Here is a 72,089-nt window from a genome sequence, read left to right on the forward strand (position 1 = left end):
AAACAAACATAAAGAAAAGCAGCTTGTTTTACATGGAAACAGTACCATGGACAACTCAGAACATGAACTGGAAAAATATATTTGGAATACATGACAAAATAATAATTCTGATGATATATAAAGAGTTCTGAAGCAAATCAATTCAAAACAACTCAAACCTAACATGGGAAACGGACATGGACCAAAAATTATGACAAAAAATGATGCATGACCCAATTTCTCAAAATAAAATAATAATTATAAATAATGAGATATTATGTTTACATTCGGAGAAGGAAATGGCAACCCACTCCAGTGTTCTTGCCTGGAGAATCCCAGGGATGGGGGAGCCTGGTGGCTGCCGTCTATGGGGTCACACAGAGTTGGACACGACTGAAGTGACTTAGCATAGCATAGCTTGTTTACATTACTTGGATTGGCAAAGACTTGCAAAATATAATAATACAGTGTTAGTTTGGGTCTGGGGAATAAGCACCACTTTTTGGAGGAAGTATTAATTGGTACAATCTCTTTAGGAATTAACTTTATATATTGTATACTGTAAAATGGACAAGAATTGCCTTTTTAACTCTGCTCTTTCTCATTTTTCTCTTTAAGTCCTATAATAGCATTTGCTACAGTCTGAATGTTTGAACCCCCTCAGTCTTCATATGCTGAACTCCTGATGCCTGTTGGGATGATATTAGGATGTTGGGTCTTCAGGAGATGTTTAGATCATGAAGAATGGATGATTTTATCCAGGAGGCCTGAAGAGCTTGAAAGCCTCCTCCCACCATGTGAAGACAAAGTGAGAGGTCTGCAACCTGGAAAAAGACCCTCACCTGAGCACGCTGGCAACTTGATCTGAAGCCTTGCAGCCTGCAAAACTGTGAGAAAAAATTTGTGTTGTTCATGAGCTACCCAATCTGTGGTATTTTCTTATAGCAGCTCAGACAGACTAATTCAGCATTTATCACTTGAAATTATTTGTGTGTTTGGTTTTTGCTTATTATCTGATTCCTTCACTAGAATGTAAACCACATAAAAATAGAATCTGAGGACTTCCCAAGCAGGCAGGCAGTTAAGATTCCACTCTTGCAATGGATGCATGTATATGTATGGTTGAGTCATTTTGCTATGCACCTATTCACCTGAAATGATTACAACACTGCTTGTTAATCAGCTATTCCCTAATACAAAATAAAAGTAAAAAAAAAAAAAAAGACTTCATGCTCCCAGTGCAGGGGGAACAGGGTGGTATGATCCCTATTCAGGAAACTAAGATCCTGCATGAAAAAAAAAAAAAAAGAACAAAATCTAGTCTATGTGGTATCCTCCATGTCTGCTTTTGGCATGTAATATCCCCCATGTCTGCTCTTAGCATGCACCATTTAAAATAGTTCAATCAATAAATCAAGTAGGCAACACTTACAGTGTGGTTTGAGATGCCCCAGTCACTCCTTGATAGCCCTCTTCAAGGTCTGAAATTCTTCCTTAGGCAATAAACGAAGACCCTGAGGGAGCCTGTTAAACTATTACTTCATGAAAATCTAAACAGAAGTATAGCTAAGGAACTTGAGCAAGAGAGAAGTAAATAATTAAAACTAAGGGTGTGAACCAGGTAAGGTCAGAATCACACAGTATATTTTAACCAATTGCAAACAAGTAGATGTAGACATTGGAGGGAAGTTGGGGAGCCTCACTTGGGTTGTAGAGATTACAGAACCCAAATAAGACAAGAGACATCTCAAGACAGTTCAGAGGAGAAACTAGAATCTAAACCTAAGCAGGTGGAGGACTACGGTGCCCATGAGAATGCTCTAAACAGGGAAATAAAAGCGAGGCACAGAGGAAAACTGAAGGTATCAGGACAGTTCAAGCAGAAAGAAGTAGCGGGTTAGAGCAAGAGTCTAGAGAGACCAGCGAAGCTGAGTGTAGAATACACGGCAGTATTTCTGGATGAAGTGGGAGACATTTAAAGTATCAGGCATTTTGGCAAAAATACGTGAAAAAAATGATAGAAACTCCTCAATGTTGCCACGTGTAGGACTATGGAAGGGTTTAACGTGTGGTGTGTCCCTCCTTGTATGACCCTCTGTCATAGTCCAGCTGCTGCCAGGGCTACACTTGACTGCAGACCAATGCTCCAGGAGACAAGAGAGCTCCGGACAGAGTCTGGGTTCAGCCAAACCTCTGTTTTGGGACTTTGCTTCCAGTCATATTTCCCTGGGCACTTTTTTGAGTTTTCTTCCTCAGATTTAAAAATTTTATTCTAAATCTTTGAAAATAGCCAGAAACATCTCAGACATCAGTCAAGTCAGATTTTGATGAAATAGATCTCTTAAACTAAAGAACCCACTGGGCCTCCTTGAAACTGGCTTATTTTCTTCTTCTGACCTGCTGCATTAAGGCACTCCAGGACTTTGCCAATGAAATAGAAAGAGTTCTGAAATCTGAATCCCAGGGATTCAATGGAAATTTGCTCAGCCTGAAGTATAAAGAAGATGAGTGACATCTGTAGAATAGGGACAATACTTGTGCCTCCTTCATAGGGTTGATATTAATATTAAATGTGTTGACACATGTAGAGTGTCTGAGAAGGAAGGAAGAGAGCTGGGGAAGAAAAAGAAAAGCTAAAATATTAGCAGTCATCAACTTGTCTGAGGATTGGGGCTGAGGTTAGGCTCCAACTAGCTCACTTTGTCCAGTTACTATATCATGATTTAAACCCCAAAGGTGTTTAGGCTTGAACTTGCCCATTCTCTATGACAGTTTTCTGAGAAAGTTATATAACAAGTTTCAATAACTAACTTAATCACTGTTGGCAAACTTAGAAGATCACATACATTAACCAGGAGGTGAAAGACCTCCACAAATAATTCAACTTACTTCTACTTTAGGTAAAGTGTTGGTCTCTTAGTTTAAAGGATGTATTCTAACTTTTAGGTTGCAGTATGTGGAAAGTTAGTAAATAATACAGCATTTCCATTTTCCTGATCAAGACTGAGTAAACTAAGTTAAAACATAAGACACCACTGCTACGCTAACACTTGTAATCATTTGAAGCTAAAGCATATGCACAAAAATAGTTGAGTGAAAAAAATTAATAGAAGAAGTAATCATTCTGCAAATGTTATCTAAACCAAAACCAAGAAATACTTTGGGGCAAGTGAACTACACTGGAGTCTAACTAAATGCATACCTTTGAAGATATTTAGACTGAATTTTAATTCCTTTCTTTCAAGTGAGGTTAATTCTAATAGCCATATGCTGGTTAATTATACAAACAGAAAGATGTCCATCATCTACATACAGTACTAGATAATTAAAATATTAGGGCCTACTCTCAAGAACATGTCCCGTGTTCATTTCATATTTTCATCTCTATGATAGTGGCTTATATAATAGAGAGGCTTGGGCACAACTTGAACATCAGAATTAGCTAGAATTGAGTTTTCTAGCTTTGGGATGGTGGTCATCTTTTAATTTTTTTCTAATGCTTATTTCTTCATTTGGAAAATAAGAATTATTCTTACTCCAGGGTGTTACTGAGTGATATAAATCCCATAATTAATTTTCACAGAAAACCCTTAGGTGATTTCAGAATCAGTTGTTGATTGTCTGATTGTAAGGATTTGGTTGAAATTGTTTTCCTGCAAACACTGTCTTTTAATGACATTTTAATGAAAGTCTTGATGTACTCATGTTAGCATTTAAAATGTAATAAATATCACCCTAATTAAGGCAGTTTAGGCCATCCATAAACATTACTTATTATCTTGGATTTTTTTCAATTATAAGAATTGTGTGTGAAAAATTAAAAGCAGATAAGCCATACACAACTGAATAAAAGATTTTTTTTTTGTCCAGATCATAAACATTCATTAAGTAGCTAAAATATTAATTAAATACCACCTTGGGAGACTCATTACCTCATAATTATGTTGACAAGTGAGCGAGTGCCTTTAAAATTTTAACTCTTTGATATTGTCTTGTGATCTGTCTAATCTGGCTTACTTTATTTTTTTAAGCAAAAAAAAAAAAAAAAATTAGTCTTATAAAGATTTTGTCCTCATCCCTCAAACTCATACTTGGTTTATCCCCCAATAATACTAGGTTCAGACTTTTACTAGGTTATACTTATACTAGGTTCAGTCTCTTCAAAAATTCTGAAGTGGAACGGCCTACAATTTTCTTGACGTATGTTCTTGGATATTTCCATAGCTGATTTCTCCAGCCTCTCAGAGGTCCTTCTCTTCTGTGCTTTCTCCCAGTTGGTGAATTTCAAGGACACTCCCATCCTGTCATAAACTGGCCAGATTCTTAGTCTCCTATCACACTCGCTCTGAATTCCTGTTTCTCTGGCTTCAGGTGAAAATTATCGGGCACTCCTGTTCACCTCTGTTCTTGGTGGAGACAGAGAACAGTTCCTGCTGTGCTCATCTACAAGGGTAAATGTGGTCAGGCTTTTATGGAGTAGTGGAGAGGGGCAGAGATGACAAGGATTGTTCATATACCTTTATAATGGCACTAGAAGGTCGATGTTTCAGTTAATTTTTCTTTTTGATAGCATTAGTCGCCTATTTTGATACATATATATGATGTGCTAGGTGTATTATTTAATTTGATAACAGCAATAATAATGGTTACTAATGATGACTCTTATTGTGTAGATGTAATAAACCTGCCAATAGACAAAGTAAGTTAGTTTCCAAGAAATACTCTTCTTAACTACTGCTTCTTTGATTTTTGATAACGGCTCTTTCTCCTCTCTGGTGAAATAGAAACAGAACCAGCCTGTTTAGCCAAACTAAGATATAATGACTTAACGTTGTAAAACTATCTGTGTTCTATTTGTTTTGCTAATATTTGTTTTAAGTGTCACTTATATGCCACTTGCTTATTTCACTAATCCAACTGAAAAGACTGAAAAGAAATCACATTTGACAGTTCAGTCAGGCTGAGAGAAGACAGTTTTAAGTCAGAGCTAGAATATGTTGTTTTCTAAGTGGACTTTTCACAGGACACAAAGAGGCAGCCAAGTTAATGCAACATGCAACACATTCTAAGGCTTGAGTCAGTCTGATCTGCAAATAGAGTCATGACCCATGGAGATCTCATGTAGGTAGGCTCCTTTTCAGGGAGGATGTTGTTGTTTAGTCACTAAGTCATGTCCAACTCCTTGCAACCTCAGGGACTGTAGCCCACCAGGCTCCTCTATCCCTGGAATTCTCCAGGCAAGAATACTGGAGTGGGTTGCCATTTCCTCCTCCATGGGATCTTCCTGACCCAGGGATTGAGCTCAGATCTCTTACTTGGCAGGTGGGTTCTTTACCACTGAGTAAACTCAGGGAGAATGTTGCAGTGATACTGTGCCATCCCTCAGGCACAACGCCACCATCACATCTGGCTTCACTGCAGTATGACTGCCAAGTATTTCATTTCCAACAGAACAATTTTTTAATGGCTCATATATTTAGATTTTTTAAAGTCTTATTTTGGTATTTCCTAGGAAGCTTTAATGCCAGCAGGTCTATGAATCATTACATGGTCTTGGGTTTCTATCCTTTCTTTGTACTTGTCTTTTATACAGAGGAGGGTGTAGGATAATAAAGGCGATAATTTATTAATTTTTATTCTTATTTCTTATTAATTTATTAACATTAAGAACATTACATTTATTTGGTATTTACAATGTGTCTGGTGTAATGGCAGAAAAAAACTTTCTTTTATCCTCTTAAGTTCTATAGCTGGGGCCTGTGAATTGAACTGGCCAAAGACAGATTAACAGGAGAAAAACACACAAACTTTATTGAATATTTTTACCCATACATGTAAGTTTTTATAGGAAAAAGGGTGACCCAAAGTAACAGTGAGGATCAAGAGTTTACAGATCTTTTTAACAGAGAATGATAAATTGTGAAGTGACAAGACAAAAGGAAAGGGGGTTAAGATTTGAGGGACAGTAAATTGTGGCTAGGAAATATCTGAGGGAAACTACTGGGGGATAAGGGTCATTTTCATAAGTTTGTTTGTGCACATTCATTTTAGCATCAGCTACCCGTCTCTGGTGATGTTTCCCTCTTCCTGGTACAGAGTACACCTTTCACAAGGGAAATATTCAAACAGCAAGGCAGAGGTCAGAATATTGTCTGCATTTGCTGTTGTTCAATCACCTTCACCTCAAAATAGTCATAATAATATGGGAAAGGGGCACATTTAGGGTGGCATGTCTGGAACCTCTTCACAGGCTTTGTGCTAAGCTATCTGTGTATTTTATCTCATTAAAATTTCACAGCAGACCTGTGAGAGTGTTGCCATTAATAGTCATATTTTTTAATTGAAAAAAAAAAAAAAAAAAAGAAAGGAAAACTAAAGTGCAGTGAAGTTAAATAGTTTGGGCAAGGCCATATTGCTCCCAAGTTGAGAAGCCAGATTCCAGTCCTGCTTGTCCTCATGTAGAAAACAAAGTTGCCTAGAACAGTAGTTCAGTCATTTACAGACATGAAAGAGCCCCGAGACAGCTCAGAATTTTGTTGAGGCTGCTGAAGAGATTAAAGAAAATTAATAACATACCCAAGACCACATCATTAGAAAACAGCTGCACTGAGGATGCAGTATCCAGGTGTGTCAGGCTGAAAGCTTTGAAGAATCAAAGTGGTTTGATCCATTCCACAGTTAAAAAAAAAATACATTTTACACTGTGACCCATTGCATGCATGTATAATATGTATAGAAAAGATTTGTAAATTCATACTCATGCTTACTATATGGGAATATAGTACCTTCTGTGTTTCCTATTCTGTCCCATTCTATCTTTTTCTATTTCACTGTAGTATTGCCTATTTCACTTATTTTTTTAAAAAAGCTTATTCCAAACAATGAAATCAATCCTGTGGTCCACTAATAGTTTGTGACCTACAATTTGGGGGAAAATGCTAGAGATAAGCCTACTCAACATCACTTTCTTAGATAATCATGTTCACAGTTACCTGTGCCTAAAATGCACATACTACTTAGGTGATTTAGTTTCTGCTCTGAAATGTTAGTTTCTGTGTGTAGATTTTGACCAGTGATGATCTCAGTGCAGAGATTAGCTGTGCTCTCTTGTGGAAGCACTGACTGAGCTCTCCTATTTCCTTCAACTGGTGCCCTGTGATCTTTGTTGAGGCAAAGATCAGTCTTACAGTCATCAGGCAATGCAGTCTCAGAATCTATAGATGGAGAAAAAAAGGAAATTGTTAATGCAGCTTGTACTGAATTTCTACATTTGAAGTGAATTTTGCTAGGTATGACTCTTCCCTTTTCACTGACTATATTTTTTAAATGAGGCTTAGATTACTGTTATTACCCTGAAAATTCTCCGTATTGTCTAGTTATGCCAGTAGCCATGATAAACATTTCTTTATTGTTCTTGGACTGTGCTTACTGCTATGCTTGGTCATTCACTCTTTGCAACACCATGGACTGTTGCCCTCCAGGCTCCTTGTCCGTGGTGATTCTTCAGGCAAGAATACTGAAGTGGATTGCCATGCTCTCCTCCAAGGGATCTCCTCTAGCCAGGGATCGAACCCAGGTCCCCCACATTACAGGCAGATTCTTTACTGTCTGAGCCACCTGGGAAGCCCCTAGTTCTTGGACTAAGAATTCATAATTCCTAACTTTTTCTAGAGATATCCCTAATTTAACTACACATATTGGCTTTTATGGGCTCCTATGGCACCCCACTCCAATATTTTGCCTGGAGAATTCCATGGACGGAGGAGCCTGGTGGGCTGCAGTCCATGGGGTCATGAAGAGTCGAACACGACTGAGCGACTTCACTTTCACTTTTCACTTTCAGGCATTGGAGAAGATAATGGCAACGCACTCCAGTGTTCTTGCTTGGAGAATCCCAGGGACGGGGGAGCCTGTGGGCTGCCGTCTATAGGGTTGCACAGAGTCGGACACGACTGAAGTGACTTAGTAGTAGTAGTAGTATAAGTCAAACACAATTCTCTCTACACTTGTTACAGCTATCTTTCTTATAGTTTGGGGCCAAATGCAGTGAACCACAATAAGCAAGATTTAATAATATAGGTAAGAGAGGGGAAATAACACTACACTTCAGATATACAGAGCTTCTTGTGAAAAATACTTCATAGGTATCATCATCACAGCATCCTTGGGAGTTAGGCTAATCTAGGTGCTACCCATATATTTTTATTTAAAGAGTTGAGTAACACTTAAAGGTTGAATGATTTGAGCTATCCAATCACTGGATAATAAAGCTAAGTGAAAGTGTGAAAGTGTTAGTTGTGTCCAACACTTTTGGGACTCCATGGACTGTAGCCCACCAGGTTCCCCCGTCTATGGGATTTCTTAGGCAAGAATACTGGAGTGGGTTGCCATATCCTTTTCCAGGGGATCTTCCCAACCCAGGGATCAAACCTGGGTCCCCTGCATTGCAGGCAGAATCTTTACCATCTGAGCCTGGAAATAAATGCTCAACTCTTTTCTGAATACAGATTCTTAAATCCCCAAAGTCACCGGCCTTCAGGTCCCATTGGTGAATGGAAGACTCAGTTAAGACAGAAAGAAAAAAGTTAAAAGTAAATGTAAGTAGAGAGAAAAAATGTCTCCTTGTAAAGGAAACCACCAGAAAATGTTTCCACTGCTGCTGTGTGTGCTGTATTCTAATCTTGGGTTATATCACATCATTAGATAGAATGGTGGCAATTCAAGAGAATTCTAAGGGAATAAGATTAGTTAAAGTCCCTGCTAGGAAATTTCCTGGAAGTCCAGTGGTTATAACTTGGCCTTTTCATTGCTCAGCCCTGGGGTTTGATCCCTGGTTGGGGAACTAGTTCCTGCAAGCTCTGGGATGTGGCCAAAAGAAAAAGAAAATAATCTTTGCTAATTGTAACCTCTAAGATACATTTTACTTTTCATATAACAAGGTAACATAAAACATAGCTATTGTTACTTAAGAATGATAATTGTCACATTTTGTGACAATTAATTAATTTGTTACACAAAATGTGACAATTTTCATTCTTAAGTAACAATAGCTATGTTTTACGTTACCTTGTTACATTTTGTGACAATTATCATTCTTAAGTAACAATAGCTATGTTTTACGTTACCTTGTTACATTTTGTGACAATTATCATTCTTAAGTAACAATAGCTATGTTTTACCTTACCTTGTTATATGAAAAGTAAAATGTATCTTAGAGGTTACAATTAGCAGAGATTATTTTCTTTTTCTTTTGGCCACATCCCAGAGCTTGCAGGAACTAGTTCCCCCACCAGGGATCAAACCCCAGGGCTGAGCAATGGAAAGGCCAAGTTGTAACCACTGGACTGCCAGGAAATTCCCTAGCAGGGACTTTAACTAATCTTATTCCCTTAGAATTCTCTTGAGTTGCCACCTACCTAATGATGTGATATAACCCAAGATTAGAATACAGCACACACAGCAGCATAGTTTGGAGAAGGCAATGGCAGCCCACTCCAATACTCTTGCCTGGCAAATCCCATGGACCAAGGAGCCTGGTAGGCTGCAGTCCATTGGGTCGCTGGGGGTCGGACACGACTGAGCGACTTCACTTTTACTTTTCACTTTCCTGCATTGGAGAGGGAAATGGCAACCCACTCCAGTGTTCTTGCCTGGAGAATCCCAGGGACGGCGGAGCCTGGTGGGCTGCAGTCTATGGGGTTGCACAGAGTCGGACATGACTGAATCGACTTAGCAGCAACTTGAATTTAATACAATAGATTTGGGAGAATGATAGAAGATTAAAAGTAATTTAAGTGACACTCAGGATAAGCAAAAAGTAATTAGTTGAAAGGATTAGCAGATAGATTCACTCACTCACATACTCAGTTAAAAACTTAGGGGCCAAGCACAGTACTGGGAATTGGAACAGTAGTGAAAGTGAAGGAGGAGAGTGAAAAAGTTGGCTTAAAGCTCAACATTCAGAAAACTAAGATCATGGCATCTGGTCCTATCACTTCATGGGAAATAGATGGGGAAACATCGGAAACAGTGTCAGACTTTATTTTGGGGGGCTCCAAAACCACTACAGATGGTGATTGCAGCCATGAAATTAAAAGATGCTTACTCCTTGCAAGGAAAGATATGACCATCCTAGATAGGATATCTAAAAGCAGAGACATTACTTTGCCAACAAAGGTCCATCTAGTCAAGGCTATGATTTTTCCAGTAGTCATGTATGGATGTGAGAGTTGGATGGTGAAGAAACCTGAACACCGAAGAATTGATGCTTTTGAACTGTGGTGTTGGAGCAGACTCTTGAGAGTCCTTTGGACTGCAAGGAGATCCAACCAGTCCATCCTAAAGGAGATCAGTCCTGCGTGTTCATTGGAAGGACTGATGTTGAAGCTGAAACTCCAATACTTTGGCCACCTCATGCGAAGTGTTGACTCATTGGAAAAGACCCTAATGCTGGGAAGGATTGGGGGCAGGAGGAAAAGGGGATGACAGAGGATGAGATGGCTGGATGGCATCACCGACTTGATGGACATGGGTTTGGGTAGACTCCGGGAGTTGGTGATGGACAGGGAGGCCTGGCATATTGAGGTTCATGGGGTCGCAAAGAGTTTGACATAACTGAGTGACTGAACTGAACTGAACTGAGTAAAGGAGGCAGTCCTGAATATTTATTGGCAGGACTGATGCTGAAGCTGAAATCTCAATACTTTGGCCAATTCGAAGAATTTACTCCTTGGAAAAGACCCTGATGCTGGGAAAGATGAAAGGCAGGAGGAGAAGGGGACGATACAGGATGAGATGGTTGGATGGCATCACTGATTTGATGGACATGAATTTGAGCAAGCTCTGGGAGTTGGTGATGGACAGGGAAGCCTGGTGTGCTGCAGTCTATGGGATCGCAAAGAGTCAGGCATGACTGAAATGACTGAACTGACTGAGGGAGGCAGACATTTCAAATTTGAACACAAACTGTGACTGGTGCTAAGAAAAAAGTACAATTTTTCTGACCGTGTTGATAGATTTAAAATAACTTTAGTGGCAATCAGCGATTAACACTTCAATAGTCATGCATGCTAAATCTCTTCAGTCATGTCCAACTTTTTGCTACCCCATGAATTGTAGCCCATCAGGCTCCTCTATCCATAGGATTCTCCACAAGAATACTGGAGGGGGTTGCTATGGCTTTCTCCAGGGAATCTTCCTGACCCAGGGATCCAATCTGCGTCTCCTGTAGCTCCTGAATTGCAGGGAGATTCTTGACTGCTGAACCACCAGGGAAGTCCTAATAATCATATCTATTGGTATTTGGAAAGGCTGCACAGTAGGAACAGACATGGAGACATATATTTTTAGGCTCAGAATAGAGATTTTTAAAATCTAAGAAAAAGAAATTAACTGAGAGGTGCACGACAGGATCCCACTGGAAGAAGATATATAGAATTCCCATATGTAATTAATTCTGTCCATGAGAACCTGTAACTCCCCAAACTTCTTCAAAGGAATAGGAACTTTGATGGGTAGTGAAAAATTTGACTTTTATTTTTGTTTACATCCTGGCTGAAAAGTTGGCCTAGACTGGATTGCCACACGTTCCTGCTGGGAAGACTGATTGCTTGAGACTTTAGCCATAGTTTTGCTTTCACAAAATAGCCATTAAAAAAAATTATTCATTTATATGGCAATGCTGTTGTAATTGCTGCGTTTGGGATCTAGCTCCCTGACTGGGGATTGAACCTAGGCCCCTTGCATTGGGAGTTTGAAGTCTTAGCCACTGGATCAACAAAGTCCCCCAAATATACATGCTTAAGGCAGACTGCAGAACATGGCTTTCTAGGATGATAAATGTTAAGTCGCTTAAAACTCTCGACCACATTTTTGAACCAGTGCTCTACCCTAAGAAAAAAATCAGTCTGCACCCTGAGTGCTCCATGTAGAAGTATCTCTACAGGCTCCAGATATCTTAAACAGATAAGAAGAAAACATCTGTTTGTCGCATTGTCTTTTGAAGCTGAGCCCATCTGTTCTTTAATGGTATTTATCTTCACCTTTAGTAAATGTGCTCAGGTATATTTAATGCCAGTGGGTCCTTGTTGTCTTTGGACAAAGGAAATTTATGAATACACAGGTGTTTTCTGTTTGTGTTAGACTACAGTGACCATTTGGACCTTTGATATAATCTCATATGTAGAAGATATAGTAACCAGGACTTTGATGATCCAGAGAAATAAAAAGTGAATGTCATCTGACTGCTCAGGGGAAGAGAAACAAGTCTTATGGCTAATAGGAGATCAAATGCAAACTCATATCTCATGTTATAGCTATTTTACTGTTGTGAACTTCATTGGGCAAAGCACTGATAATGATGGAGGTATTATTTTTCTTAAACTTGAACTTGACTGGTACTGTTCAGGAGGTGGAACTATTCCTTGCTACCCCTCTTGAGTTCTTGTGCCTATACTGGTAATAAACTTTATACAAGACACATTAACAGGAGAAAATTTCATGTGCATGAGAGATCATAAAATGATGCTCAGAGAGTGATATGAAGTAGGCAGATTTTTCATCTTTTTATGTAAAGAAACAATACATTTGTGAGCATTTGACAAGACAAAGAGGCTTAAGTTTGAGGCCTTAATAAATAAGGAAATTAAGCAAAGTTTAGGCTTGGGTAGTAAAGTATTAAAGAAGGAACAGGGTTTGTGTATATGGGCTTGTCAGCCCTGAAATGAATTATCTCTGGTGATAAGGATGTCTCTATTAGCATCCAGTTCCTGGGAGGGTACTCTTCACAAGGGAGATTTATCTCCTGTATTCAGGGAGACAAAGAAGGATCAAAGGGTTCATATATGTTCTGCTTTCCAAGTAACTTTAATTAGAAATAATCAATATGCAGCTTTGGCATCTTTGGGGGCAGGCTGTGTGCCCTGAACTCCAACCTGCTAAGCCCCCTTTGTCCATCAGTACCAGGCAGCTGAGGCACTGGAACCACAGAAGAACCAGCCCTGGTCCCAGCTTTACGTGATGGAATGTTGGTGGGATGACTGCAAGTCAGGCGTCATGGCGCTCAGCCTGGGGTCTGACAGGAGCACCCCTGGGGAAGCTACTGTACTTCTAATTAGCCTCTAGGATTTAGAGACTCTTCATGGCTTTATTCCATGAAGTATTTGTTCAATTACTTCATTTCAGTCATATCTGGGTGTGTCAGGATGTCATGCTTGGCTATAGAAGACATACTTGTTTTCTGAGTAATGTTTGAATTCTGGCTTATGGATGCTACACTTTTTTTTTTTTTTTAATGTTTGAACATCTTCATTTTAAAGTGTCACCACAAGCCATGATTTTGAGTTTACTGAAATTCCAGGTACATCAAAGTCATTTATTTCATTAACTAGTTAACTCACTCTGCAGCCGCAAACAGGAGGTTGACAAAGAGTCTCCACTGGACCGTACGTGTCAGGCTCACTGAGGTATCTTTTGCCATGGCCTCAAACCCTGGGCTTCAGTGGGCTTCCTCATAGAGTCCAATTAAAGCAAGAACCCTGGGAAGGCAGTTTACCACGAATCCCCCATCCTCCTTCTCTGATCCCCTGGACCTGTAGCAGCTTCCTCATCTGCCACCATCCCCCACATGACCTCTGACCACCTGGCCTGCATTCAGCAAGAATCCTGTCAGGTGACTTTAGCCAGACTCTCCCCTCACCCCTGATATTTCCTTTAGTAATTTTGTACCCACCGACCACCCTCAGCCCCCTGTTCCTCAGTTATAAATTCTCAGATTCCTTGTTGTATTCAGAAATTGAGCCCAGTTGTATGCTGAGGTCTCTTTTCCCCTATTGCAGTAGTTTATCTTCACAAAATTTGTTTTTACTACTTCAATTGCTGTCTTGTTCTGGTTTTTGTTTGATAGTTCTGAAGCTTCTGGATGATACATTTTGTTCTTGTTTGAAAATCTTCATTTTAAAGTGTCACCATAAGCCATGGTTTTGAGTTTACTGGGATTCAAAGTATGTTGAGTTCATTCCTTTAATAACTAACTCCTGTGTGTATCTATTATCAACTAAGTGGCTTAGAAAGTTGACAATAAACTAATCCTACAGTTAAAGGTATATTATGTACACCTTTTATAATACCTCTATGGTGTACAAAGATATTTTGGACACAGAAAATCCTTAATAGGCACATTCACATACTTTTCAAAGGAACTGTTGTCCAAGAATAAGAAGAATTGCTTTCATATTTTCAATTAAACACTGTTGGTATTGACTCTGCCATGCATTTTCAATAGGTGAATATTTATACCTTTTACAATATATCAATATAACTTGTTTAAGGTTTCAATATTTAGAATTCATATTTAATTATACTATGGTTTTCTAGCTTCTTTTTTAAAATATAAATTTATTTATTTTAATTGGAGGTTAATTACTTTACAATATTGTATTGGTTTTGCCATACATTGACATGAATCTGCCACGGGTGTACATGTGTTCCCCATCCTGAAGCCCCTCCCACCTTCCTCCCCACCCCATCCCTCTGGGTCATCCTAGTGCACCAGCCCTGAGCATCCTGTATCATGCATCAAACCTGGACTGGTGATTCATTTCACATATGATAATATACATGTTTCAATGCCATTCTCCCAAATCATCCCACCCTCGCCCTCTCCCACAGAGTCCAAAAGACTTTTCTCTACATCTGTGTCTCTTTTGCTGTCTCTCATACAGGATTATCGTTACCATTTTTCTAAATTCCATATATATGCGTTATTATACTGTATTTTTTTTTTTCTGGCTTACTTCACTCTGTATAATAGGCTCCAGTTTCATCCACCTCATTAGAACTGATTCAAATGTATTCTTTTTAATGGCTGAGTAATACTCCATTGTGTATATGTATCACAGCCTTCTTATCCATTCGTCTGCTGATGGACATCTAGATTGCTTCCATGTCCTGGCTATTCCAAACAGTGCTGTGATGAACATTGGGGTACACGTGTCTCTTTCAATTCTGGTTTCCTTGGTATGTATGCCCAGAAGTGGGATTGCTGGGTCATATGGCAGTTCTATTTCCAGTTTTTTAAGGAATCTCCACACTGTTCTCCATAGTGGCTGTACTAGTTTGCATTCCCACCAACAGTGTAAGAGGGTTCCCTTTTCTCCACACCCTCTCCAGCATTTATTGCTTGTAGACTTTTGGATAGCAGCCATTCTGACTGGCATGAAATGGTACCTCACTGTGGTTTTGATTTGCATCTCTCTGATAATGAGTGGTGTTGAGCATCTTTTCATGTGTTTGTTAGCCATCTGTATGTCTTCTTTGGAGAAATGTCTGTTTAGTTCTTTGGCCCACTTTTTGATTGGGTCATTTATTTTTCTGGAATTGAGCTACAGGAGTTGCTTGTATATTTTTGAGATTCTTTGTCAGTTGTTTCATTTGCTATTATTTTCTCCCATTCTGAAGGCTGTCTTTTCACCTTGCTTATAGTTTCCTTTGTTGTGCAGAAGCTTTTAAGTTTAATTAGGTCCCATTTGTTTATTTTTGCTTTTATTTCCAATGTTCTGGGAGGTGGGTCACAGAGGAGCCTGCTATGATTTATGTCAGAGAGTGTTTTGCCTATGCTCCCCTCTAGGAGTTTTATAGTTTCTGGTCTTACGTTTAGATCTTTAATCCATTTTGAGTTTATTTTTGTGTGTGGTGTTAGAAAGTGCTCTAGTTTCATTCTTTTACAAGTGGTTGACCAATTTTCCCAGCACCACTTGTTAAAGAGATTGTCTTTTCTCCATTGTATATTCTTGCCTCCTTTGTCAAAGATAAGGTGTCCAAAGGTGTGTGGATTTATCTCTGGGCTTTCTATTTTGTTCCATTGATCTGTATTTCTGTCTTTGTGCCAGTACCATACTGTCTTGATGACTGTGGCTTTGTAGTAGAGCCTGAAGTCAGGCAGGTTGATTCCTCCAGTTCCATTTTTCTTTCTCAAGATTGCTTTGGCTATTCAAGGTTTTTTGTATTTCCATACAAATTGTGAAATTATTTGTTCTAGCTCTGTGAAAAATACCGTTGGTAGCTTGATAGGGATTGCATGGAATCTATAGATTGCTTTGGGTAGTATATTCATTTTTACTATATTGATTCTTCTGATCCATGAACATGGTATATTTCTCCATCTATTAGTGTCCTCTTTGATTTCTTTCACCAGTGTTTTATAGTTTTCTATATATAGGTCTTTTGTTTCTTTAGGTATATATATTCCTAAGTATTTTATTCTTTTCGTTGCAATGGTGAATGAAATTGTTTCCTTAATTTCTCTTTCTATTTTCTCATTATTAGTGTATAGGAATGCAAGGGATTTCTGTGTGTTGATTTTATATCCTGCAACTTTATTATATTCATTGATTAGCTCTAGTAATTTTCTGGTGGAGTCTTTAGGGTTTTCTATGTAGAGGATCATGTCATCTGCAAACAGTGAGAGTTTTACTTCTTCTTTTCCAATTTGGATTCCTTTTATTTCTTTTTCTGCTCTGATTGCTGTGGCCAAAACTTCCAAAACTATGTTGAATAATAGTGGTGAGAGTGGGCACCCTTGTCTTGTTCCTGACTTTAGGGGAAATACTTTCAATTTTTCACCATTGAGGATAATGTAGCCTTTATTATGTTGAAGTATGTTCCTTCTATTCCTGCTTTCTGGAGGGTTTTTTTTTTTTTTATCATAAATGAATGTTGAATTTTGTCAAAGGCTTTCTCTGCATCTATTGAGATAATCATATGGCTTTTATTTTTCAATTTGTTAATGTGGTGTATTACATTGATTGATTTGTGGATATTGAAGAATCCTTGCATCCCTGGGATAAAGCCCACTTGGTCATGATGTATGATCTTTTTAATGTGTTGTTGAATTCTGATTGCTAGAATTTTGTTAAGGATTTTTGCATCTATGTTCATCAGTGATATTGGCCTGTAGTTTTCTTTTTCTTTTTTTTTGTGGTATCTTTGTCAACTTTGGGTATTAAGGTGATGGTGGCCTCATAGAATGAGTTTGGAAGGGTACCTTCCTCTGCAATTTTCTGGAAGAGTTTGAGTAGGATAGGTGTTAGCTCTTCTCTGAATTTTTGGTAGAATTCAGCTGTGAAGCCATCTGGACCTGGGCTTTTGTTTGCTGGAAGATTTCTGGTTACAGTTTCAATTTCCATGCTTGTGATGGGTCTGTTAAGATTTTATATTTCTCCCTGGTTCAGTTTTGGAAAGTTGTATTTTTCTAAGAATTTGTCCATTTCTTCCAAATTGTCCATTTTATTGGCATATAATTGCTGATACTAGTCTCTTATGATCCTTTGTATTTCTATGTTGTCTGTTGTGATCTCTCCATTTTCATTTCTAATTTTATTAACTTGATTTTTCTCCCTTTGTTTCTTGATGTGTCTGCCTAATGGTTTGTCAATTTTATTTATCCTCTCAAAGAACCAGCTTTTGGCTTTGTTGCTTTTTGCTATGGTCTCTTTGGTTTCTTTTGCATTTATATCTGCCCTAGTTTTTAAGATTTATTTCCTTCTACTAACCCTGGGGTTCTTCATTTCTTCCTTTTCTAGTTGCTTTAGGTGCAGAATTAGGTTATTTATTTGACTTTTTTCTTGTTTCTTAAGGTATGCCTGTATTGCTCTGAACCTTCCCCTTAGTACTGCTTTTCCAGTGTCCCATAGGTTTGGGGTTGTTGTGTTTTCATTTTCATTCGTTTCTATGCACATTTGATTTCTTTTTTGATTTCATCTGTGATTTATTGGTTATTGAGCAGCATGTTGTTCAGCCTCCATATGTTGGAATTTTAAATAGTTTTTCTTCTGTAATTGAGATCTAATCTTACTGCAGTGTGGTCAGAAAAGATGCTTGGAATGATTTCATTTTTTTTTTTTGAATTTATCAAGGCTAGATTTATGGCCCAGGATGTGATCTATCCTGGAGAATGTTCCATGTGTGCTTGAGAAAAAGGTGAAATTCATTGTTTTGGGGTGAAATGTCCTATAGATATCAATTAGGTCTAACTGGTCTATTGTATCATTTAAAGTTTGTGTTTCCTTGTTAATTTTCTGTTTAGTTGATCTATCTATAGGTGTGAGTGGGATATTAAAGTCTCACACTATTATTGTGTTATTGTTAATTTCCCCTTTCATACTTGTTAGCATTTGTCTTACATATTGTGGTGCTCCTATGTTGGGTGCATATATATTTATAATTGTTATCTCTTCTTCTTGGATTGATCCTTTGATCATTATGTAGTGTCCTTCTTTGTCTCTTTTCACAGCCTTTGTTTTAAAGTCTATTTTATCTGATATGAGTATTGCTACTCCTACTTTCTTTTGGTCTCTATTTGCATGGAATATCTTTTTCCAGCCCTTCACTTTCAGTCTGTATGTGTTCCTTGTTTCAAGGTGGGTCTCTTGTAGACAACATATATAGGAGACTTGTTTTTGTATCCATTCAGCCAGCCTTTGTCTTTTGGTTGGGGCATTCAACCCATTTACATTTAAGGTAATTATTGATAAGTATGATCCCATTGCCATTTACTTTATTGTTTTTGGTTCGAGTTTATACACCCTTTCTGTGTTTCCTGTTTAGAGAAGATCCTTTAGCATTTGTTGGAGAGCTGGTTTGGTGGTGCTGAATTCTCTCGGCTTTTGCTTGTCTGAAAAGCTTTTGATTTCTCCTTCATATTTGAATGAGATCCTTGCTGGATACAGTAATCTGGGCTGTAGGTTATTTTCTTTCATCACTTTAAGTATGTCCTGTCATTCCCTCCTGGCCTGAAGAGTTTCTATTGAAAGATCAGCTGTTATCCTTATGGGAATCCCCTTGTGTGTTATTTGTTGTTTTTCCCTTGCTGCTTTTCATATTTGTTCTTTGTGTTTGATCTTTGTTAATTTGATTAATATGTGTCTTGGGGTGTTTCACCTTGGGTTTATCCTGTTTGGGGGTCTCTGGGTTTCTTGGACTTGGGTGATTATTTCCTTCCCCATTTTAGGGAAGTTTTCAACTATTATCTCCTCAAGTATTTTCTCATGGTCTTTCTTTTTGTCGTCTTCTTCTGGGACTCCTATGATTCGAATGTTGGGGCATTTAACATTGTCCCAGAGGTCTCTGAGATTGCCCTCATTTCTTTTAATTTGTTTTTCTTTTTTCCTCTCTGTTTCATTTATTTCTACCATTCTACCTCACTTATCCTATCTTCTGTCTCCGTTATTCTACTGTTGGTTCCCTCCAGAGTGTTTTTTATCTCATTTATTGCATTATTCGTTATATATTGACTCTTTTTTATTTCTTCTAGGTCCTTGTTAAACCTTTCTTGCATCTTCTCAATCCTTGTCTCCAGGCTCTTTATCTGTAACTCCATTTTGTTTTCAAGATTTTGGATCATTTTCACTATCATTATTTGGAATTCTTTATCAGGTAGATTCCCTATCTCTTCCTCTTTTGTTTGGTTTGGTGGGCATTTATCCTGTTCCTTTACCTGCTGGGTATTTCTCTGCCTCTTCATCTTGTTTATATTGCTGTGTTTGGGTGGCCTTTCCATATTCTGGCAGTTTGTGGAGTTCTCTTTATTATGGAATTTCCTTGCTGTGGGTGGGTTGGACAGGTGGCTTGTCAAAGTTTCCTAGTTAGGGAAGCTTGTGTCAGTGTTCTGGTGGGTGGAGCTGGATTTCTTCTCTCTGGAGTGCAATGAAGTGTCCAGTAATGAATTATGAGATGTCAGTGGGTTTGGAGTTACTTTGGTCAGCCTGTATATTGAAGGTCAGGGCTATGTTCTTCTGTTGCTGGAGAATTTGCATGGTGTGTCTTGCTCTGGAACTTGTTGGCCCTTGGGTAGTGCTTGGTTTCAATGTAGGTATGGAGGTGTTTGACGAGCTCCTATTGATTAATGTTCCCTGGAGTCAGGAGTTCTCTGGTGTTCTCAGGATTTGGACTTAAGCCTCCTGCCTCTGGTTTTCAGTCTTATTCTTACAGTAGCCTCAAGACTTCTCCCTCTATACAACACTAATGATAAAACATCTAGGTTAAAGATGAAAAGTTTGTCCACAGTGAGGGACACCCAGAGAGGTTCACTGAGTGACATGGAGAAGAGAAGAGAGGGGAGAGAGATAGAGGTGACTAGGAGGAGAAGAGGGGGAATTAAAAGAGGCGAGAGCAAGCTAGCCAGTAATCACTTCCTTATGTGCTCTCCACAGTCTGGACTGTTCAGAGATGTTCACGTAGTTATACAGAGAAGAGAAGAGGGAGGAAGGAGACAGAGGTGGCCAGGAGGATAAAGCAGGTAATCAAACAGAGAGAGAGAGACTGATCCATCCAGTAATCAGTTCCCTAAGTGTTCTCCACAGTCCAGAACACACAAAGAGATTCACAGAGTTGGGTAGAGAAGGGGGAGGGACGAGATAGAGGCGATCTGGTGGAGAAAAAGGAGAGTCCAAAGGGGGAGAGAGCAGTCAAGCTAGTAATCTTGCTCCCAAGTAAAAATGGGTACTGAGGATTGGGTTCTTAAAGGTATAAAATTGATAACAAATACCAAAAAGCAAAGATTAAAAATCTTAGTAGAGGTTGGATTCTCAAAAATACAATATTAAAGAAAAAAAAGACAAAGTCACAAAATTTATAATATATATATATATATATATATATATATATATATATATGAAGTTTGCTTTAAAAGATAGGGTCTTTTTTTTTGCAAAGTAATAGTACATTATAAAAATGAAAATTAAAGGAGTAGTAGAGGACTTAAAAATTAAAAAAAAAGATTTTTAATTTAAAGAATGATAATAGTAAAAATGTATCTAGGACTTTCTCTGGTGTTGTGGACAGTGTGGGGTCAGTTCATTTTCAGATAGTTCCTTGATCCGGCTTACACTTCTCAAGATCTATAGGCCCCTTCCTGTGTAGTCGGTGCTGACTACAGGGTTTTAATCTATTGCACCTGTCACTTCCAAGGAGGTTCCCTCTGTTTTAGCTTCTTCTGTTTGTTGGTCTCTTCAGTGTCTAATTTCTGCCCTGACACAAGAGGGCGGTGGTGGACACTTCTTCAGGTTCACTTGTTCAGTTGTGCTGTGGGCAGGGAGGAGTGCGGCAAACAAATAACACTGGCGTGTGTGGGGGTTCGCAGTGTCTCAGCCACACTGGGTTTGCCTCCCCTCACAATGTGTGTGCTTTCCCTGTCTACACTGCTTAGCCTCTAGGCTGCTCTGCTAGGAACTGTCTGAGGCTGGCCCTGGGTTGTATGCACTTCCCAGGTCTAAGCCCCTCAGGTTCAGGTACTCGAGTACTCCTCAAAGGCACAGATTCGGTTGGGCCTGCGTTTTGTGCCTTCCCAGGTCAGAGCAGCTCAGGTGACCAGGTGTTTGGGAAGCGAGATTGCTGTGACATATTGCCTCCCTGGTCCCTGCCGCTTGGTTTTCTGGGTGTACAACCGGCACACCTTCTCAGGCGGATGTCAACCGTCCAGAATCCCAAGAAGTTTTGGTTAGCAGTGAAGCCTGCTTGCAGTTTGGTAGATGATGCCTTGCTGGGGCCACGACTGCCCCCTTCTGGCTCTGGCTGCCCTCTCCTGCCTGTCTGCTCTGGTGGATGGACCTGTCGGCAGCCGGCTAGCTCTAGTCAGTCCTTTGTTCTGTAAGGCCTGGCGGTGTCTTAGGTTAGGGCTTTTCGCGGGGTAGCTATCCCACAGTCTGGTTTGCTATCTAAAGTTAGTTCCCTCAGATTGCCCTTGGGGCATTCAGGCCAGGTCATTACTCTAAGCAATGCAACCTGCGCCTCCCTGCCCAGCTCCTGCTTGCTAGTGGTGGATGAGGGCATCTGTGCTGCTTCTCCACTGGGAGTTACAGTTTGGCATGTAATCTGTGGGTTTTAATTATTTATTTATTTTTCCTCCCAGTTATGCTGCCCTCTGAGGTTCCAAGGTTCACCACAGACTCTCCAGTGAGAGTGTTTCCTGGTGTTTGGAAACTTCTCCCTTTTTTAAGACTCCTTTCCCAGGGCAGATCTCTGTCCCTACCTCTTTTATCTCTCTTTTTATCTTTCGTATTTTTTCCTAGCTCCTTTCTAAGACAATGGGCTGCTTTTCTGGGTGCCTGATGTCCTCTGACCTGGCTCCTGAGAAACCTATATGCAGGACAGGAAGCAACAGTTAGAACTGGACATGAAACAACAGACTGGTTCCAAATAGGAAAAGGACTACATCAAGGCTGTATGTTATCACCCTGCTTATTTAACTTATATGCAGAGTACATCATGAGAAACGCTGGGCTGGAAGAAGCACAAGCTGGAATCAAGATTGCCAGGAGAAGTATCAATAACCTCAGATATGCAGATGATACCACCCTTATGGCAGAAAGTGAAGAGGAAATAAAAAACCTCTTGATGAAAGTGAAAGAGAGTAAAAAAGTTGGCTTAAAGCTCAACATTCAGAAAACGAAGATCATGGCATCTGGTCCCATCACTTCATGGGAAATAGATGGGGAAACAGTGGAAAAAGTGCCAGACTTTATTTTTTGGGCTCCAAAATCACTGCAGATGGTGACTGCAGCCATGGAAATAAAAGATGCTTACTCCTTGGAAGAAAAGTTATGACCAACCTAGATAGCATATTCAAAAGCAGAGACATTACTTTGCCAACAAAGGTCCGTCTAGTCAAGGCTATGGTTTTTCCTGTGGTCATGTATGGATGAGAGAGTTGGACTGTGAAGAAAGCTGAGTGATGAAGAATTGATGCTTTTGAACTGTGGTGTTGGAGAAGACTCTTGAGAGTCCCTTGAACTGCAAGGAGATCCAACCAGTCCATTCTAAAGGAGATCAGCCCTGGGTGTTCTTTGGAAGGAATGATGCTAAAGCTGAAACTCCAGTACTTTGGCCACCTCATGCGAAGAGTTGACTCATTGGCAAAGACTCTGATGCTGGGAGGGATTGGGGGCAGGAGGAGAAGGGGACGACAGAGGATGAGATGGCTGGATGGCATCACCAACTCGATGGACGTGAGTTTGGGTGAACTCTGGGAGATGGTGATGGACAGGGAGGCCTGGTGTGCTGCGATTCATGGGGTCGCAAAGAGTTGGAAATGACTGAGCGACTGAACTGAATTGAACTGAACTGATGTCCTCTGCTGGATTTCAGAAGTTGTTTTGTGGAATTTACTCAGCGTTCAAATGTTCTTTTGATGAATTTGTGGGGGAGGAAGTGGTCTCCCCGTCCAATTCCTTCACCATCTTAGGGCCGCCTCCCTAGCTTCTTAACTAGATTACTTTCTGATTATGCCATGGCTCAATGGGACAAGCTTTTATTGCATAAGATTAGCATGTATAAATTATATCTCTTTGTTCCACTACAGCAATTAAATAAAATTAGATTTTGGGGACTTCTCTTGAGGAACTGTGTTATTTATTTGACTCTTCTTTTTCTCTTCTTCCTGCTCCAGTCCCACCTTATGGAACAAAACAGAACTCAGAAAATTATTTTCCTATGGCTAACAAATATCAAACATGGCTTTCTTCATCATTTTGAAAATATTCAGTCTAATTCATTTTTTAAATTTTGTAGTAAAAGATTAACTTTACACTGAATGCTATATTTCCTTGAAACCAGTGTCTTAAAGTTGATTCTTCATCTATATTACACTGCAAAAATCTGTCATTATATACAAAATGTTTAACCATCAAAACAACTGCCATAAGAGTTTGTTCTATCATTGGGTTCTTAAACTCACTTCAAATGTCAATGAAACATTTATAGCATTCTTATATTAACTTATCATCCTGGCTAATTCTTTCTATTAGGAAGGCACTTGAATTTGCTGGAATTCAAACACACATATTGAAATACACACACCCGCACATACAAAATACACACACCCACACATACAAAATTCCCCTTTCCCCCATCACACAATAACATCTCAAAAAATTAAGTCTTTCTTTAACTGACTGGGCAAAGAGCTGTCTTTTATCATCCAGCAGGTTAAATACTGCAGACCTATTAGATTATCTGGAACTGTTTCTGACCTAAAGACTTTTTAGAAGAAAACTTAAATTTCGCTTCAAAAGTAAGTAGTCTTTTCAAATTTCTGCTGCGTAGCCTGATAGGGAACATGAGGTATGCCTTTCTGTGGGAAAAAAAAAAAAATTAAAAGTTGTATAATGTGCTGTGTTTTTAAAGCTACATCTTTGACTTTAGGAGGAAAATTTTTCTGCATTTACTTGTGCTTTATAGGGAATACACAGATTAAGGATTAGCAATATTTTTTAGTCTTGAGGATCTCCAACCTGTGTAAAATTTATCTGCGGGAGAAACTGACAAAGTTGAGACAAAGTGTAAGGAACCAATAATAAGAAATGCTGATGATAATAGTAATAATAATGATAGGAATGGGGAAGGAAAAGGAGTTGATGGAATGCCAGCAAAAATGCTACTAACTTCTCTTATTGAGCCAAGTTTATCACCTTATCTATTTCTGGCCAAGTTACATTATAAAATATCAGTTTAATGTGAAATTTTCTAGGAAAAATGTCTTGCTTGAAAGCACCTTTCTTTCCTGAAAACATAAGTTTCTGCTTTAAAAGAAGAACCTGCTTTGGGGATTTTTCTGCTTTGAGGATATTACACTGGTCTCTTATTTCAGAAGTTTACTCAGAATTCAGTTTGGATTCATGGTTACTTGTTACTGGAGGTAGAAGTCAGCCTTTGCATTGAAGTGATAAACTAAACAGTTCAGAAAGGGCACATGCCCTTCTGATATGGTTAGTGTATAAGTGCTATGAGGGCAATACATCTGGGAACTGCTGCTTCACTTGGAATTATGCTTTTTATTTGTCATGTTAAAGAATGGTTCCCAGAGTTTTTGTGAATATAATTTATATATTATGTGTGTGTGTGTGTATATAATATATATACATATATATACATATACATATATGTATATGTATGTATATATACATATATGTGTATATATATATACATATAATCCCTTATATATATATACATATATATATGTGTGTATATATATATGTATATATATATATATATATATATATATACATATAATCCCTTTTAGTATCATGAGGCTAGAGGCTGTTTGCTGGGTATGTATATGTATGTATATATACATATATGTATATATATGTATATATACATATACATTACATATACATATAATCCCTTTTATATATATATACATATATATGTATATATACATACACATATATGTATATGTATGTATATATACATATATGTATATATATATATATAAAATCCCTTTTAGTATCATGAGGCTAGAGGCTGTTTGCTGGGTATTGTAACAGTGCCTTTATCATGCTTGGTTGATCTGGGGACTGTGAGTAATGGAGACTGAGGAGGTCCTAAGGAAAGAAGACATAAAAGGAAACCCATAGACAATATAGGAGATTTTCATCTTGGCACTGTTTCCCCATTGCCAGTGATAAGAATGTTATCTTTCTGGTACCAAAGAGGGCATCTTTCTTATGGAAAATTTTGTGTCCTGCTTTTAGGTAGAAATAGGGAGATCAGAAAGGCTTTCCTATACTTGCTCTTTCTCAAGTATCTTCAGCTCAAAATCATCAATACGCTGAAGGGGCATATTTGAAGATGGCACATCCTCATCTCCTTCAATTCAAACATACACAGAAGTAGAAAAAATTGACCTTCATATCCTCATCACCAGTTTCTACAATTATTAATCCATGGCCAATCATTTCCACCTAAACTCAAATCTTCTCCTTCCCACCTAGTCACCCTTCCCCAACCCAAATTATTTTGTAGCAGATCTGAACAGGGCATAAAATGACATCTAAAAAACAGCTTAAAATATTTAAGATATCTAAGATATTTTACTTTTTATAGGAAATTTCACTACCATTATCTTTATCAAGTTTGTTACTATTTTTCTAACAAACGGAGAATTATGGGGATAAAGAGACTGAGTGACTCTTTTTGATTCAGTTTGATACCTTCTAACTGTTCAAGCCAGAAACCAAGGAGTCTCAAGTTACCAGCTTCCTTAATCTTCCAAATGCAATTGGTGACCAATGGCTGTTGTCTTGTTCTTTTCCAGTCATTATCACTCTTCTTCTTCTTCTTCTTTTTTTTTTTTTTTTTAGTAAAAGGGAAACTTTATTTGTAGTTAAAACTATTCTTAGATTTTTGAACTTTTAAAGAAGAACATCTCTATCACTGAGGTTCAGAGGAGGCGATTGCCAGAAGCCACTTGAGGGCTGAGCATCTAAGAAAAAAAAGGGAAGGAAATATCTTCTGGTTTACTTGTGGCTACACACTGGACTATAAAGAAAGCTGAGCACCAAAGAATTGATGCTTTTGAACTATGGTGTTGGAGAAGACTCTTGAGAGTCCCTTGGACTGCAAGGAGATCCAACCAGTCCATCCTAAAGGAGATCAGTCCTGGGTGTACATTGGAAGGACTGATGCTGAAGCTGAAACTCCAATACTTTGGTCACCTCATGCGAAGAGTTGACTCATTGGCAAAGACTCTGATGCTAGGAGGGATTGGGGGCAGGAGGAGAAGGGGATGAGAGAGGATGAGATGTCTAGATGGCATCACCAACTCGATGGACATGAGTTTGAGTAGACTCCGGGAGTTGGTGATGGACAGGGAGGCCTGGCATGCTGCAATTCATGGGGTCGCATAGAGTCGGACACGACTGAGTGACTGAACTGAACTGAACTGAGCTGAACACACTGGGCCACACCAGACATGCAAGTGAACAGTCCCTGTTGCATCTTACAAAGCCCTCCTGGTGGCTCAGTTGGACCCTTACTGACAGTTTTCACACATTTCTACATACATCATTAAACTCTTGGGTTTATTTCACCACAGAGAAGTCAACGTGGGTTTCGTACAAGTAAATATCAATGACAATGACAGTAGCTTCCATTTATGGAGTGTCTGCTTAATACCTGACACTATCCCAGATGATTTAAATTATCTCTTTATTTTTTTTATTTTTATTTTTTTAAATTTTATTTTATTTTTAAACTTTACAATATTGTATTGGTTTTGCCAAATATCGAAATGAATCCACCACAGGTATACCTGTGTTCCCCATCCTGAACCCTCCTCCCTCTCCATACCATCCCTCTGGGTCGTCCCAGTGCACCAGCCCCAAGCATCCAGTATAGTGCATTGAACCTGGACTGGCGACTCGTTTCATACATGATATTATACATGTTTCAATGCCATTCTCCCAAATCTTCCCACCCTCTCCCTCTCCCCGAGAGTCACTCTTCTTTTTTAATGTAAAATTTTAAAGATTTTTTTTGATCTGGGCCATTTTTAGTGTTTATTGAATTTGTGACCATGTTGCTTCTGTTTAATGTTTTGGCCATGAAGCATGCAGGATTTTAGCTCCCTAACTAGGGACTGAACCCTCACCTCCTGCATTGGAAGTGCAGTCTTAACCACTGGACTACCAGGGAAATCCCCCTATTACTCTTCTACTCTCTAACTTATTTCTACTCCTTTTGTCTTGCATCTCTAGGGTAATGACATGATCAGATTTGTTTCGTAACAATTATTATTATATAGCATGGTTATAATAATTGTTATGAAACAAATCTGATCATGTCACTACCCTAACAAAACACTATTTTGAAGCAAAGATCCCTGATAGACAACCCAAAGCTCTGTTAGCTGATATATTTTACCCCCTCTCCACAATGTTTGAACACTACCAACATTTATACATACAGACATTTGTCCTAATGTAAAATTATGTCCACATTTAAAAATTTTTCGTATTAAACCTTGAAGGATTTGGCACCATTCCAAACAACTCAAGCCAAATAGCAGATGTTCATTTAGAACAGGATATGACCTTTGACTTTGGCCATAGTTCCACACATCTTGCATTCTCATTTATTCTGTCACTTGCCTAAGGGCTACAGTCAGAAACCCTTGGTATGATATCTGAGCCTCCTCATTGTCAACATTATCTTTCTTTCTCAGGTCCTCAAATTTCTCCCTACTGGATTATTGAATATATTGCTCCAAACACTACTCCTCTGTATCTAATCCCTGCTTCCATTCCCAGCCCCTACTCCTACTTGGGTTTGTCCAGCTTGAGCATTCTTCTCTGTGTGGAGCCATAGCTCACCTACCCAGAGATCTTTGGTATTTGACTCTCATGGTGCTTTAGACATATCCTAAAGCACTATTGTGCTTTTCACATCTGGCCATCAATTTCTGCATTCCTAATACCTGTCAGCAAGTGTGTGCTATCATCTTTCTCTTCATCTCATCTTCCTTCTTTTTCTTTTCCTCTTCCCTCTCCTTCCCCTCACCCCTCTTCTTCTTTGTTACTACTGCTTGCCACAGTACCTGGCATACTATGGGGGTTCAGTGAATGTTGCATGCATGATTGGCTGATTTTATTATTATCTTTAGGTAATAAGGCCCTGAGTATGTTGAGAGGTATTTGGGACAATTAAAACCTCAGCCAGCCCAAATGTACCTTTCCTACTCATATTGCTCTGGAATTATGCAGGTTCTTCTAACTGGGCCTCAGAAATGAATGTTGAGAATCCCTAAGATTCTGCTAACAGTTTAGCTGGGATTCATTTAAGTCTTTGACTACAAATCTATGATCTGTGATTTTGAGATCTTGCTTTGTACTTTAGACCTAAAACTGTTTATCTCTGCTTCCTTTCTTTTCTCTCACTTATATATTAACACCCTAGTCTCTGAACTGTCTGTCTATTTGCCCAGAGATATTAAATTTCTCTAGAACTCTTCTCATCTCTGGGACTCAAACCTGCATTCAAGTTCAAGTGAGTCTTCTGGCCTTGTGTGCTTTGGATTCTGATCATTACCTTGGCTCACACAGATACCAGTTGCCTTGCTATGTGTGAAACAGTGACATTTGAGGAGGTTATGTTGACAATCATCAGGTGGCCCAAAGGATGAAGGAATTCTCCTTTTCCCCTTAAACTCTGAAGACTTCAAGAAGGTTTTATTCCACAAAATGAGTCTGAAAGATGCAGGTTCTGGATCTGTCACTGGTTTGTTGTTTTTAGGTCAGTTTGGGTAAATGAGTTACTTCCTGATACATATAAATATACTAATCTTTCTCTTGAAACCAGTTTGAGAAAACAGACTTGTAGAAATTACAATCTGTTCTTCACATTTGGTGATTAGAATGAGATTCCCAGGGCTACCATAATGAATTGCCAAGGACTTGGTGGCTTACAGCAATAGAAATTTATTATCTCACTATTCTGAAGGATAGCAGTTCTAAATCAAGGAGTCAGAAGGGCCATTTTTCCTCTCAAAACTCCAGAAAATAGCCTTTCCTTGGTTTTTCTTAGCTTCTGTTGGCTCCTGGAAATCCTTGGCATTCCTTGGTCCATAACTGCATTATTTCAGTCTCCATAGTCACACAGCTTTCTTCCCTGTATCTTTCTATCTTTGTGTCCTCTCTTCTTCTTATTTAAGTACCAGTCACTGGATTTAGGTCCAACTCTAAATCCAAGTTGATATCATCTTAATATCTTTAATTATTTTTATCTGCAAAGACTCTGTTTTCTAGTAAGGTCACATTCTGGGGTTTGAGGTGGAAGTGTATTTGGGTTGGGAGGGGCATGTTAAACCCAGTAAAGTACCAGCCTTCTTTAAATGTCAACAACATTATTACTTTTTAAATTTTAGATTCACAATTTTCAAGGATAGAAGTGTCTATTTTTTTTTTTTAACAATCTGCTCTCTTTCATTATTTCTTCATAAGGAAGACACACATGTCCATTCTTTTTTGAAGATTTCTGTGGGTAGAATTCTTCCTAATAGGCTCATTCTGTCCCATGTTTTCCTTATATAAAATGACCATGTGGAAATTAGGTTTGAATGTTAATTATTTCAATAAGCCTAACTTACTCCTTCACTGAGATATAGGGACATCTGATCCTTTCTTAGTTCCATGTACTTGTTTCACTAGCTACCATTCAGGCATTTGTGTTGGTAATTGGTAGTTGGAAGGAATTAGTTTTTCCTCCACCATTATTTTAGGTGAAGATTATCTAGGTCCTAAATAAGGAAGTTTAGAAGGGCTTAAACTGTGAAAATCTTTAGTTCCTTTATATGTTCTAAACATTAAGGGGGAAAAAAATCCATTATCTTCAAAGAATGAGACTATAACAATTCTTAGGGTTTTATTTTATTCTGTTTATGATGTCCTCTTTAGAGTAATTCCTTTTATAGAAATGGGGATAAGTGGATAATTTGCTATGGTAAGGTCAAATGTTTGTGGGAAAAAATGGTACAATTCTCATTGTACCTTTATATAGCATATGCTACTAATCTAATTAAAATAGACATTCTAGTTTTCTCCTAGAAATGTAGCATATTTAAATATGCCTTCTTATAGGTAATTTTTGCAGATACTAAGTTTTAAATAACACATAGCTAATTTCTTGTCCTTGACTATTTTATTTTACCACAAAATATACCTTAACATTTCATGCTGTGACAATAAGAATGACACTATAATCTCAATTATCAAAGGCTATAAAATAACAAAATTCATATGTCGCTTTTATTAAGCAAGACCAGAACCAGTTCTTTCAGTGGAAGATATAATCTCATAAGATATTTTATCAACTGTAAACATGATTGGACATTACTTTGACATACAGTAGAGTGAGCTTTCCTGGTGACTCAGATGGTAAAGTGTCTGCCTGCAACGCGGGAGACCTGGGTTTGATCCCTTTTTTGGGAAGATCCCTTGGAGAAGGAAATGGCAACTCACTCCAGTACTCTTGCCTGGAAAATCCCATGGATGGAGGAGCATGGTAGGCTGCAGTCCATGGGGTTGCAAAGAGTTGGACACAACTGAGGGACTTGACTTTCACTTTCTTTGACATCTGATGGAGCATCATTCTAAATAGCACTTCAACTTACCCCTCAGTGGGAGGTGTTGTTTGATTTAATAGTTTCAAGCAAACTTTAGCATTATTACCTCTGGCAGAAGTGATTTTTGCCTCCTCCTCCCTTAAAAAGCAAATATATATATATATATATATATATATATATATATATATATATATAAAACCTCAAAATTCTCTGAAGTTGTTTTTACTTTTTTTTGGCAGACCACTATAAAGTGGTCTTTCAGGAAATAACAAACAAGCTTAAGAGGCTCAACTTGGAATTTATTTTTACTTAACAGTCTTTTGCTAAGGCATTGCTTGATACAGCATTCTTCACAACTAGGAAAGCAAAAGGAAAAATAGCTTCATTCACTTCTCTGTGATTCAATAATGATTGGAACAACTAGAAAATGGTTAGCTATTATAGGTTTTGTATCATACATAAGAAATGATCTATATCATGCATAGAAAATGATTTTATGGATTCAAACACAGGAGTCTTCCATTTTCAAACATTGAATTAAACTCCCTGCACTTGAAGCTGAGAACTTGGTAAAGCGTACAGTCTCTTATGCAGAAATGAGTATAACAATATATTCTACATTTCTTTTTTTCTTTTTTCAGTTACAGATGAAGCAACTTGCAAAACATTGCTAAAACAAGAAGCAAGAAGAATAATATTTAAATACATATCATCATTATACATTTTTATCCATCAAAGTGGCTTCATTCCATACTTTCTCTTCTGTGTTTATATCTTACATCAAATATTAGATAAACCAAAGTGTGTAGGAGAAAAAAAGTGCAAATCATTACTTTTTGCAGTGGGAATGCTAAGGCACCAGCATATCTCTTTTAGGAACTTTGTTGGGTCCAATGGAGCACCCCAGGCAGTGTTCACCTTCCTTCTGGTTCCATGTTGTTTGGCTTTGAACTTTACAGCACCCCCTCTCATTCCAAATATTCCTTTCCTGTGGGCCTGGAATGCCCCAACTAACCATTGTGCTGAAATATTTAGCATGCCTCCAGATCTGGGCCTCTTCTCCTTAGTAGGAAGCCCCCAAAAAGATGTTACAGGACAACCTATTACATTATTTTATGCTGATAGGCTTGGCTACTATCCTAAGATAAATGAAAGAACAGGTGTCCATAAGAATGGTGGAATTCCTCAGGTGGCTTCCTTAAAAAAACATTTGGACAAAGCTGAAAAAGACATTGCCTATTACATGCCAATCGACAACGTGGGCTTGGCGGTCATTGACTGGGAAAACTGGAGGCCTACCTGGGTAAGAAACTGGAAACCTAAAGATGTTTACAAGAAGGCGTCTATTGAGTTGGTTCTGCAACAAAATAGACACTTTACTTTGAAAGAGGCTACCAAGAGAGCAAAAGCGGATTTTGAAAAGGCAGCAAAGAGCTTCATGCAAGAGACTTTAAAATTGGGAAAGTTTCTTCGGCCAAACCACTTATGGGGTTATTATCTTTTTCCTGATTGTTACAATCATCATTATCACCAAGCTAATTACAATGGAAGTTGCTTTGATGAAGAGAAAAGAAGAAATGATGCACTCAATTGGTTGTGGAAGGAAAGCACTGCCCTTTACCCCTCTGTTTATTTGAATACCAAGCTAAAATCTTCTCCACAAGCTAGACTCTTTGTTCGTAATCGTGTTCAGGAAGCCATTCGATTGTCTAAAGTTGTCAATATTAGAAGTCCACTTCCGGTTTTTGTATACACCCGTCCAGTTTTTAGTGATATGTCTTCAAAATTCCTTTCTCAGGTAAGAAAATCAAGGAGAGAAGGCTATGGAATATTGTCTGCATTTAGTGGCATTTAGTGGAATTGAACATCATTTTTGAAAGGAGTGAAATTTAGGTTTAATAACCTTTAAGCTTCCCTGGTGGCTCAGACAGTAAAGAATCTGCCTGCAATGCGGGAGACCCAAGTTTGATCCCTGGGTCAGGAAGGTCCCCTGGAGAAGGGAATGGCAATTCGCTTAAGTATTCTTGCCTGGAGAATCCCATGGACTGTAGCCTACCAGGCTCCTCTGTCCATGAGGTCTCAAAGAGTCAGACACAACTAAGCCATTAACACTTTCGCTTTCACTTTTCAATCTTTAGGAAATATGCACTCAGGTAGTTCTGCCTCATTATATGGATTTAAAATAAATAAGACTATATTTCATTTTAATGTAATCATATAATGTCTTAGCAACCATGGAGGATTTCATAATATAGATAATGTATTAATTCAGTTCTTTTTATTTATTTTTTTATTTTACAGACCTACTCTCTTGTCAGAAGTAATTAAAATAATAGCAGAAAATCTGAATTTTTGTTATAGTAGGCAGTGGTGGCTTAAAAGATAGAAATGAATAGTGGAGAAATATTTACATAATTATTGTAGGGTCAGCATTCTTGGCTTTGGTGTTACTGTCTGACGTATAACACTTCATTTTATTCCTCCCTGTTAACTCTTCACCTTTGCCAGGATGACCTTGTGAGTACAATTGGTGAGAGCATTGCTCTAGGTGCTTCTGGAATTATAATGTGGGGAAGCTTCAACTTAAGCCTAACTAAGGTAAGTTGAAATGGTAGGAAATAGATGAAAATATTTTTGCTTTTAATGTTTTTCAGGGTTTCTGTGGGATTGAATAATAAAATAGACATGATCTTTGGCACACAGTAGTAGGTGCTCAATTAATAGTGGCTAAATCAAACTACCATTTGTGTGGTTGTATTGTAAGGCTGTTTTCCAGCAAGGAAACAGAAGTTTGATGAGATTAATTGAAATTGCCTAGGCTACATGACTAAGAAGTAGCAAAAACAGGACTACAGTCTTGGTTTCCTTATGTGGTCTTTGGTGTTTTCTCTACTATATAATTGTATTACTTTTCTCCTAATGCATTTTATTCAAAAAGCTTTTAACTATCACAACCTAATCCTTTTCTCTCTTCCTTTATTCTCATCTTTTTAAAACAATTTTCCATGTCAGGTTTTAATCTTTCACCTCTTCAATATTCTTGACTCAAAGCATGAGTAAAGCTATTACATGGACACTGCTGAGTTAGAGCTAAACTTTTCCTTCTCTAATCAATGTGGGAATACTAGTGATGTGGGTGCCATGGTGTCTAATAAAGCTCTTGGCTCAGAGGTTTTATCCTAGGATGTACAGAGAACAAACCTTATACTCTAAAGACCAGAAGAGATCTTTTGATATCTTGTCCTTCAGATAGACTAGCCATATTTTCCCTTCATTTATAAAGATATTTGGCTTTGTGAAATTCTTTCAAGGTTATCTGAGCCATACAACCCATTTAGTAGATTCTATTGTCTCTGGTTTGATCACCAGTTAAGGGAAGTAATAGAAACTAAGTTCAGAGAAAGGTATATGTCTTTTTTGCAAAATCTTTTACATGTCAGAAAATTATTTAAGAATTATAATTCTCCTAAGAATATTTCTAACTTTTATTAGTTGTTTTCTCAAATCTATAAACTTCTTTCTTCAGGATCCTGGTAATTCTATGATGGAACAATTTATAAATTCCCTATACGACTTCCTTTTTTTAAAGATTAAGAACTCCTTCTTTTAAAATTAAGAACTCTGATGAGGAATAAATCAGGCGTTCTCCGATTAGTAGGATGACATGGCAAACTAGTCAATTGTCACATTTGTTTTGTTCTTAATTGCACTTTAATCTTAGATTCACACTCTTCTACTATGACTCTTAAATCACCTCCAGTATTATTTACCCAGGGACAGTCCTTCAGTTTTAATATGATGATTTTCTACTGGATTGAAATAACACTGTCTTGAAATTGTTCCCCATGGACTTTATGCTGCACATCTCTGCTACTTTTCCAAATTTATCATTTTGAATGTTAATTCTGGCATTACTTTGCTTTTTCCTATGTCATTGGAAATCAATAGAATCATGGATTGCTTGTGTTTCCTCTGATTCACTGACAACTTGAGAAACTGGTAACTGCAGGTTTACTTGCAATGACTGGAACTGACTTAAAACAATGGCTATTGAATGTAGGCAAAGCATTCCTTCCATTCCATCTTAGTAGATCCAATGCTATGACCGGGCCAGCTTCTTCTGGTCCCAATTCATGAGACCTGATAAATATTCAGAAATTTTGTGAACTGTTTGTTAAACACAGTCATTATTAAAAATTAAATTATGAAAGCTTAGAATAAAATTATGTTAAAAACAAAAGTAATAAATACTAAAAATGCATCGATTATTTATTTTCGTATTATTTATACTTTTAGGGTTATTTACATCTATTGTGCCTGTATAAATGGAAATGGTATTATATAGTGATATGTAGTTCACACCATACTTCCATCAGTGTAATGGTGGGGTACCTGATTCCTAACTCTGCACTCAGTGATGTCAGGTTGGTAGCTTAAAATGGGCCATGGTAGGAGTATTTACACCATGGGTCTTTAGAAACGCTATAAAACAGATTTTTTTTCTCTTAGAGAGCCAGGTTTAGATCTTTCCAAAGACTACATCTTGTGCAGGCTAATGATTCTCCAACATTCTCATTCTTTTTCTCCTCTTCTCATCTAGTTCTTGTCTCTGTACCCAACTCCAATATCATCTGATCTTGGAATAAATCCTTATATATTCTTGATACTGGTGTTACTATGTTGAATAATACTGATAAAGTCCCTGCCTTTGTGAATCTTGGAGGGATAGAAACAATACAAAACAACAAAAATATTTTATGTGATAAGTACTATGCAGAAAATTAAAATAGTTGTGAGAAACTGGATAAGAAAGGTGTCTGAAAAGGATCTTATCTAATTAAAACTGCAATCTGAATGACAAGATGTAGTCAGCTATGTTAAAAATGGGAGGAAAGAGAATTCTAGACAGAGGGGACAGTAAGCGCAGTTTGAATGGACCTGCCACACTTGAGAAACAACTAGTACCTGCAGTGCTTGTGAAACAAGGCCGAGTGGGTGCAGGGGGCTGGACAAGAGGAAGGAGAGGTTTCACCCCAGCAGGCAGTATACAAGTGAATTGTATTCTAAATGCTATGTAAAGCTACTGGAGAATTAAGAGGTTTTCTATTGCTGCCATAAAAACAGCAACAGTGGTTTAAACAGCAGAAAATTATTATCTTACAATTCAGTACTTCAGAAGTCCAACATGGACCTTAATGCACTAAAATCAAGATATCAGCAGGATTACATTCCTTTCTACGGAAAGACCCTCATTTACTTGTTTGGGTTGCTGGCAGAATTCATTTCCTCGTGTTTGTAGCATCAAGATGTCTATTTCTGACTGGCTATAGTTATGGAGATTTCCAGCTTCAAAAGGTCACTGTATTCTTTAGTTTTTGGTCTTCTCATCTACATTCAAAGCCAGAAATGCCAGGTTGAGTGTCCCTTACCTTTGTATTTGTCCTCCTTCTCCCAGCTCATTTTAAAAATCCAAATATAAAAAGTTTCTACATTTTTAAGGACTCGTGGTTAGATTGAGCCCATCAGATGGTTCAGGATATTCTCCCATCTCCTCCCATCTAAGTACTAACCAGGCCCGACCCTGCTCAGCTTCCAAGATCAGACGCGATCAGTCACGTTCAGGGTGGTTTGGCTGTAGACTCTCCCCATCTCAAGATCCACAACCTTAATCATATCTGGAGAGCCCCTTTCACCATGTAAAGTAACACAGCCACAGGTTCCATGGGACTGGAGAATGAATATCCTTGGAAGGCTCTTATTCTGCCTGCCACTGATGGTGTCATTTCAAGAAGGTAACAAGAAATAGATTCAAGTGGAAGCTGCCAAGGTTCCTCAACTTGCCTGCCAAGCTACCACAAACAAACCGGCCAATTCACTCAATGGAACTGTTGATCTTGAAAGAAAGCAACTACCTTCCATGTTTTGAAAAGGACAGTTTTCCAGTTTTGGAAAATATCAGTTTCAAGATGAATCATTTTAGTGACTCATACTCTGCCAAATAAGTATATCTTCAAAAGAGCTGTCATGGTTCAACCATACTTGAATTATACATAACACTTAAGATATACTCAGTTGAGAGCTTCCTTGTTGGCTAAGTAGTAAAGAATCTGCCTGTAATGCAGGAGACAAGGGAGACATGTGTTTGATACCTGGGTTGGGAAGATTCCTTGGAGAAGGGAATGGCAACCCACTCCATTATTCTTGTTTGAAAAATCCCATGGTCGGAGGAGCCTGGTGGGCTACAGTTCATGTGGTCACAAACAATGGGACACAACTTGGCTACTAACAACAAAAAACTCAGTTGAACCTATTTAGTTGTTTTGAGCTAGCAGTTTAGAAACCACTCTTCACAATGCCCGAACATATCTGACAAATGTGATATTTATTACATTTATTTGTACTTTATATTGATTATACTTTGAGAGGTAATCAATGATATCTTGGGCTCTGTGCTTAGCTGTTTTACATACATTGCATCCTTTCATCTTCACAATAACTCTATGAGGTAAGTGCTATAATTATCTGTATTTTGCAATGATGAAGCTGAGTCATAGCCAGTTTAATTACTTTCTACAAGGTCACCCAGAAAGGAAACGAAGAAAGCTCAAGGGATTCCCAAGCTCACACAGCTAGCTATTCATGGATCTGTGACTCCAAACTGGGCAGAAGGACTCCAGACCCCATGCTCTAATCCCTCCACCCACACTTCCACCCCTGTTAGTGTAGGAATTACTGAGGAAGCCCAAGGCTGGGTATATTAAACTTCAACTCATTAGTTATTTAGTGACATGAAATAGCATGTGAAACTTACAAATGTTACAAAGAACAGTTGGAATTGTCTTGCTTATTAAAGTAAAGAAAGATAAAAATATTTCCTACTCTCACTGAGTCTGGTTTTTATGTGTATGCCTCTTTAGAAATTGTTTGGCCTTCGCTGGTGGCTCAGATGATAGAGAATTTGCCTATAATGCAGGAGACCTGGGTTCAATTCCTGGGTTGGGAAGATCCCCTAGAGGAGGAAATGGCAGCCCACTCCAGTATTTCTGCCTGGAGAATTCCATGAAAAAAATTGCTTAACATAGTGAATTAATTCACATATGAACTCACTTGGATCTTAATAATCTGATCTTCTTACGATTTTACAGCAATCTTGCATGAACCTAAGCAATTACTTGAATACTATACTGAATCCTTATATAATCAACGTCACTCTAGCAGCCAAAATGTGTAGCCAAGTGTTGTGCCACGAGGAAGGAGTGTGTACAAGGAAACACTGGAATTCAACCGACTATCTTCACCTGAACCCAATGAATTTTGCTATTCAAAGGCGGAAATATGGAAAATACACCATACATGGGAAACCCACACTTGAAGACCTGCTACAATTTTCTGAAAATTTTTATTGCAGTTGTTATGCCAACATCCACTGTAAAAAAAGAGATATAAAAAACATTCATACTATTAATGTATGTTTTGCTGAAGATGTTTGTATAAACGCTTCTCTAAACTCAGACCGCAGTAAGCACTCTTCTAGCCAGAAAGATATATCTTCTACCACTTTTAGCACTGTCTCATCCTCCACACCGACTGCCAAAGTGTCTGCACGTGTTCCTGGGAAAGATCATGTGTCCCTCAAAATCAGGCTTCCAGGGGAAGCCCTCTCCAACACCATCCAAAGGGGCCATAAGAGTGTTGACTGGAAAAATATATTCCGTCAGTTATACTTTCAAAACATTAAAAATGAAACAAACTATTAAAATATAAATTCAGTGATTATTAGGTTTCCTATCTGCATGTTTTATGTTTTGATTTTTTTTACATTATAATAGTTTATAACTTCAATGACTTTTTAGGCAAATAATGATACCTATATATTTGAAATTTTACATTTGAAATGTGAATCAAAACTCATGGCCAAGATAGTATTTTAATTTTTTGAGCAAAGATTGCATTTTCATGATCAAATTTAACTTGAAGTTAGTATTGATTGATAAAGAATTGTGATCAGCACCTTTAATATTCAAAATCATAGGGCAGTGTTATTACTAAATCCATTGATGCTACATTTTACTTTTGAAAGTCAAAGTAGACTTTTGATAATTAAGATAGCATAGAATTTACTTTGTAAGATGATACCCATTTTTTAAAATTATGGCAAATATTTCACATAGTGTGATTAATACATACTGAGAGATGCCTGTTATATTCTTGGTTCTATCAGAGACTGATTATAAGGCCTATGATACTTAGAGATACTATGTTCTTCTGCAAAAAGTAAAAGTTTGAATAATGTCAATTTACTGCAAATGAATGTCTTTATGGGTAATTTTCAATAAAAATATCAAAAATATTAAAGCTCAACATCATATTTTTTTAAGTAATATCCTAAGTGTACTAGTCTATGTCAGCACAGAACTATATTTTTTAGCTATTTCATCTTGATAATTTGTTCGAGTTGTGTTTTATAGAAAGATAAACTACAAATAATCCTGTTAACTTTTGTACACAGTTTACTGTGTCTTCAAAGTTCACATATAAATTATTCTAATTTTAATTCTTGATGTCAAATTTGACAATCTTGTGTACCTAAAATGCCTTGTTTCATCGAAGCAGTTATTCACATCCTTCATATAGCCTTTGTTGAGTGTTTCTTTCTGTTAGGCTAAATATTAAGCAGGTTCAAGGTGAAGCAGCATGCTTCTTGCTATCTGTGAGCTTGTTGTATATTTGAAAAAGACAGACACTGAAAGTGGAAACTTATAGCAAAACGTGTGAGAAGTGCTATAGTTCAGCATGCTCTTGTATACAAACAAGAGACTGAGGAAGGATTTCAAAGATACCATGAGAGATATAAAGGGTCCATTACCTTGAAGGCCGAATAGCAATTAGTGCATCTGGAGATATGAGATAGAGGAAACCTTATTAGAACAGAATGCTGATTGTGATGATGAGAGTTGTATTCAATAGACGGCCACATGGTGAAGGCTGCTGTAGACCATACCAAAAAGTTTGGGCCTTACAAGGAAGATGCTGCCAAACTTCTTGACCTGCCCCATTTTCCCCATGCACAATTATCACATAAAAATTTCTCTCTTTTAACTGCCCATCACCTTCCTATAAGGTAAACATCCAAAGGACAGGTGTTAGTTTTTCTTGCTGCTGTATCCACAGAGTAATGGGTAGCGTCTGAGACTTAATAGGTGCCCACTAAATATTTGTTGAACAAATAAAAGACAAAAATCATAGCTTTGACTAGATGGAAATTTGTTGGCAAAGTAGTATATTTGCTTAATATGCTGTTTAGGTTGGTCATAGATTTTTTTCCAAGGAGCAAGCGTCTTTTATTTCACGGCTGCAGTCACCATCTGCAGTGATTTTGGAGCCCCCAAAAATAAAGTCTGACACTGTTTCCACTGTTTCCCCATCTATTTCCCATGAAGTGATGGGACCAGATGCCATGATCTTAGTTTTCTGAATGTTGAGCTTTTTTTTTTTTTTAGTGCTTTTAATTCTTTTTTTCTTTTCTTTTCTTTTTTTAATTTTATTTAATTTTTAAACTTTACATAATTGTATTAGTTTTGCCAAATATCAAAATGAATCCACCACAGGTATACATGTGTTCCCCATCCTGAACCCTCCTCCCTCCTCCCTCCCCATACCATCCCTCTGGGTCGTCCCAGTGCACTAGCCCCAAGCATCCAGTATCGTTGAGCTTTAAACCAACTTTTTCACTCTCTTCTTTCACTTTCATAGAGAGGCTCTTTAGTTCTTCTTCACTTTCTGCCATAAGGGTAGTGTCCTCTTCATATCTGAAGTTACTGATATTTCTCCTGGCAATCCTAATTCCAGCTTGTGCTTCCTCCAGCCCAGCATTTCTCATGATGTACTCTGCTTCAGCTTCAACATCAGTCCTTCCAATCACTTTCATTAAGAGGCTCTTTAGTTCTTCTTCACTTTCTGCCATAAGGGTGGTGTCATCTGCATATCTGATGTTATTGCTATTTCTCTTGGTGTACTCTGCATATAAGTTAAATAAGCAGGGTGACAATATACAGCCTTGACCTACTCCTTTGCCTATTTGGAACCAGTCTGTTGTTCCATGTCCAGTTCTGACTATTGCTTCCTGACCTGCACACAGATTTCTCAAGAGGCAGGTCAGATGGTCTGGTATTCCCATCTCTTTCAGAATTTTCCACAGTTTATTGTGATCCACACAGTCAAAGCCTTTGGCATACTCAATAACCAGAAATAGATGATTTTCTGGAACTCTCTTGCTTTTTAGATGATGCGGTAGATGTTGGCAATTTGATCTCTGGTTCCTCTGCCTTTTCTGTATGCAGCTTGAATATCCAGCAGTTCATGGTTCAGGTATTGTTGAAGCCTCGCTTGGAGAATTTTGAGTATTACTTTGCTAGCATGTGAGATGAGTGCAATTGTGTGGTAGTAGTGAACATTCTTTGGCATTCTCTTTGGGACTGGAAGGAAAACTGACCTTCTCCAGTCCCATGGCCACTGCTGAGTTTTCCAAATTTGCTGGCATATTGAGTGCAGCACTTTCACAGCATCATCTTTCAGGATTTGAAATAGCTCAACTGGAATTCCATCACCTCCACTAGCTTTGTTCGTAGTGATGCTTTCTAAGGCCCACTTGACTTCATATTCCAGGATGTCTGGCTCTAGGAGAGTGATCACACCATCGTGATTATCTGGGTCATGAAGATCTTTTTTTGTATAGTTCTCCTGTGTATTCTTGCCACCTCTGATTAGTATCTTCTGCTTCTGTTAGGTCCATACCATTTCTGTCCTTTATCGAGCCAATCTTCGCATGAAACATTCCCTTGGTATCTCTAATTTTCTTGAAGAGATCTCTAGTCTTTCCCATTCTGTTGATTTCCTCTATTTCCTTTCATTGATCACTGAAGACGACTTTCTTATCTCTCCTTGCTATTCTTTGGAGCTCTGCATTCAAATGGATATGTCTTTCTTTTTCTCCTTTGGCTTTAGCTTCTCTTCTTTTCTCAGCTATTTTTAAGGCCTCATCAGATGACCATTTTTCCTTTTTGCATTTTTTTTTCCTTGGGGATCATCTTGATTCTTGTCTCCTGTACAATGTCATGAACCTCTGTCCATAGTTCTTCAGGCACTCTATCAGATATAATCCCTTGAGTCTTTTTGTCACTTCCACTGTATAATTGTAAGGGATTTGATTTAGATCATCTCTGAATGGTCTAGTGGTTTCCCCTGCTACTGCTACTGCTGCTAAGTCACCTCAGTCGTGTCCGACTCTGTGTGACCCAATAGACGGCAGCCCACCAGGCTGCCCCGTCCCTGGGATTCTCCAGGCAAGAACACTGGAGTGGGTTGCCATTTCCTTCTCCAATGCATGAAAGTGAAAAGTGAAAAGTGAAGTCGCTCAGTTGTGTCCAATTCTTAGCGGCCCCATGGACTGTAGCCTACCAGGCTCCTCCATCCATGGGATTTTCCAGGCAAGAGTACTGGAGTGGGGTGCCATTGCCTTCTCCGAGTGGTTTCCCCTACTTTCTTCAATTTAAGTCTGAATTAACAGAGAGTAGTATATGGAACTGGGGCTTTGCAGGTGGTGCTGGTGGTAAAGAATTCACCTGCCAATGCAGGAGACATAAGAGATGTGGATTCAGTCCCTGGGCCAGAAAGATCCCCTGGAGAAGGGCACAGTATTCTCACCTGGAGAATCTTAGACAGAGGAGCCTGGTGGGCTATGGTTTATAGGGTTGCAAATATTTAGACACAATTGAAGCAACTTGGCACATACACATGCACTCACTAAAGGACCTGAGTAATTTAGTTTTAAAAGATAGGGAATTAGTTTGTTAGATGCAGATAACATTGTTAAACTTTCAGTATCATACAAAACCTGTCTCTTTACCAGCAGAGGGCTCAGTCCCAAAGTTATCAGAGAAAACATATGCCTTTATTTCTGTAAGTGAATTTGAAAGGAGAATAACATATAGTAGACCACTGGATTTATTGCATTCAGTTCAGTTCAGTCTCAGTCATGTCTGACTTTTTGCCACCCCATGGACTGCAGCATGCCAGGCTTCCCTGTCTATCTCCAACTTCCAGAACATGCTCAAACTCATGTTCATTGAGTTGGTGATGAAATCCAACCATCTCATCCTCTGTTGCCCCTTCTCCTCCTGCCTTCAATGTTTCCCTGCATCAGAATCTCTGCTAATAAGTCAGTTCTTCACATATATTCAATATTATTAAAAAAACTGTGGAAAATTCTGAAGGAGATGGAAATACCAGACCACTGGACCTGCCTCTTGAGAAACCTGTATACAGGTCAGGAAGCACAAATCAGAACTGGACGTGGAACAACAGACTGGTTCCAAATAGGAAAAGGAGTACATCAAGGCTGTATATTATCACCCTGCTTATTTAACTTATATGCAGAGTACACCATGAGAAATGCTGGGCTAGAGGAAGCACAAGCTGGAATCAAGATTGCCAGGAGAAATATCAGTAATTTCAGATATGAAGATGACACTACCCTTATGGCAGAAAGTGAAGAAGAACTAAAGAGCCTCTTGATGAAAGTGAAAGAAGAGAGTGAAAAATTTGGCTTAAAGCTCAACATTAAGAAAACGAAGATCATGGCATCTGGTCCCATCACTTCATGGCAAATAGATGGGGAAACAGTGGAAACAGTGTCAGACTTTATTTATTTGGGCTCCAAAATCACTGCAGATGGTGACTGCAGCCGTGAAATTAAAAGACACTTACTCCTTGGAAGGAAAGTTATGACCAATCTAAACAGAATATTAAAAAGCAGAGACATTACTTTGTCAGCAAAGGTCCATCTAGTCAAGGCTATGGTTTTTCCAGTAGTCATGTATGGATGTGAGAGTTGGACTGTGAAGAAAGCTGAGCACTGAAGAATTTATGCTTTTGAACTGTGGTGTTGGAGAAGACTCTTGAGAGTCCCTTGGACTGCAAAGAGATCCAACCAGTCCATTCTAAAGGAGATCAGTTCTGGGTGTTCATTGGAAGGACTGATGCTGAAGCTGAAACTCCAATACTTTGGCCACCTGATATGAAGAGCTGACTCATTTGAAAAGACCCTGATGCTGGGAAAGATTGAGGGCAGGAGGAGAAGGGGACGACAGAGATGAGATGGTTGGATGGCATCATCGACTTAATGGATGTGGGTTTGGGTAGACTCCAGCAGTTGGTAATGGATAGGGAGGCCTGGTGTGCTGCAGTTCATGGGGTAGCAAAAAGTCAGACATGACTGAGTGACTGAACTGATTCATGAGAATTAAATAGACATTTCTAAGAGATGCTGAAAAATGATTTAAGGATATTTGCTAAGCAATAATGAAATCATGAAAAGTGGTGTTAAAAAATGCCCTTAAAGACTTCTCTGGTGGTGCAGTGGGCACGGATGGCCTGCCAGTACAGAAGACACAGGTTTGTTCCCTGGTCTGGGAAGATCTTACATGCCACCGAGCAACTAAGCCCGTGTGCCACAACTACTGATTCTGCACTCTAGTGCCTGCAAGCCATGACTTGTGATCCTGTGTGCTGCAACTACTGAAGCCCACATGCCTAGAGCTTGTACTCCGCAACGAGAAGCCCCAACAATGAGAAGCCCATGCACCCCAACTAGAGAAAATCCTCGCAAAGCAATAAAGACCCAGCACAGGAAAAATTTAAAAAACTAATTATTTTTTTAAAAAAGCTCTTGCCAGTGAACTTTGCATCAATATGTCCATTTAGGAAAATTAATTCTTGGATTCTTAATCTATGCAGATATTATGCAAGTGCAAAAATGACTAACAGGAAATAGCCCACAGGAATATATAGGAAAAAAAAAGAAAAGCAGAAAGAGGTGAAATAAGAAAAATTTCCAAAACAGTAGCCTTTATTTGGTTCAGTTCAGTTCAGTCATTCAGTCATCTCTGACTCTTTGCAACCTCATGAATCACAGCACGCCAGGCCTCCCTGTCCATCACCAACTCCAGGAGTCTACCCAAACCCATGTCCATGGAGTAGGTGATGCCATTCAGCCATCTCATCCTCTGTCATCCCCTTTTCCTCCTGCCCCCAATCCCTCCCAGCATCAGACTATTTTCCAATGAGTCAACTCTTCACATGAGGGGGCCAAAGTATTGGAGTTTCAGCTTCAACATTAGTCCTTCCAATGAACGCCCAAGACTGATCTCCTTTAGGATGGACTGGTTGGATCTCCTTGCAATCCAAGGGACTCTCAAGAGTCTTCTCCAACACCATAGTTCAAAAGCATCAATTCTTCAGTGCTCAGCTTTTTTCACTATCCAACTCTCAAAGCAATACATGACTACTGGAAAAATTATAGCCTTGACTAGATGGACCTTTGTTGGCAAACTAATGTCTCTGCTTTTAAATATGCTATCTAAGTTGGTCATAACTTTCCTTCCAAGGAATAAGTGTCTTTTAATTTCATGGCTGCAGTCACCATCTGCAGTGATTTTGGAGCCCAAATAAATAAAGTCTGACACTGTTTCCACTGTTTCCCTATCTATTTGCCATGAAGTGATGGGACCAGATGCCATGATCTTAGTTTTCTGAATGTTGAGCTTTAAGCCAACTTTTTCACTCTCCTCTTTCACTTTCATCAAGAGGCTTTTTAGTTCCTCTTCACTTTCTGCCATAAGAATGGTGTTGTCTGCATATCTGAGGCCATTGATATTTCTCCCGGCAATCTTGATTTCTTCTTGTGCTTCTCCCAGCCCAGCGTTTCTCATGATGTACTCTGCATATAAGTTAAATAAGCTGGGTGATAATATACAGCCTTGACGTACTCCTTTTCCTATTTGGAACCAGTCTGTTGTTCCATGTCCAGTTCTAATTGTTGTTTCCTGACTGGCATACAGGTTTCTCAAGAGATGGGTCAGATGGTCTGGTATTCCCATCGCTAAGAATTTTCCACAGTTTATTGTGATCCACATAGTCAAAGGCTTTGGCATAGTCAATAGAGCAGAAATAGATGATTTTCTGGAACTCTCCTGCTTTTTCCATGATCCAGTAGATGTTGGCAATCTGATCTCTGGTTCCTCTGCCTTTTCCAAAACCAGCTTGAATATCAGAAAGTTCATGGTTCACATATTGCTGAAGCCTGGCTTGGAGAATTTTGAGCATTACTTTACTAACATGTGAGATGAGTGCAATTGTGCGGTCGTTTGAGCATTCTTTGGCATTGCCTTTCTTTGGGATTGAAATGAAAACTGACCTTCTCCAGTCCCATGGCCACTGCTGAGTTTTCCAAATTTGCTGGCATATTGAGTGCAGCACTTTCACAGCATCATCTTTCAGGATTTGAAATAGCTCAACTGGAATTCCATCACCTCCACTAGCTTTGTTTGTAGTAATGCTTTCTAAGGCCCACTTGACTTCACATTCCAGGATGTCTGGCTCTAGGTCAGTGATCACACCATCATGATCATCTGGGTCATGAAGATCTTTTTTGTACAGTTCTTCTGTGTGTTCTTGCCACCTTTTCTTAATATCTTCTGCTTCTGTTAGGTCCACACGATTTCTGTCCTTTATCTAGCCCATCTTTGCATGAAATATTCCCTTGGTATCTCTAATTTTCTTGGAGAGATCTCTAGTCTCTCCCATTCTGTTGATTTCCTCTATTTCTTTGCATTGATTGCTGAGGAAGGCTTTTTTTTTTTTTCTTTTTTAATCTCTCCTTGCTGTTTTTTGGAACTCTGCATTCAGATGGGAATATCTTTTCTTTTCTCCTTTGCTTTTTGCTTCCCTTCTTTTCACAGCTATTTGTAAGGCCTCCTCAGACAGCCATTTTGGTTTTTTTTTTTTGCATTCCTTTTTCTTTTGGATGGTCTTGATCCCTGTCTCTTGTACAATGTCACGAACCTTCATCCATAGTTCATCAGGCACTCTGTCTATCAGATCTAGTCCCTTAAATCTATTTCTCACTTCCCCTGTAAAATCATAAGGGATTTGATTTAGGTCATACCTGAATGGTCTAGTGGTTTTTATCCACTTTCTTCAATTTCAGTGTGAATTTGGCAATAAGTTCATGATCTGAGCCACAGTCAGCTCCCGGTCTTGTTTTTGCTGACTATATAGAGCTTCTTCATTTCTTTATTTGGTAATGTAGTAGTAATAAAAAATGAATTTCTCAAATTTTAATAAATTGGCTGTTGGCAAATTAATTGATCTTTAGAAGATGTTTGACCTTCTATGAGGAAGACTACTATTAGGTATGCCCTGTTGTTGTGTGACTAGATAGTTGAGGACTGTGAGGACATTTACTTGCCATGTATCTTTATGCTGCACTTTTAAAGTGATTTCCAGCCTGTATTCTTTCTAACCCACTCCCAGATAAGCTTAGCGAAGGGACAACCACATGCTGGGATCCTATGACACAGCACAATTCCTGGCACAGAATATGTGCTCAATAAAAGTTGTATAAAAAAGGTTGTAGTGACTATTGAATATAATAACTACAGATTAAAAGTAAATTTGATGTTTTTAATTCAGTTGTTTAGCTACCTTGTGTTGAATGCATTTTTGCTTTACTTTGCCAGAGGGTATTTATTTTGGAACACTTCATTTAAAATTATTTTCAACTTTGGAAATGCTCCCCGTCACTCTTCTTTGTTTTGGGGGGGTACATGTTGAAAATGATCTTACTCCTATCTTCCTGTTTAATAATAATAGTAACAGTCATTCATTTTCTGTGTCTGCAGATGTTCTAACATCTTAAAACACCTTTCTGGCAGGAAATGGACTGCACTTTCCAGGACTAGTCAATTCTCACAAATAGCAAAAAGCGTGAAATTTGATATGTAAACTAACCAATCCAAGTCCTACCTCCTCTATGGACCTGCACACACCAGGAGGCTATACTCTTCTGCCTTCATCATCCTAGGGCCAGATTCCAGAGAACTGGAGAGCACTTCTTTAGCCCTGTTGGGGTTCTGGACACACAACCCCAAATTATGGCACATTGGTTACTGAATATTTTAAGTTGAAAGAGTTTGAAAAAGAGTGGAAGCAAGAAGATCACTATAAGTCCTTCCCCATTCCACTTTTCTTCCCTGAATAGGCCAAAAGACCTTCATGTGAAAGGTGTCCCCTGTGGACCTGGAGGAAAGAAGCAGACTTTTCTCTGAAGACCAAAGAATGCCAAAAAGGATCTAACCAACTCACCTTGCTGTTTCCTCCAGTTTCCTACAATTACCTCATACTCCTTTTAACTCATCATATTTCTCCCCCACTGCCCTTCTTCATCCAGCCTAGAATTTAACTACACAGGTTGAACTGTTTTCTTGGGGTCTTCATATTTTTGATGAAGGCACTGGTGTCCCATGAAACATATTAAACATAAAACAGATTTGTATGCTTTTCTCCTGCTAATCTGCCTTTGTCAGTTTAATTTTTAGACTCAACTTTGCCAACAAAGGTCCATCTAGTCAAGGCTATGGTTTTTCCTGTGATCATGTATGGATGTGAGAGTTGGACTGTGAAGAAGGCTGAACACCGAAGAATTGATGCTTTTGAACTGTGGTGTTGGAGAAGACTCTTGAGAGTCCCTTGGACTGCAAGGAGATCCAACCAGTCCATTCTGAAAGAAATCAGCCCTGGGATTTCTTTGGAGGGAATGATGCTGAGGCTTAAACTCCAGTACTTTGGCCATCTCATGTGAAGAGTTGACTCATTGGAAAATAGTCTGATGCTGGGAGGGATTGGGGGCAGGAGGAGAAGGGGATGACAGAGGATGAGATGGCTGGATGGTATCACTGACTCGATGGACGTGAGTCTGAGTAAACTCTGGGAGTTGGTGAAGGACAGGGAGGCCTGGCGTGCTGCTATTCATGGGGTGGCAAAGAGTCAGACATGACTTAGCGACTTAACTGAACTGAACTGAACTGAAGGACTCCAAGCTGGAGGAGCACATAGCAACCCACTCCATCATTCTTCTCTGGAGAATCCCCATGGACAGAGGAGCCTGGTGGGCTACAGTCCATAGGATCACAAAGACTTGGACACGACTGAGCCACTAAGCACGCTCGCATTCACGCACACACACATGCACACACACACACACACACGCAAGGACAATAAGAGGATCAAATAGAATGTTTTCCTCCATGCAGCCCAAAGCCTGCTAAAGTTATTCAAATGAGCCAGTTGACCCTGGAATAAGTTCTGCCCTACTCCTGCATCTGTGTTTTGTCCAAAACCTGGTGTTCCTCACATGGTTCTCTGCATAGCCACTCAGTCACCTTTATAAATGAAGACTCACAGAACAAATGGGGAAGCAGAAATGTTTTATCTCTTTGTAGTATTTCGTTCTTCTGTGTAAACTCGTAAGTCTACCTATCAGAGTAAATGAACAATATGCCCATTTTAAAGTGTTCTTTGTAGACTAACTCTAAAAGGATCATCTCTCATGGAGAGGTCATTTTTGGAAAGACTTTTTGAATTACTATACCTGGTGAATGGCAATTTCCTTTTGAATTTGACAAGCAGTGCAATCTCAACCCTGGGTCCAGGACTGATATTTCAGGACTCAGCAGTTTGCCCACCAGTGGCCCCAGCTTAGAGGATTAAGACTTACATGATCTGTTTCACAGGCAAAGCTGCTGGGATTGTGCCAACACAGTCATCCTGCACAAGATACTGACATTTTGATGACACTGAAATTTCATATAGTGTGTTTAAACTTTGGAAAGTGAAAAATCTATTGATAAAACCCATCAATAAAATTGAGAACCTGGATTCTTATCTTTTCTCCTCTGCTTGCAGACAGAGGGTAAGGGAAGGAAGGGGGTGGGGAAGAATGGGAGAGAAGAAAATAAAAGGAGAGAAGAGATAAGGAAAAAGAGCTAGAATGTTTTCTCTGATTCTACTGAGGACTGTAATTTGCACAGGATTAAAAGAAACATCTGATACAGACACAATCAGCCTTCAATTCCCTGTAAAAGCCAAGAGTAGTTGTACTTGAATGCCCTACTTGGGCTCACCTGAATAAATGTCTCCTTCTTCCCTTGCCGCAGACTTCCTTTAAGAGGCAAAAGTGATGAAGGCACAAAGTGGTGGCTGTTTGGGATGTACCAAATTCACAAGGGGCCTTATACTTGCAGGTTGTGGTACAAAGTCATTAAGATCTTAAAAGTACTCCAAAGAGACACAGATGGCCAACAGACACACGAAAAGATGCTCAACATCACTAACTGTTAGAAAAATGCAAATCAAAACTACAATTAAGTGCTTCCCTGGTGGCTCAGACGGTAAAGCATCTGTCTGCAATGCAGGAGACCCGGGTTTGATCCCTGGGTTGGGAAGATCCCCTGGAGAAGGAAATGGCAGCCCACTCCAGTATTCTTGCCTGGAAAATCCCATGCATGGCAGAGCCTGGTAGGCTACTGTCCACGGGGTCGCAAAGAGTCGGACACGACTGAGCGACTTCACTTCACTTACATCGGTAAGAATGGCATTATCAAAAAATCTACAAACAATAAACGCTGAAGAGGATGTGGAGAAGAGGGAGCCCTTCTACAGTGTTGGTGGAAATGTAAATTGGTACAATCTCCGTACTGGGGAATAGTATGGAAGTTTCTCAAAAAAACTAAAAATATAACTCCTGTAAAACCCAGAAATCCTACTCCTGGGCATATACCTGGAGAAAACCATAATTCAAAAAGATGCATGCACTGTAATGTTCATTGCAGCACTATTTACAATAGCCAGGCCATGGAAGCAACCTAAATGTCCATCAACAGAGGAAAGGCTAATGAATATTGGTCCACATGGGGACTTCCTGGGTCGTCCAGTGGTTAAGAATCTGCCTGGCAATGCAGGGGAACTAAGATCCCACACAGGCCTCAACTAAGACCCTGTATGCCTAAACTAAGATTTACAGTCAAATAAAATATTTTTTAAAAGTTAATTTAAAAAAAGGTACCTATACACAATGGAACATTATTCAGTCATAGAGTGCCATTTGCAGAGACGTGGATAGACCTAGAGACAGAGTGAAGTAAGTCAGACAGAGAAAAACAAATATTGTATAATATCACTTACAAAGGTGGAATCTGGTATCTAGAAAACTGGTACAGATGAACTTGTTTGCAAATCAGAAACAGAGACACAAATGTAGGGAAGAGGATGAATTGGGAGATTGGGATAACTAATAAAAACTGGGAGATTGGGATTGATATGTATACAGTACTATGTATAAAATAGATAACTAATAAGAATCTGCTATAAAGAACAAGGCGCTCTACTCAGTGGTGATCTAAATGGGAAGGAAATCTAAAAAAGAGAGGATACGTGTAGCTGGTTCACTTTGCTGCACAGCAGAAACTAACACAACATTGCAAAGCAACTCTATTCCAATAAAAATTTAAAAAGTCAACTCTTTGAGGCATTATAGTTCCTGTGAGGAAAAAGTTTTACTACAGAACTTGTCTTTTTATGTCTAAAATTTGTTTAATATTTGAGTTGAGATGGAGTAATCAAGATGATTCAAAGTCTTATTTTACATTTTTAATCTCCAATAATTTTTTTAAATTTGAACTTCTTATTGTGTATTGGGATATAGCCGATTAACAATACTGTGATAGTTTCAGGTGAACAGAGAAGAAACTCAGCCATACATATATCTAATCTCCTTCAAACCTCCCTCCCATCCAGGCTGCCATATAACATTGAGCAGAGTTCCATGTGCTATACACTAGGACTTTGTTGTTCACCCTTTTTAAATATTAAGCTCCAATATATAAATGGAAACCCAGAAACACATATAGTATTTTATATTATGTTGGTTTAAAGCTTTTTTATTCTTTTAAAGTTGGAGCTTAACGCCTAGATGGCTATTTGTGATTGGTTGTCCTTAGTGTCTTGGCTGTGTAACACGGAGGCACTTACAGGCTTAGGTTTTTGGTTTGCTTATATATGCTAAGAACCACCGTACTCTAATGGCCTCTTTGTTTAATTATTAAACAACATATTTAACACAAATAAGGCTATGGTCCATCAGATCAGATCAGATCAGATCAGTCGCTCAGTCGTATCCTACTCTTTGCGACCCCATGAATCGCAGCATGCCAGGCCTCCCTGTCCATCACCAACTCCTGGAGTTCACTCAGACTCATGTCCATCGAGTCAGTGATACCATCCAGCCATCTCATCCTCTGTAGTCCCCTTCTCCTCCTGCCCCCAATCCCTCCCAGCATCAGAGTCTTTTCCAATGAGTCAACTCTTCCCATCAGGTGGCCAAAGTACTGGAGTTTCAGCTTTAGCATCATTCCTTCCAAAGAAATCCCAGGGCTGATCTCCTTCAGAAGGGACTGGTTGGATCTCCTTGTAGTCCAAGGGACTCTCAAGAGTGTTCTCCAACACCACAGTTCAAAAGCATTAATTCTTTGGTGCTCAGCCTTCTTCATAGTCCAACTCTCACATCCATACACGACCACAGGAAAAACCATAGCCTTGACTAGACGGACCTTTGTTGGCAAAGTAATGTCTCTGCTTTTGAATATGCTATCTAGGTTGGTCATAACTTTCCTTCCAAGGAGTAAGCGTCTTTTAATTTCATGGCTGCAGTCACCATCTGCAGTGATTTTGGAGCCCCCAAAAATAAAGTCTGACACTGTTTCCACTGTTTCCCCATCTATTTCCCATGAAGTGGTGGGGCCGGATGCCATGATCTTAGTTTTCTGAATGTTGAGCTTTAAGCCAACTTTTTCACTCTCCTCTTTCACTTTCATCAAGAGGCTTTTGAGTTCCTCTTCACTTTCTGCCATAAGGGTGGTGTCATCTGCATATATGAGGTTATTGATATTTCTCCTGGCAATCTTGATTCCAGCTTGTGTTTCTTCCAGTCCAGCGTTTCTCATGATGTACTCTGCATAGAAGTTAAATAAACAGGGTGACAATATACAGCCTTGACGAACTCCTTTTCCTAGTCCATAGTTGTCTATATCTACATCTCCCACATGACTATATATTTTAGGTGTCTGTCCACATCAGGACATTTCGTAGTGATCATGCTACATTCCACTATATCAGATGAAAAAGTTTTTGAAAGTTCTTATTGACGGATATTTCACGTTCTGGAGAATTTCCCCCCCTGTGTCAAAAATGCAGATTTGATAGATCTGTATTTAGAAAAAATTTGTATTTGTATTTAGATGATACATGTTCTTGCCAGGATGAAATGGAATGGCTAATGCAAAGGATGTATACATTTTAACTTAGAGAGTTATTGCCAAATTTTCTTCTGAAAGTTTGTTCCTATTAAGGATCTCACCAATAGTAAATGGGAGGGCCAATTTTCCTTACCAGCACTGCTGCTGCTGCTGCTGCCAAGTCACTTCAGTCGTGTCCAACTTTGTGTGACCCCATAGACAGTAGCCCACCAGGCTCCCCCATCCCTGGGATTCTCCAGGCAAGAACACTGGAGTGAGTTGCCATTTCCTTCTCCAGTGCATGAAAGTGAAAAGTGAAAGTGAAGTCGCTCAGTCGTGTCCGACTCTTTGCGACCCCATGGACTGCTGGGGATTACCAAATTCTGTATTGTTATCCATAAGTAAAAATGGCATCCCAGTTTAAGAACTAGGTTCTTACAAAGTAAAGTACACATTTTTTTTCATACTTTGTTAAGGGTATTCTGTTTTTCTTTTCACAATTTTTTTTTCATAAGAGTAAATCTTGTTTTGTTTCTCATATTACTCAAAGTCTATTTTTAGGAGATGTTGCCATTTCTGAAAAGTAAGGTATACCTTTTTCAGATATCAATAGATTACAATATGAAACAGGAAATCAAAGAAATCAAATTTTATTTCTTCTATTACTTCTCATGTGGCATCAGTTTTGGTTTTCATTGCTTTATTTTTAAAGCAGATCATTCACTGATGGTGGTGGTGGTTTAGTTGCTAAGTCATGCCATACACTTGTGACCCCACGGACTGTAGCCTGCCAGGCTCCTCTGTCCATGGGACTCCCCAGGCAATAGTACTGGAGTGGGTTGCCATTTCCTCCTCCAGGGAATCTTCCTGACCTAGGGATTGAACCCCGAGTCTCCTGAATTGCAAGAAGTTTCCTGTAGCAGGTGGATTCTTTACTGTTGAGCCACCAGAGAAGCCCACATCAGTCACTCTGTGTGTGTGTGTGTGTGTGTGTGTGTGTGTGTGCGTGCTGTGCGTGTGCTTAGTTGCTTGGTTGTGTCTGACTCTTTGTGACTCTATGGACTGTAGCCTGCCAGACTGCTATGTCCATGGGATTCTCTAGGCAAGAATACTGGACAGAGTTGCCATTCCCTTCTCCAAGGGATCATCCTGACCCAGGGGTCAAACTTAAGTATCCTGTATTGCAGGCAGATTCTTTACTGTCTGAGTTATCAGGGATATCAGTCACTAGGAGCTACTAATTCATCTATCCAATGAATCTCTTTGCATTCATGTAGCCATAAAACCTAATCAAATTGGCAAATAATTATTTTATAAGATATCTTTTAAAGAAAATTCTGGTAGTTTTTTATGAAAAACCCAATCTTTGAAGGATATAGGGAAAGAACAAACTAATCCCAGTTTAGTTATCTGCAAGTTGTTAACCTAGGCTAGATAGTTACATTCGGAGTGTATTCCCTCAACCTGAAGGGCCAGTTGTTGAGAAGATTAGAGAAAATATACAGTAATCAGCAGAGTCTTTGTCATAAAAATGGTAGGCACTCGATAGTGATCATCATTTATCGGAAGCCTTGATACACTTTCCAGAGTATTCCCTCTGAGAGGTGAGTTTAAATTTGAAATCTAAACTGATCATAAAATTTTCAGTTTGAGGAATAGGATAACTAAAATATATGCAGAGTTGTTCTTTATTTAAAAGACCTAAATATGTTTGACCATCCCACCCCTCTACATTGTCACAGAGCACCTGATTTGAGCTCCCTGTGTCATACAGCAAATTTTTATATGTTTCCATGTTACTCTCTGAACTTGTCCCACCCTCTCCTTCCACCACCGTGTCCACAGGTCTGTTGTCTATGTCTGCGTCTCCACCGCTGCCCTGCAAATAGACTCATCAGTGCCATCCTTTTAGATTCCATATGTATGTGCTAATATACGGTATTTGTTTTTCTCTTTCTGACTTACTTCACTATGTATAACAAGTTCTAGGTTCATCCACCTCATTAGGACTGACTCAAATGTATTCTTTTTTATGAGTGAATATATACGTACCACAACCTGCTTATCCATTTGTCTGTTGATGGACATCTAGGTTACTTCCATGTCCTAGTTACTGTAAATAGTGGGAAAGCTGGACAGGTACATATAAAAGGATGAAACTAAAACACTTCCTAATATCATACACAAAAATAAACTCAAAATAGATTAAAGACTTAAATGTAAGGCCAGAAACTATAAAGCTCTTAGAAGAAAACATGGGTAGTACACTCTTTGACATACATCACAGCAAGATCTTCTTTGACCCACCAACTAGAGTAATAGAAATAAAAACAGAAATAAACAAATGGGACTTCATTAAACTTAAAAGCTTTTGCACAGCAAAGGAAACAAAACTAGATTAAAAGACAACTTACAGAATGGGATAAAATGCAAATGAAACAACTGACAAAGGATTAATCTCCAGACTATATAAGCCACTCACATAACTCAACACCAGGAAAATAAATAGCCCAATCAAAAAAATGGTCAGAAGACCTAAACAGACATTTCTCCAAAGAAGACCTACAGATGGCCGATAAGCACATGAAAAGATGCTCAACATCACTCACTGTTAGAGAAATGCAAATCAAAACTACAATGAGGTATCACCTCACACCAATGAGAATGGCCATCATCAAAAAATCTACAAAAAATACTGGAAAGGGTGTGAAAAAAAGGGAACCCTCCTGCACTGTTGGTGGGAATGTAAACTGGTACAGCCACTACGGAGAACCGTATGAAGATTCCTTAAACAACTAGGAATAGAACTACCGTAAGACCCAGCAGTCCCACTACTGTGCGTAGATCCTGAGGAAAGCATAACTGAAAAAGATGCATGTACTCTAATGTTCATTACAACTTCTACTTGATTATTTTTTCTTCCAGCTGAGGAAACTGAGCTTTAAAATAGGTCCCATAGGTGGCAGAGCTGAAATGAAGATATGAGTGGCTTTGACTACAAGCCTGTGCTCTGAAACATCACACAATGATGCTCTCCCATAAAGTTATAAGATGAAGTAACATCACAGCACATCGAACATAAAACTACTTCCGATTCCTTCTTTCACTCCACGGCAGTACCTGACCATGGATGTCTGCCAACGGCTGAAACTTCTCTGACCCTAGGGCACAGGTGATCAGGAGACACTTAATTTTTTATATATACTTTCAAAGTGTAGCTTGTGCAGACTAAAGAAAATGACATTCAAAGGAAGAAAGCTTAGGAAAAGCTACTAGAATTTTGCATCACCTTGACCTGTCTCCAGCCTCATTTGCAACAAAATGAAAACCTTCACATTTTCAGCAGCAGGGGGCAGTAGAAGAGCAGGGTCAACCCCCTGGGCTTCTTCAACAATAAATCTCTGTATCCTTGAAGCTTTTAGCTCCAGCAAGCAGAAATACCTAGTCACATGCTAACCATTTATGTCACTAGAAGAATCAGTTAGCTTTTCTTTTAGACAGAAAATGTGGGTTAAGATGATAAAATACACAAATACTATTGCTGGTTTGAGATTGTTTTGTAGGTTCTATGTCTTTGCAGGATGACTTTAAAAATTTTTTTCTTTACTGATAAAACTGATTTATAAGTGATTTTTTTCTCTGCAAGTAAATAAAAAAGTTAATTTTGTGGGTATTTTTTCAGGAAGGAAAACAGTGGGTAGGAAATTGATTGATCATCGTTTCCTTGTGAATGATTGTTTTATGTATTCTTAGTGAGCTGAATAAAATTTTTCAATGTAGACTCTAATATACTAGTTGTAATAGTGTGTGTGTGTGAGTGAGAAAGAGAGAGAGAAGAGACAGAAGAAGTGGTATTTGGTGGGAGGTGGAAGTTGAGGCTGGAAAGGTAGAATGGAGTCAGATATGAGGGATCTTCTGGGTTCTGTTAATGAACACATAATTCATTCTTTAGGCAGGATTGAGATGGTCAGCTTTGTATTTTAAATGTGAAGAGTCTTGGAGCTTGGAGGCAGAAATACTGGTGACAAGGCTCTATTATCTACAGCAGAAATGATGACAGCTTGAACAAAGGAAGTGTTAATATTAGGGATAAAGAGAAGAGACTAGAACTAGAAATCAATAATTGATTGCTTGGAGGTGGGAAGGTAATGGGAAAGCAAGGAACTTAACATGACTCCAGGTTTTTGCCAGTGTCATCCACTCCCGAGAAAGGGGCACAGGTGGAGAGGAGACTTGTGGGTCTCCTTTGTGTATGTTGTATCTGCTGTATGCAGCACCCAGACAGGTGTTTTTTTGTTTGTTTGTTTTGCTTTCTTTTTATTGAAGTATAATTGATTTACAATGTCTTATTAGTTTCAGATGTATAGAACAGTAATTCAGTTATACATATATATATATGCATCTATAAATACATATATATATATACACATACATCTAATATTTTTCAGATTCTATTCCCTTATAGATTGTTATAAAATACAGAGTATTTTATACTCTGAAGAGCCTGCACCTCACAGTAGATCCTTGTTTGTTATTTGTTTTACATAGAAGGGTTTTTGTTTTTTTTTCCCCCAAGCCATGTGATTTTGGGGCTCATGGGAAAGAGTAGGGTAACTTTCATCAACAACAGATAACAATAATAGTCAGACACAGTGTGCCTAACACTTTGAGAAGATGGTCTCTGGAGCCAAGCCGCCCTGGTGGGGCACTGGTAAAGAATTCACCTGCCAAGGCAGGAGATGCAGGTTCGATCCCTGGGCTGGAAAGATCCCCTGGAGGAGGAAATGGCAACCCACTCCTGTATCCTTGCCTGGAAAATCCCATGGACATAGGTGCCTGGCAGGCTGCAGTCCATGGGGTAGCAAAGAACCAGACAGTGAGTGAGCACGCACAAGCCCCTTAATAAAGTACAACAGACTGGATGACTTAAATCATAGAAACTTATTTTCTTACAGTTCTGAAGGCTAGATGTCTAAGAAACTAATGTTTTTTTTTTCTTTCTTTCTTTTGTTTTTTATTCTGAAGGCCATAGGAAAGGATCTGTTCCACGCCTCTCTCTTTGGTTTGTAGATGGCTGTCTTCTCTCTGTCTCCCATCTGCCCCTATGTCCAAATTTTCTCTTCTTGTAATGGCGCCAATCTCAGTGGATTAGTGCTTACCCTGATGACCGCGTGCATGCGTGCATGTGTGTGGGTGCTCAGTAGCTTCAGTTCATTTGGACTCCTTGCAACCCTATGGACTGTAGCCCACAAGGCTCCTCTGTCTATGGGGATTCTCCAGGCAAAAATGCTAGAGTGGGTTGCCGTGCCCTACTGCAGAGGATCTTCCGGATGCAGAGACAGAACATGGGTCTCCTGCGTTGCAGGCAGATTCTTTGCCGCTGAGCCACTGGGGAAGCTTCCTAATGACATCATTGTACCTTAATTACCTCTGTAAAGATCTTGTCTCCAAATAAGGTCGCATTCCGAGGTCTGAGTGTGGGGCTTCAACATATGAATTTTGAGGAGAGGTAATTCAGTCCATAACATTATCAGTACCCTAATGATGTTTAGCTTAATGGTTAAAGGCTTTGACTTTGTTGGAAATAAGTATAGAAATAAGAACAAGCAAAGAAACCCCGCCATTTTGTGGTATCAACCAAAGGAAATATATATATTTTTAATATTCTCCCAATCAGATCTTCCTTCTCCAATTCATAGGATACTTAATAAGCTTTTCTCCTTCTCTTGATAAAGAATAAAGATTTGCACTCAGTTTTAATGTTAAAATACATAGGTAACGATGTTCATTCAGCAAACTCTATCTCCTATGGTCAATGTTATTTGGGGAACTGGAAAACCATGACTACCAATCACCAGTGTCGTTGGGTGTTAAACCCAGTCCTTTTATTAGGTTCTGCAGGGAAAAGGCAGCTTAGAAAAATGGCTCTGACCTCAAGATACTTAGAATTTCACGCTATTGTTCTTTTAGCCCTTTTGACATTGTGGAGGCTTTGGGAATCTGGTGAAAACTAGAGCTTCTCTTCTCAGAGATAATTACATAAGTGTATTAGCAAAATTATCTACACCACTTATTTTGTTGTAGCCATGCATTCCGGGAAACAAACGCACCCAGAAGGACAATGCAGATAGTGGAGTGCAGTTTTTTACACCAGTCTCCTCTTAGCCAAAAACCCCGACCAGTCTTTGTGAAAACCTTATATACCCTAAGTGTATAAGCTTCCCTGAAACTAGTCTGAACAAGGAAAAGAAAGATACAATCAAAGTTAACCTGTGATTCATATGCCTTAAGCCTAGGTAGTTAACAGTGGACAATTATCAATAGGCTTGAGGTCATACCCTGATAAGCATAATAGAATGTATGATTCTATTTGGTCACACAGATAATTAGGGTATTCTTTTAGGCGATGGAGAGCACTGGGGCTCTTCCTTCCAGGGGCCTGGATTTCCAGTTGGTATGTCATTTCCATAGATACTGGGCATATAGCTCAAAGTCCACAGTCCAGCCCAAGATGGAGCCCTGCTTTCAAGATAGAACCTGCTCTGTTTCCTCCTTCAATTTCACCGCATTGGATCAAAAAGAATTGTACTTTTTCCATCATTTTTTTTTTCTTGCAAAATGAATTTCAGGCAATATCATTTTTAAAAAATAATAAAAAGAAAAGAAATCTAAAGTACACAAAGAAAAGTAAAACATAACTTTGGGGGAGTTCGCTGGTGGCCTAGTGGTTAGGATTCGACACTGTCACTGCTGTGGCCTGGGTCCAATCCCTGATTGGAGAACTGAGATCCTGCAAGCTGCAAACTCCACCCCCCCCAAAAAAAAATTAAAAAGCACAAAGAAAAAATAATAAAACAAAAATCATTCAAAAAACTACATAAATAAACATTGGTTTTGCTAAAAAAAAAAAAAAATTTTTTTTTCAATGAGAAAGCATCTCTCCCTTGACTTGAATGAGAAGCTAAAATTACTGAGTGGTCTTTAGCCTGGCAGCAAGCGCACTTTCTATAGACTTTCTGTTTTGATGGTAACACAAGCTAGAAACCTGGACTCACAACAGTATGTTGCAAACACAGTTGGTTTACATTCCCAGATGACACAATGGGCTTGTAACAAGTGAACACCAAGGTATTCCAAGACTATCTGAATCGGATTTATGTCCTTTCATTTCTGTTAGCTTCACATCACTGAGTTTCATCTTCTGCAAGGGGATACTGTTGATGTTAGCAAAGCGACGATTAGGAACCCGTGTTTCTAATTTCAGGTTATCTGAGCAGAAGTCCTTTAAGAGTCATAGGGAGTTTCAAGTTGTCTGCATATTTCTGTTTCACAGACTTGTGTAAGAGAAGTTCATATTCTGCTGTCACCTTATGAGAAAACATTTTGAAAAGGCAACAATTCAAGGCCCTGACATTAACACAGTTGACATCTTGCTGCATGTAAGCAGGATCCTACAAAGCAATGGGTGGTAGAGTTTGCCGCATAAAGATCTTTCCTTTAAATGTGTTATCAAGCATCACAGGTGTTCTGTCTGTTCACAAAATGCCCAGTGAGTTTTATTTGCAAGAGAAACTTTGCAGCCTTTCAAAGATATTGCCAGATTTGAAATTTCAAAAAGAACTTGCTAAGCAGGAATTCATTTCTGAAGGCATCATCCGGTTGCATAAAAGAAGCTTTGAATCCCACCATCACATGCCTCAAAATAGTATTTTTAAAAAGTCAACCATCATGGAATAATTTCACTTTTTTAGAGGCACTACTTTAACCCTCCTCCTCTGCTCCCAACCACACAGGAACTTGGCCGTTTCTGGGGTACACAGCTTTTACCAGTTAACTTGCTGCTATTTTAAGATGAGGGTTCTGCATCAGGGCAACCCTAATTTTGGTGAAGCCTTGCATTTTCAACCAACCTTTCCTTCTGGAAAAAGATCTAAGCTAATATATTTTTGGAACCGAAAGTATGAGGTGCTACTTTAACATTTTCGGCTTCATGCTCCTTTCATCAGCAAAAATGTCGTTATGCAAAAAAACACTGGGTATTGGAGTCCTAACACACCAGGTGGAAGGCAAAGCCAAGGATACTTGCTATTTCTTCTTTATCATTTTCTTTGACATTTTCTAACATAAGCCAGTCCTCAAGTAAACAAAGAGAGATGTTTATCATCATAATGGCAGGGCATGTATTTTAAATCTCCTAACAGAGGAAAACTGTTCTGGCATATGACCACACTGATGACTATACAGTACATGTATACAGGAGCCACACTAGACAGAATAGTGTGTTCCAAGATGATCTGGAAAAATCACATAAAAAATATTTCCATGTACAGTGGAGGACCGTGGAGCCTGGTGGGTCCCCGTGACTCCAAGGGGTCACAAAAAGTCAGATATGACTTAGCAACTAAACAACAACAACACTGTGTGCATAACTGTCCATGCATATGTGTATGTGGACACACACATAGCCACATGCCTGGTTCATAGAACTCTCTCTGATGCCCTCCCATGGACATCAAGTTACACACCCTTATGCAAAGGTGTGGGCAGTAGCTTCAGCCCAAGCCCAAATCCAATGTGATGACAAAGACGGAGGTGAGCCCAGGTGAGCCCTCTTTCCTGGTGACCAGTGAGACAACACTGAAGGGTGTGTGTATGTGTTAATTGTTTAGTCCTGTCCAACTCTTTGCAACCCCGTGGTCTGTAGTCCCCCAGGCTCCTCTGCCTACAGAATTCTCCAGGCAAGAATACTGGAGTGGTTTTCCAGTCCCTTCTCCAGGAGATCTTCCTGACCCAGGGATCAAACACAGGTCTCCTGCATTGCAGACAGATTCTTTACCATCTGAGCTACCAGGAAGGTTGAGTAGTAGCTTATTAGATTGAGGACATCCTATTACAGAAACTAAAAAGGGAGATGTCATAATGAGGGAAATGTGGGTGGTGTGGATGCTTCTAAGCCTTCTCTTGGAAGTGCTCAGCTGCAAAGGCAGAACAAAATGCCCTGGCATGGAGTTCTGCTCTTATTTTCTCTTTTTGCTTCAGTTTTCTCCTTTTTAATATGAGGAAGACAGTTTTATGCTTGTCCAAACATGATTTCTGCAGTCCTTATTTGTCGCACCGAGTACATAAATGCCCTGTAAGAGAGGATATAGTCAGTTACCCTATCTTTATTTAGGATAAATAATATGTAATAGTAGCTATAATTCTAGTAGAGGAAGTAAAATGAGCCCCTATTCTGTGTTAAGTATTACATTAAGCTCCTTGCATGTATCATCACATGTTGCCTTTTTAACACCTGAGGAAGAGATTGCTATCATATCCATGACAAGGAAATGGAGGCTGGAGTATAATAAGTCCCCTACAAATGAACATTGAAGTTACAAGGTTTCAAAGATCTAAACATGCATCTCATTCCAGCGAGGAACCAGAACCTGTGTCATTAATGTCAGGTGTGATGAAGAGTTTCCCCACCCTCTCCTTCAGCTGTACCATCTCCCACTTCCTTTCCCTCCTCCAGTCAGTAACTCTTCTTGCTTGTTCCCTCGATGCCAGCCCCTGTATGCCAACTGTTGTACTGTACTACTGTACTTATAAGATTAGAGTACTGTATTGTAAGATTAGAGATGTTTATTTTTGTATTTGTTTTTTACATATGACTTGTGTGAAAAGTTTTATAAATCTGTTACAGTACAGTACTATATAGCTGATTCTTTAGTTGGGTACCTTGACTAACTCTGCTGGACTTAACAAAATTGGATTTACAAATGTACTCACGGAACAGAACTTGTTCATATGTAGGCCCCTTACTGTAGGTTAGGGCTTCCTTGGTAGACCAGTCAGTAAAAATCTGCCTGCAGTGCAAGAGACCTGGGTTTGATCCCTGGATCAGAAAGATCCCCTGGAGATGGAAATGGCAACCCATTTCCGTATTCTTGCCTGGAAAATCCTATGGATAGAGGAGCCTGGCAGGCTACAGTCCTTGGGGTTGCAAGAGTCAGACATGACTTAGCAAATACACCAGCTACTGTAGGTTAAGAGACATGGCTGAAATTTCTCAGAGAGCAGTCACAGTACTAGCACTTAAATCAGGCTGTTTCCTCTGCTCTTCTTCACTTGTGTCCAGTGATCTCACACCTGGATTCACCATCCCTGGCCTTCAGCATGAAGCTTCCTTTGTGAGCCACACATACTAGATAGACTTCTCTCTAGAGGCTGTTCCTCCGGTCATCTGCCTGGCTGCACACACCTCAGTCTATGTGCAAGTGGCACAGAGCCCACTTGACCTGAGCTAGAGGACGCTGTACTTCAGATAGGACCCAGGGTGTGGGCCCCTTTTTGTCTGGGAGCTGGGCTTCTGCAGTAGTCAGATGTTTTCAGGGCCATGGAAAATGGTTTCTTCTGGAATGTCCTAGAAATGAGTGCCCCTGTGAGTGAGATGAAGTTGTGTCAGCCTAAAGCTGTGATTGCCCTGGGTCTCACCAGCATGTTCAGAAAACTGAGCGTGGGGAGGACAGAGAAAGAAAGAAAAAGAAACATCAAAAAGGGAAACATGGAGGAGGGATGGACTGGGAGCTTGGGGTTAGCTCAGTTCAGTTCAGTCGGTCAGTCGTGTCCGACTCTTTGTGACCCCATGAATTGCAGCACGCCAGGCCTCCCTGTCCATCACCAACTCCTGGAGTTCACTCAAACTCCCATCTAACGAGTCAGTGATGCCATCCAGCCATCTCATCCTCTGTCGTCCCCTTTTCCTCCCGCCCCCAATCCCTCCCAGCATCAGAGTCTTTTCCAATGAGTCAGCTCTCCACATGAGGTGGCCAAAGTACTGGAGTTTCAGCTTTAGCATCATTTCTTCCAAACAACACCCAGGACTGATCTCCTTTAGAATGGACTGGTTGGATCTCCTTGCAGTCCAAGGGACTCTCAAGAGTCTTCTCCAACACCACAGTTCAAAAGCATCAATTCTTCAGCACTCAGCTTCACAGTCCAACTCTCACATCCATACATGACCACTGGAAAAACCATAGCCTTGACTAGATGGACCTTTGGGGTTAGTAGATACACACTATTACCTACAGAATGGATGGGCAACAAGGTCTTCTTGTATACCACAGTGAACTATATTCATTACCCTGGCATAAACCATAATGGAAAAGAATATAAAAAAGAACAGGTATCTGTATAACTGAGTCCCTTTGCTGTGTAGCAGAAATTAACACAACATTGTAAATCAGCCATACTTCAATTAAAAGAGTAAAAAATCTAAGTGCTTTTTTCCCCCCAAGGTGATCCTGCAGTGGAGGCAATGTGCTTCTCTGGGTATATACAAACACAGGCTGGGTTTCTCTTCATTCTGAGGAGTTTTGTCTACACTCAATAGAGGAGCTTGTTCTGCCTGAAGGAAGTAACTCCAGCTGGATCTAGCTTGAATTAATCGTTGATATTTCTGAATTTCTTCTCTCTTATCTCTCCCTGTCAAATTATCTTACCCAGCTAGCTCAAGGTTATAGCAGGAAAGTATCTTTGTTGATGTCTTAGTTTATTTGGGCTGTTATAACAAAATAAGCAGGCAGCTTATAAACAACAGAAAGTGCTCACAGTTCTGGAGGCTGGGAAATCCAAGGTTAAGGCACCAGCATGGTTATGTTTTATGAGAGTCCTCTTCTAGGTTCTTAGCTGGCCAGGTTCTGGTTCCAGATTCTCTCTATGTCCTCATCTGGTGGAGGGAGCTAGAAAGTTTGCTGGAGTCTCTTTTATAAGAACACATATTCCATTCACAAGGGCTCCACCCTCATGACCTAAGTATTTCCCAAAGACCCCACCTCCTAATACCATTCTCCATGGGAATTAGGATTTCAAAATATGAATTTGAGGGAGACATAAACATTCAAATTCCCTGGGAGTTCTCAGTCTCTTTGCCAGATCCCCAGGTTGGAAAATCTGTTGTGGGTCCTAGAACTTTATCTGGTCCCATCATTTCATGGCAAATAGATGTGGAAACAATAGAAACAGTGACAGACTTTATTTTCTTGGGCTCAAAAGTCACTGCCAATGGTGACTGCAGCCATGAAATTAAAAGACACTTGTTCCTTGGAAGAAAGACTATGACCAACCTAGACAGCATATTAAAAAGCAGAGATATTACTTTGTCAACAAAGCTCCATCTAGTCAAAACTATGGTTTTTCCAGTAGTCATTTATGGATGTGATAGTTGCAGTATAAAGAAAGCTGAGTGCCAAAAAACTGATGCTTTTGAACTGTGGTGTTGGAGAAGACTCTTGAGAGTCCCTTGGACTTCTAGGAGATCAAACCAGTCAATTTTAAAGGAAATCAGTCCTGAATATTCATTGGAAGGACTGATGCTGAAACTGAAGCTCCAGTACTCTGGCCACCTGATGCAAAGAACTAACTCATTGGAAAAGCCCCAGGTGCTAGGAAAGATCGAAGGCAGGAGGAGAAGGGGATGGCAGAGGATGAAGTGGTTGGAGGGCATCACTGATTTGATTGACATGAGTTTGAGCATGCTCTGGGAGTTGGTAATGAACAGGGAGGCCTGGCATGCTGCAGTCCATGTGTTCACAAGTAGTCAGGCATGACTGAGTGACTGAATGGAAAAACTAAACATTCAAACCATGGCAGTTAATTTCTGCCTTTCTTATTTTTTTGAGGTTGATTTTGTGAAGTAACATGGTAAAGATTAAAAAGGGAGAGGAGCAGAAGGTTAATCTGTCTTCTTATCCCACCACTTGAAAATACAGGCTACAAGTGCCTTTGTGCACAGCCTTATAAACCTCCTGGACGCCTTCCTGATCTTAATTAAGAAGTAATGTCTCATGCTCCCTGCCACAGCGGACATAAATCTTTCCTCCTGCTTCAAATCAGTACATAGAAAGTCTTATGGGATCTAGGAGAAGCATCATCTTAGTGTCTCTTACTCACATTTCTACTATGTGATATATTTTGAACTAGATTTGTGGTCACTTCAAAGGCATATTTCCAGATATAAATTAGTGAGTGAATTTATATCAGCTAAATATATATCAGCTAAATATATCTCAGCTAAACAGACAAGAGAAATTTTAATAATATTAGAGAAAACTCTCTCATAAACTTGCTTTCTTTTAAGTGTTTATTTTTTTCAATTTATATATTTATTTGGTTGCTCCAGGTCTTATGTACAGTGTGAAGGATTTTCAATCTTTGCTGTTGCATGTGAAATTTTAGTGTGACGAGGCATCAAACCTGGTACTTCTGCATTGGGAATGTGGAGTCTTAGCCACTGGACCACCAGTAAAGTCCCATAAGTTGTTTTCTTTACCATAAAAAGGATTCATTCATATACCCTGTGGCATGAAAGCCTTGAAATTAGGGGGTCAGAATAAATGCTCTCTTTATACTGGAACTACTCTGGACAGAAGAAGGATCACAGTGCTAAAGCGACTTGCATGTGCCATTTGAAGTGACCTCTGACCTCGCTGTAGTTTCATCTCTGTCCCTTCCTACCTTGGGAAAGTTGTTTCCGAAGCCAGTCTTGAGAGCTTGTAATGAGCTGCTGTGTTTACTGTGAACATACACAGCGCTGCTGTCAAAGCTGCTTTCCCTGCCTGATATCAGGCAGGTTCTCAAAACACTTCAGGAACTTTTAACGAGTCCTCACAAATCCCCTGTGAAGCGGGACATTCTTCATCTGCCTCTGAGCAGGAGGTAAAACATTTGTCTGACTTGTTTAAGGTCACAGAGGAGAGAGCCAGAGCAGACAGAAACAGGAATGGGGCTGGATAGGAACCAGCACTGTGGGTGCAACAAAGTCAGGGCGATGCGCATGGGTGAATGGGGCCAGGCTGTAGGTGTTTTGTAGGGGTAATACAGCAATCAAGGGAACAGAGATGCTGAATGTAGGCCCTGTGCCTTTCCTCAGAGTGAAAAGGCATCTGAGTGTGGGCTGGATTGAGGCAGGGACTGGGTGAGGAGAGAGGAAGAAAGCAGGGATCAAAGATCAAGTGTCAGGGTGAGGGAGCAGGGAGGGAGATGCAGGGACTGAATGTAATGGGATGGTGATGCAAGAGTGGAGTCAGAAACAGATCTAGAATGAGTGGAGGGAGAGGTTTGTTTTGTGTCTGGGTCCTAATTTAAGAGGCTAACTGAGTGATGTTACAGAGTAGTTGATGTCATTGAAAAACAAGCTTAAAGTTACTCATACTTTCTCTAGAAACAAGAGATGTGGCTCACTACACAACATCTGAGCAGCACCAGGTGTTGGTCAGGAAGCAGAAGCAGGAGTGGGGATGGGTGTGGGTCAGGGAGTATTAGGTCATAGCCTTCATTGGGGTTTTCATGGGAAAGGCAAGGCAGGGCTGGGTGAAGAGTTTAGGATTAAATAGATTGAATAATCTCAGTGGAGTCTGGGCTCTAGGGGTGATCTCTAGTTGTCTGGCTCCTGGCCCTGGCACGATGAAGGCAGGGCTGTGCACCCAGGTGTCTGCGTATCATGTAGCATGCCTTTTGCTATCTCTCACTTCAGTTCAGTTCAGTTCAGTTGCTCAGTCGTGTCTGACTCTTTGCGACCTCATGAATCACAGCATGGCAGGCCTCCATGTCCATCACCAACTCCCAGAGTTCAGTCAAACTCACGTCCATCAGGTCGGTGATGCCATCCAGCCATCTCATCCTCTGTAGTCCCCTTTTCCTCCTACCCCCAATCCCTCCCAGCATCAGAGTCTCTTCCAATGAGTCAACTCTTCACATGAGGTGGTCAAAGTACTGGAGTTTCAGTTTTAGCATCAGTCCTTCCAAACAACACCCAGGACTGATCTTTAGAATGGACTGGTTGGATCTCCTTGCAGTCCAAGGGACTCTCAAGAGTCTTCTCCAACACCACAGTTCAAAAGCATCAATTCTTCGGCGCTCAGCTTTCTTCACAGTCCAACTCTCACATCCATACTTGACCACTGGAAAAACCATAGCCTTGACTAGATGGACCTTTGTTGGCAAAGTAATGTCTCTGCTTTTCAATATGCTATCTAGGTTGGTCATAACTTTGCTTCCAAGGAGTAAGCGTCTTATAATTTCATGGCTGCAGTCACCATCTGCAGTGATTTTGGAGCCCCAAAAAATAAAGTCTGACACTGTTTCCCCATCTATTTGCCATGAAGTGATGGGACCGGATGCCATGATCTTTGTTTTCTGAATGTTGAGCTTTAAGTCAACTTTTTCACTCTCCTCTTTCACTTTCATCAAGAGGCTTTTTAGTTCCTCTTCACTCTCTGCCATAATGGTGGTGTCATCTGCATATCTGAGGTTATTGATGTTTCTCCCAGCAATCTTGATTCCAGCTTGTGCTTCTTCCAGCCCAGCGTTTCTCATGATGTACTCCCCATATAAGTTAAATAAGTAGGTGACAATATACAGCCTTGACATACTCCTTTTCCTATTTGGAACCAGTTCTGTTGTTCCATGTCCAGTTCTAACTGTTGCTTCCTGACCTGCATATAGATTTCTCAAGAAGCAGGTCAGGTGGTCTGGTATTCCCACCTCTTTCAGAATTTGCCACAGTTTATTGTGATCCAACACAGTCAAAGGATTTGGCATAGTCAATAAAGCAGAAATAGATATTTGTCTGGGCTGCGATGGACCACGTAGAATCATGGCTGAGAGGAGCTACCTCTCGCCCGAGGTCAGGGGCGGAGGTCAGTGGCAGTGGCTGAGAGGAGCAACCCCACATCCAAGGAGTGGCGCAGGAGGGCCGAGAGGAGCTACTCCACGTTCAAGGTCACGAGGGGCGGCCGTGAGGAGATACCCCTCGTCCAAGGTAAGGAGCAGCGGCTGCACTTTGCTGGAGCAGCTGTGAAAAGATACCCCACGTCCAGGGTAAGAAAAACCCAAGTAAGATGGTAGGTGTTGCAAGAGGGCATCAGAGGGAAGACACACTGAAACCATACTCACAGAAAACTAGCCAATGTGATCACACAGACCACAGCCTTGTCTAACTCAAGGAAACTAAGCCATGCCGTGTGGGGCCACCCAAGATGGGTGGGTCATGGTGCAGAGGTCTGACAGAACGTGGTCCACTGGAGAAGGGAATGGCAAACTACTTCAGTATTCTTGTCTTGAGAACTCCATGAACAGTATGAAAAGGCAAAATGATAGGATACTGAAAGAGGAACTCCCCAGGTCGGTAGGTGCCCAATATGCTACTGGAGATCAGTGGAGAAATAACTCCGGAAAGAATGAGGGGATGGAGCCAAAGCAAAAACAATACCCGGTTGTGGATGTGACTGGTGATAGAAGCAAGGTCTGATGCTGTAAAGAGCAATATTGCATAGGAACCTAAATGTTAGGTCCATGAATCAAGGCAAATTGGAAGTGGTCAAACAGGAGATGGCAAGAGTGAATGTCAACATTCTAGGAATCAGAGAACTAAGATGGACTGGAACGGGTGAATTTAACTCAGATGACCATTATATCTACTACTGTGGGCAGGAATCCCTTAGAAGAAATGGAGTAGCCATCATGGTCAACAAAAGAGTCTGAAATGCAGTAATTGGATGCAATCTCAAAAATGACAGAATGATCTGTGTTCATTTCCAAGGCAAACCATTCAATAACACAGTAATCCAAGTCTATGCCCCAACCAGTAATGCTGAAGAAGCTGAATTTGAACGGTTCTATGAAGATCTACAAGACCTTTTAAAACTAACACCCCAAAAAGATGTCCTTTTCATTATAGGAGACTGGAATGCAAAAGTAGGAAGTCAAGAAACACCTGGAGTAACAGGCAAATTTGGCCTTGGAATACGGAATGAAGCAGGGCAAAGGCTAGTAGAGTTTTGCCAAGAGAATGCACTGGTCATAGCAAACACCCTCTTCCAACAACACAAGAGAAGACTCTACACATGGACATAACCAGATGGTCAACACCGAAATCAGATTGATTATATTCTTTGCAGCCAAAGATGGAGAAGCTCTATACAGTCAGCAAAAACAAGACTGGGAGCTGACTGTGGCTCAGATCATGAACTCCTTATTGGTAAATTCAGACTTAAATTGAAGAAAGTAGGGAAAACCTCTAGACCATTCAGGTATGACCTAAATAAAATCCCTTATGATTATACAGTGGAAGTGAGAAATAGATTTAAGGGACTAGATCTGACAGTTAGAATGCCTGATGAACTATGGGTGGAGGTTCATGACATTGTACAGGAGACAGGGATCAAGACCATCCCCATGGAAAAGAAATGCAAAAAAGCAAAATGGCTGTCTGGGGAGGGCTTTCAAATAGCTGTGAAAAGAAAAGTGAAAAGCAAAGGAGAAAAGGAAAGATATACGCACTTGAATGCAGAGTTCCAAAGAATAGCAAGGAGGAATAAGAAAGCCTTTCTCAGTGATCAATGAAAAGAAATAGAGGAAAACAATAGAATGGGAAAGACTAGAGATCTCTTCAAGAAAATTAGAGATACCAAGGGAACATTTCATGCAAACATGGGCACAATAAAGGACAGAAATTGTAGAGACCTAACAGAAGCATCTGGTACAGTCAGACGTGAAAAAGTTCTGAGCATTTTAGTTGATCAGAAAGTGAAAGTTGCCCAGTCATGTCTGATTCTTCGATACCCCATGGACTGAAAATTGCCAGACATTTCTGTCCATGAAATTCTCCAGGCAAGAATATTGGCATGCGTAGCCATTTATTTATCCAGGGGGCCTTCTCAACACAGGGATCAAACCCATATCTCCTGCACTGCAGGCAGATTCTTTAACATCTAGCTACCAGGGAAGCCCAAATTGCCAACATCAGCTGGACCATGGAAAAAGCAAGAGAGTTCCAGAAAAACATCTATTTCTGCTTTATTGATTATGCCAAAGCCTTTGACTATGTGGATCACAATAAACTGTGGAGAATTCTGAAAGAGATGGTAATACCAGGCCACCTGACCTGCCTCTTGAGAAACTGGTATGCAGGTCAGGAAGCAACAGTTAGAACTGGATGTGGAACAACAGACTGGTTCCAAATAGGAAAATGAGTATGTCAAGGCTGTATATTGTCACCCTGCTTATTTAACTTATATGGAGAGTACATCATGAGAAACGCTGGGCTGGAAGAAGCACAAGCTGGAATCAAGATTGCTGGGAGAAACATCAGTAACCTCAGATACACAGATGACACCACCCTTATGGCAGAAAGTGAAGAGGAACTAAAAAGCCTCTTGATGAAAGTGAAAGAGGAGAGTGAAAAAGTTGGCTTAAAGCTCAACATTCAGAAAACAAAGATCATGGCATCCGGTCCCATCACTTCATGGCAAATAGATGGGGAAACAGTGTCAGACTTTATTTTTTGGGGCTCCAAAATCACTGCAGATGGTGACTGCAGCCATGAAATTATAAGACGCTTACTCCTTGGAAGCAAAGTTATGACCAACCTAGATAGCATATTGAAAAGCAGAGACATTACTTTGCCAACAAAGGTCCATCTAGTCAAGGCTATGGTTTTTCCAGTGGTCAAGTATGGATGTGAGAGTTGGACTGTGAAGAAAGCTGAGCGCCAAAGAATTGATGCTTTTGAACTGTGGTGTTGGAGAAGACTCTTGAGAGTCCCTTGGACTGCAAGGAGATCCAACCAGTCCATTCTAAAGGAGATGGGTCCTGGGATTTCTCTGGAAGGAATGATGCTAAAGCTGAAACTCCAGTACTTTGGCCACCTCATGTGAAGAGTTGACTCATTGGAAAAGACTCTGATGCTGAGAGGGATTGGGGGCAGGAGGAAAAGGGGACGACAGGGGATGAGATGGCTGGATGGCATCACTGACTCAATGGACGTGAGTCTGAGTGAACTCCGGGGGTTGGTGATGGACAGGGAGGCCTGGTGTGTTGCGATTCATGAGGTCACAAAGAGTCGGACACGACTGAGCGACTGAACTGAACCGAACCAGGGAAGTCCAGTTGACCTGAAGTTTATCATGATTTTAAAGTGTAACATAACTGTTGAAAAGCTAAAAAGATTAGCCTGCTATAGGGAAACTCACCAGCTGTCTTAATGGAAT

General features: G+C 39.6%; 1 protein-coding gene across 1 annotated transcript; it reads left to right on the plus strand.

Moving 5' to 3' along the window:
* Positions 1 to 21,439: 21,439 nt before the first annotated feature.
* On the plus strand, positions 21,440 to 38,628 carry LOC109558119 (hyaluronidase PH-20-like). The gene is made up of 4 exons (XM_019959583.2): positions 21,440 to 21,605; positions 31,513 to 32,669; positions 33,380 to 33,469; positions 38,017 to 38,628. Exons 1-4 carry the CDS (start codon positions 21,440 to 21,442, stop codon positions 38,626 to 38,628), a joined length of 2,025 nt encoding a protein of 674 aa, XP_019815142.2.
* Positions 38,629 to 72,089: the final 33,461 nt, after the last annotated feature.

Source organism: Bos indicus, chromosome 4 (assembly GCF_029378745.1).
Source record: "Bos indicus isolate NIAB-ARS_2022 breed Sahiwal x Tharparkar chromosome 4, NIAB-ARS_B.indTharparkar_mat_pri_1.0, whole genome shotgun sequence".
NCBI lineage: Eukaryota > Metazoa > Chordata > Mammalia > Artiodactyla > Bovidae > Bos > Bos indicus.

Excerpts from the sequence above, each read along its gene's own strand:
- LOC109558119 (XM_019959583.2), top strand. The coding sequence starts at position 21,440 with ATGTCAACCGTCCAGAATCCCAAGAAGTTTTGGTTAGCAGTGAAGCCT. Across the intron at positions 21,606-31,512 it reads TCGGCAGCCGGCTAGCTCTA|TTACAGATGAAGCAACTTGC; the intron begins GTCAGTCCTTTG and ends TTCTTTTTTCAG. Across the intron at positions 33,470-38,016 it reads TCAACTTAAGCCTAACTAAG|CAATCTTGCATGAACCTAAG; the intron begins GTAAGTTGAAAT and ends ACGATTTTACAG.